This window comes from Mus caroli, unplaced genomic scaffold (assembly GCF_978045245.1).
Source record: "Mus caroli unplaced genomic scaffold, Mus_caroli_1 scaffold_5, whole genome shotgun sequence".
Lineage (NCBI taxonomy): Eukaryota > Metazoa > Chordata > Mammalia > Rodentia > Muridae > Mus > Mus caroli.
Genome location: NW_028227260.1, coordinates 112777171 through 112845200, shown reverse-complemented (window position 1 = coordinate 112845200; position 68030 = coordinate 112777171). Strand labels below are relative to the sequence as shown.

Here is a 68030-nt window from a genome sequence, read left to right as displayed (position 1 = left end):
GACCATTTCCTCCATGTATCCCATTTATTATGTCTCTCTTCCTTCAAACATTGTTTTAAAAACTTCTTTAACTTACTTCTTTAAAAAAACTCCTTTAGAACCAAAGTTAACAATCTGTCATTTCTCAGTTTTAAAAAGGAAAAAACAGGCCAGCCTTTAATATTGTGAGTCCTCCCCTCTTACGATGAGCAAAATGTGTTCACATTTAATTTCTGAGGCATCTGGATTTTGGTCCTATCTCCCAGAGATTCTTTTTAAACAAAACATCAGCAATTCCGTTTTTCAGTGTATCTCAGTCTTAATGTAAACTCACAGTTCTCTCCAGAAAGATAAAGAACACGGTAACTATATATTCATGTCAAGAAGACCCAATGATCCGTCTACAAAAAAACACTCACCACCACCACCACCACCCACCACCACCCACACAGAAAGGCCTTGTATTGGAGAAACTTGGGATTGGGGAAAGCTGAGGATTTCAAACATCTGAAGATTGAAAGTTCAAGGCCAGCCCAAGCCAGGCCAGCCTGAGCTACAAAGGAAGATCCCATCCTACAGAACTAAAACTGAGAGAAAAAGCTGAACTTGGTGGTGCAAGTCTTTAATCCAAATACATGGGCATTTGAGACAGGACGATCCATGGTCAGAATCCTTCCCAGATTACTTATTAATCTCTTGCAATGTCTCCTCTTCTTTTCATTCATTCTTCCTACACCACTCCCCTCTCTGCAATGTCCATACAGTCTATACGAAAGGAACACACCATAGAGAAGACAATGAAGAGGGAGGAATCCTCAGTGTGTTTCTAATGGCTCCCGGACAGCACTCAGGACAAGGACCAAGTCGGACCCTAAGGCTCCTTACAGCACACAGGACAAGCACCAAGGCTCCTCACTCACGGTTCCCTGCTCCCCTGACCCCCAGATCAGCAGACAGCTCTCTGATCCTATCCCTGGGCCCCAAGATTGTGTCCTCCAAGGGTTCACAATCCTCTAAGGCCCTGGCCTGTTCAATCCTCTGCCATGAATACAGTACTCCATCTTCATTTTACCCCCAGAAGTCATAGGAAATGGCGATTAGGAGGCTTTTTCTCACATAGTGACCTCCTTGAGATGCCCCTCCCCACCACACCTAGATTAAGTTCAACAACCCTGATCAGAGCTGATTATCGCTTACAGGTTATCTCAGATGTGAACACCTTCACAACTGCACCCTTCCGTGCTGGTAAAAAAAAAAAAGGTAAAAAACCTTTGTCAGCAGCGATGCCCCGACAGAGGCTTCTGAGGACCCTTTGTGATGCCAGCTGGAGAAAACCAGTGTCACCCAGGGACCACGCTGATTGGCTGAATATACCCTGTGCATGCATACATGGAGTTCCCGGCACTATCACTGTGAAGGGAATTTTCAGGAGGTGGGAATGAGCTACTACTGGCTTTAAGAAAAATGATTTCCAGTTTCTGGGTCTATGAGCCCTTACAGACTTGAAAAACTTGAACAAATGTGTAACATATGAAACACTACAAAAGGCACTACTTTATTTCAACTGTAGAGGCTCTTGTACTCAAGTTTGGGTTTTATTTATTTAAGTGCTTAAATATTTAATGTGTGTAGACTTTTTCTGCATGTACATATGCACACCACAAGAGTCTATGCTGACCTAAGAGATCAGAAGGGAGCATCCAGATCTCCTACAACCCCTGGTACCCTCCTGTCTCCACCTTCCTAGTACTGAGCTTGATTACAAGAGTGTGCTAGGCCCTGCAGCCCCCCCCCTTACATGCTAGGCTGCCCAGGCCCTCTCTCTCACTCATGTGCTAGACTGCGCAGGCCCTCTCTCTCTCTTATGCCTCTGTTGCCTACAGAGGCTGGAAGAGAGCACTGATTTTCTGAAACTGTTCTGTGCATAAATTGTGAGCCACGATGTGGGTGCTTTGTGCCTGGTCCTCTGCATAAAACGGGTACTGATTGTTTGTTTGTTTGTTTGTTTAATTATTTTTCAAGACAGGGTTTCTCTGTGTAGCCCTGGCTGTCCTGGAACTTACTCTGTACACCAGTCTGGCCTCGAACTCAGAAATCCTTGGCCTCTGCCTCCCAAGTGCTGTAAATAAAGATGTGAACCACCACTGCCCAACCAACAGTTGCTCCTAACAGCTAATTTTTTCCATTTTTCCAACTAGTCTAGTGGGTATTTCATGTATCCTAGGGCATTCCTCCCATTTACTTTCAAAGTTTTCCTAATTGTCCATTAGTTTTTCAAAAAGTCTATAACTTTGAAAAAGAGCAAAGAGGGATATATGGGCTGGTTTGGTGGAAAGAAATGGAAGGAAGAACTTGGGTGCTTATATAATTATAATAGTGGAAACATTTTAATGTGTTTAAGTTTATTATTATTAAAATGTATGAGTGCTCTGTTTATGTGTTCACCTGCATGACAGAAGGGAACATCAGATCACTTTATAAATGATAGTACGCCACCATGTGGTTGCTGGGAATTGAACTCGGGAACTGTAAAAGATCAGCCAGTGCTCCTAATTGCTGAGCAATCCCACCAGTTCTAGAAATATTTTTTGATTTAAGTTTTATTGCATTATGATAAGAAAATATACATAGTTTCAATTTATTTGAATTTGTTAACATTTAAAAGCATATTTTGAGTAAACAGACTTACATCACATTCTTCTTTTCCTTTTGTACCCCAACTCTTCCGGCAGAGGCCCATTCAAAACGTATCAGACCTTTCCTTTTTTATCATGTTCTTTAAAATTTATAAAATGTTGTAACAATAAAAATGAATATTAAAAGTTGTTTGATATAAAACAACAATAAATTGAACAGACTTATGTAGATCTTTGTCTACTGCAATATTGAAAATACATTTTTCTCAATATAAATTTTAAATAACTCCAAATATATTAACTGTATGATATTTTTAAATAATATATCACTATTAGTTTTTTTAATGAACATAAAGAAATAGTCTTTTTGTTTGTTTGTTTGTTTTGTTTTTAGTACAGCTTAAAAATCTTGGCTTACAGATTATGCTAACAGGACCCTGATATAGCTGTCTTGTGTGAGGCTAAGCCAGTGCCTGGAAAATACAGACGTGGATGCTCACAGTCAGCTATTGGATGGAATACAGGGCCCCCAGTGTAGGAGATAGAGAAAGTACCCAAGGAGCTGAGGGGGTCTGCAACCCTAAATGAGGAACAACAATATGAACTAACCAGTACCCCCAGAGCTTGTGTCTCTGGTTGAATGTGTAGCAGAGGATGGCCTGATAGGCCATCTGTGGGAGGAGAAGCCCTTGGTTTTGAGAAGGTTATATGCCCCAGTACAGGGTACTGCTAGGGACAGAAGGTGGGAGTAGGTTGGTTGGGGAGCAAGGGGGGAAGGGTGTAGGGCACTTTTGGAATGTAAATGAAGAAAGTATCTAATAAAAAATAAAATTAAAAATATTGGCTTACTGTGAAACAAACAAAATAAGAACAGTTTGTGGTCATTGGAGTTCATTGCAATAAGGCTGTACTTCAATGTCCCTCACATCACCAAAGGATTTTACCACCATAGTAGCTAAGCTAAGAATTGACAGTTCTGCTGCACCAAGGAATGAATTGTAGGCATGATTTTTGCTATGGTCAAAGATATTTGATTTGAGTGATTGTCATCATTCTCAGACCACAGGGAACAGGTTACATTCATTTAAGAAATGGTGTGTATTAAGATGGTCTATCCCTGAAGTCATTCATCAACTGTTTCATGAAGAATGGTTCTGCTTGGAGGGTAGCACAAAAGTTAGGTGAGGGTAGAATTCAGTTTCATTGGCTGTGATGGTTTTTCAAAAGCATTCATCTCGGCCAGGGTAGCGGGAGCACAGGGTTGCCTGACACCCGCCAGCTACCCACGACCCCCGCCGCAGGATTTTGGGACTGCTGGTGAGTGGAACACAGCTTCTGCTCCAATCCAATTGCGCGGGACCTGAGACTGCATTAGTTAGGGAAGCAGAAACCGGCCTGAGTAGGGCCACAGGCCTCACCCGGCCGGATCAGCGCCAGGGTAGCGGGAGCGCAGGGTTGCCTGACACCCGCCAGCTACCCACGACCCCCGCCGCAGGATTTTGGGACTGCTGGTGAGTGGAACACAGCTTCTGCTCCAGTCCAATCACGCGGGACCTGAGACTGCTCTGGTTGGGGAGAGAGAAATCCGGCCTACATAGGGCCACAACCCTCTTCCGGTCAGAAAAACACCTGGGCAGCTGGGGCGCAGGGTCTGCTGACACTCGCCAGCTACCCACAACACCCGCCACAGGATCTTAAGACTTCTGGTGAGTGGAGCACAGCTTCTGCTCCAATCCAATTGCGCAGGACCTGAGACTGCATTAGTTAGGGAAGCAGAAACCGGCCTGAGTAGGACCACAGGCCTCATCCGGCTGGATCAGCGCCGGGGTAGCGGGAGCGCAGGGTTGCCTGACACCCGCCAGCTACCCACGACCCCCGCCGCAGGATTTTGGGACTGCTGGTGAGTGGAACACAGCTTCTGCTCCAATCCAATTGCGCGGGACCTGAGACTGCATTAGTTAGGGAAGCAGAAACCGGCCTGAGTAGGGCCACAGGCCTCACCCGGCTGGATCAGCGCCAGGGTAGCGGGAGCGCAGGGTTGCCTGACACCCGCCAGCTACCCAAGACCCCCGCCACAGGATTTTGGGACTGCTGGTGAGTGGAACACAGCTTCTGCTCCAGTCCAATCACGCGGGACCTGAGACTGCTCTGGTTGGGGAGAGAGAAATCCGGCCTACATAGGGCCACAACCCTCTTCCGGTCAGAAAAGCACCTGGGCAGCTGGGGCGCAGGGTCAGCTGACACTCACCAGCTACCCACAACACCCACCACAGGATCTTAAGACTTCTGGAGAGTGGAACACAGCTTCTGCTCCAATCCAATTGCACGCGGGACCAGAGACTACATTAGTTAGGGAAGCAGAAAAACGGCCTGAGTAGGACCACAGGCCTCTTCCGGCTGGACCAGCACCGGGGTACCGTCAGCTACCCACGACCCCCGCCGCAGGATTTAGAGACTGCTGGTGAGTGAAACACAGCTTCTGCTCCAATCTTTAAATAGTGACAACGATAACAACTAACCCCAGAGATTACCAGATGGCGAAAGGTAAACGTAATAATCTTACTAACAGGAACCAAGACCACTCACCATCATCAGAACCCAGCACCCCCACTTCGCCCAGTCCAGGGCACCCCAACACACCGGAAAAGCTAGACACGGATCTAAAAGCATACCTCCTGATGATGATAGAGGACTTCAAGAAGGACTTTAATAACACACTTAAAGAAATGCAGGAGAACACTGATAAAAAGGCAGAAGACAATAAAGAGGAAGCACAAAAATCCCTTAAAGAATTGCAGGAGAACACTGCTAAAGAGTTACAAATCCTTAAAGAAAAACATGATAACATAATCAAACAGGTAGAAGTCCTTACAGAAAAACAGGAAAACACATCCAAACAGATGATGGAAATGAACAAAACCATACTAGACCTAAAAAGGGAAGTAGACACAATAAAGAAAACCCAAAATGAGGCAACACTGGAGATAGAAACCCTAGGAAAGAAATCTGGAACCATAGATACGAGCATCAGCAACAGAATACAAGAGATGGAAGAGAGAATCTCAGGTGCAGAAGATTCCATAGAGAACATCGGCACAACAATCAAGGAAAATGTAAAATGCAAAAAGATCCTAACTCAAAACATCCAAGAAATACAGGACATAATGAGAAGACCAAACCTACGGATAATAGGAGTGGATGAGAATGAAGATTTTCAACTCAAAGGACCAGCAAACATCTTCAACAAAATTATAGAAGAAAACTTCCCAAATCTAAAGAAAGAGATGCCCATGAACATACAAGAAGCCTACAGAACTCCAAATAGACTGGACCAGAAAAGAAATACCTCCCGACACATAATAATCAGAGCAACAAATGCTCTAAATAAAGATAGAATACTAAAAGCAGTAAGAGAAAAAGGCCAAGTAACATATAAAGGCAAGCCTATCAGAATTACACCAGACTTTTCACCAGAGACTATGAAAACCAGAAGATCCTGGACGGATGTTATACAGACACTAAAAGAACACAAATTCCAGCCCAGGCTACTATACCCAGCCAAACTCTCAATTAACATAGATGGAGAAACCAAAGTATTCCACGACAAAACCAAATTCACACATTATCTCTCCACGAATCCAGCCCTTCAAAGGATAATAACAGAAAAAAACCAATACAAGGACAGGAACCACGCACTAGAAACAACAAGAAGGTAATCCCTCAACAAACCTAAAAGAAGACAGCCACAAGAACAAAATGCCAACTTTAACATCAAAAATAACAGGAAACAACAATTACTTTTCCTTAATATCTCTTAATATCAATGGACTCAACTCCCCGATAAAAAGACATAGACTAACAAACTGGCTACACAAACAAGACCCAACATTTTGCTGCTTACAGGAAACTCATCTCAGAGAAAAGGATAGACACTACCTCAGAATGAAAGGCTGGAAAACAATTTTCCAAGCAAATGGCATGAAGAAACAAGCTGGAGTAGCCATTCTAATATCTGATAAGATTGACTTCCAACCCAAAGTCATTAAAAAAGACAGGGAGGGACACTTCATACTCATCAAAGGTAAAATCCTCCAAGAGGAACTATCAATCCTGAATATCTATGCTCCAAATACAAAGGCAGCCACATTCATTAAAGAAACTTTAGTAAAGCTCAAAGCACACATTGCACCTCATACAATAATAGTGGGAGACTTCAACACACCACTTTCACCAATGGACAGATCATGGAAACAGAAACTAAACAGGGACACAGTGAAACTAACAGAAATTATGAATCAAATGGATCTGGCATATATCTACAGAACATTCTATCCTAAAACAAAAGGATATACCTTCTTCTCAGCACCTCATGGTACCTTCTCCAAAATTGACCACATAATTGGTCACAAAACAGGCCTCAACAGATATAAAAATATTGAAATTGTCCCATGCATCCTATCAGATCACCATGGATTAAGGCTGATCTTCAATAACAAAATAAATAATAGAAAGCCAACCTTCACGTGGAAACTGAACAACACTCTTCTCAATGATACCTTGGTAAAGGAAGGAATAAAGAAAGAAATTAAGGACTTTTTAGAGTTCAATGAAAATGAAGCCACAACATACCCAAACTTATGGGACGCAATGAAAGCATTTCTAAGAGGAAAATTCATAGCTCTGAGTGCCTCCAAAAGGAAACTAGAGAGAGCACACATTAGCAGCTTGACAACACACCTAAAAGCACTAGAACAAAAGGAAGCAAATTCACCCAAGAGGAGTAGACGGCAGGAAATAATCAAACTCAGGGGTGAAATCAACCAAGTGGAAACAAGAAAAACTATTCAAAGAATCAACCAATCAAGGAGCTGGTTCTTTGAGAAAATCAACAAGATAGATAAACCCTTAGCCAGACTCACTAGAGGGCACAGGGAAAGCATCCTAATTAACAAAATCAGAAATGAAAAAGGAGACATAACAACAGATCCTGAAGACATCCAAAACACCATCAGATCCTTCTACCAAAGGCTATACTCAACAAAACTGGAGAACCTGGATGAAATGGACAAGTTCCTAGACAGATACCAGGTACCAAAGCTGAATCAAGATCAGGTTAATGATCTAAACAGCCCTATATCCCCCAAAGAAATAGAAGCAGTCATTAATAGTCTCCCAACTAAAAAAAGCCCAGGACCAGATGGGTTTAGTGCAGAGTTCTATCAGACCTTCAAAGAAGATCTAATCCCAGTTCTTCACAAACTATTCCACAAAATAGAAACAGAAGGTACTCTACCCAACTCATTCTATGAAGCCACAATTACTCTGATACCTAAACCACAAAAAGACCCAACAAAGATAGAAAACTTCAGACCAATATCCCTTATGAATATTGATGCAAAAATCCTCAATAAAGTTCTTGCTAACCGAATCCAAGAACACATCAAAACAATCATCCATCCTGACCAAGTAGGTTTCATCCCAGGGATGCAGGGATGGTTCAATATACGGAAATCCATCAACGTAATCCAGTATATAAACAAACTCAAAGACAAAAACCACATGGTCATCTCGTTAGATGCGGAAAAAGCATTTGACAAGATCCAACACCCATTCATGATAAAAGTCTTGGAAAGATCAGGAATTCAAGGCCCATACCTAAACATGATAAAAGCAATCTACAGCAAACCAGTAGCCAACATCAAAGTAAATGGTGAGAAGCTTGAAGCAATCCCTCTAAAATCAGGGACTAGACAAGGCTGTCCACTTTCTCCATACCTATTCAACATTGTACTTGAAGTCCTAGCCAGAGCAATTCGACAACAAAAGGAGATCAAAGGGATACAAATTGGAAAAGATGAAGTCAAAATATCACTTTTTGCAGATGATATGATAGTATATATAAGTGACCCTAAAAATTCCACCAGAGAACTCCTAAGCCTGATAAACAGCTTCGGTGAAGTAGCTGGATATAAAATTAACTCAAACAAATCAATGGCCTTTCTCTACACAAAGAATAAACAGGCTGAGAAAGAAATTAGGGAAACAACACCCTTCTCAATAGTCACAAATAATATAAAATATCTTGGCGTGACTCTAACTAAGGAAGTGAAAGATCTGTATAATAAAAACTTCAAGTCTCTGAAGAAAGAAATTCTAGAAGATCTCAGAAGATGGAAAGATCTCCCATGCTCATGGATTGGCAGGATCAACATTGTAAAAATGGCTATCTTGCCAAAAGCAATCTACAGATTCAATGCAATGCCCATCAAAATTCCAAATCAATTCTTCAACGAATTAGAAAGTGCAATCTGCAAATTCATCTGGAATAACAAAAAACCTAGGATAGCAAAAACTCTCCTCAAGGATAAAAGAACCTCTGGTGGAATCACCATGCCGGACCTAAAGCTCTACTACAGAGCAATTGTGATAAAAACTGCATGGTACTGGTATAGTGACAGACAAATAGACCAATGGAATAGAATTGAAGACCCAGAAATGAATCCACACACCTATGGTCACTTGATCTTCGACAAGGGAGCTAAAAACATCCAGTGGAAGAAAGACAGCATTTTCAACAAATGGTGCTGGCACAACTGGTTGTTAACATGTAGAAGAATGCGAATCGATCCATTCCTATCTCCTTGTACTAAGGTCAAGTCTAAGTGGATCAAGGAACTTCACATAAAACCAGAGACACTGAAACTTATAGAGGAGAAAGTGGGGAAAAGCCTTGAAGATATGTGCACAGGGGAAAAATTCCTGAATAGAACAGTAATGGCTTGTGCTGTAAGATCGAGAATTGACAAGTGGGACCTCATGAAACTACAAAGCTTCTGCAAGGCTAAAGACACCATCAATAAGACAAAAAAACCACCAACAGATTGGGAAAGGATCTTCACCTATCCTAAATCAGATAAGGGACTAATATCCAATATATATAAAGAACTCAAGAAGGTGGACTCCAGAAAGTCAAATAACCCCATTAAAAAATGGGGCTCAGAACTGAACAAAGAATTCTCACCTGAGGAATACCGAATGGCAGAGAAGCACCTGAAAAAATGTTCAACATCCTTAATCATCAGGGAAATGCAAATCAAAACAACCCTGAGATTCCACCTCACACCAGTCAGAATGGCTAAGATCAAAAATTCAGGTGACAGCAGATGCTGGCGAGGATGTGGAGAAAGTGGAACACTCCTCCATTGTTGGTGGGATTGCAAGCTTGTACAACCACTCTGGAAATCAGTCTGGCGGTTCCTCAGAAAATTGGACATAGTACTACCGGAGGATCCAGCAATACCTCTCCTGGGCATATATCCAGAAGATGTCCCAACCGGTAAAAAGGACACATGCTCCACTATGTTCATAGCAGCCCTATTTATAATAGCCAGAAGCTGGAAAGAACCCAGATGTCCCTCAACAGAGGAATGGATACAGAAATTATGGTACATTTACACAATGGAGTACTACTCAGCCATTAAAAAGAATGAATTTATGAAATTCCTAGCCAAATGGATGGACCTGGAGGGCATCATCTTGAGCGAAGTAACACAATCACAAAAGATCTCACACAATATGTATTCATTGATAAGTGGATATTAGCCCAAAACTTAGGATACCCAAGATATAAGATACAATTTGATAAACGCATGAAACTCAAGAAGAATGAAGACCAAAGTGTGGACATTGTGCACCTTCTTAGAATTGGGAACAAAACACCCAGGGAAGGAGTTACAGAGACAAAGTTCGTAGCTGTGATGAAAGGATGGACCATTTAGAGACTGCTGTATCCAGGGATCCGTCCCATAATCAGCTTCTAAACGCTGGCACCATTGCATACACTAGTAAGATCTTGCTGAAAGGACCCAAATATAGCTGTCTCTTGTGAGACGATGCCGGGGCCTAGCAAACACAGGAGTGGATGTTCACAGTCAGCTATTGGATGTATCACAGGGCTCCCAATGGAGAAGCTAGAGAAAGTACCCAAGGAGCTAAAGGGATCTGCAACCCTATTGTTGGAACAACATGATGTACTAACCAGAACCCTGGAGCTCTTGTCTCTAGCTGCATATGTATCGAAAGATGGCCTAGTCGGCCATCACTGGAAAGAGAGGCCCATTGGACTTGCAAACTTTATATGCCCCAATATAGGGGAATGCCAGGGCCAAAAGAATGGGAATGGGTGGGTAGGGAAGCGGGGGGCGCTATGGGGGACTTTTGGGATAGTATTGGAAATGTAATTGAGGAAAATATGTAATAAAAATATAAATAAAAAAAAAAAAGCATTCATCTCAGAATAAGAGTAACCTATAGATTTGACCTTAGTACAAGGAGATAGGAATGGATCAATTCGCATTCTTCTACATGATAACTGCCAGTTGTGCCAGCACCATTTGTTGAAAATGCTGTCTTTTTTCCACTGGAAGGTTTTAGCTCCCTTGTCAAAGATCAAGTGACCATAGGTGTGTGGGTTCATTTTGGGTCTTCAATTCTATTCCATCGGTATACTTGTCTGTCGCTGTACCAGTACCATGCAGTTTTTATCACAATTGCTCTGTAGTACAGCTTTAGGTCAGGCATGGTGATTCCACCAGAGGTTCTTTTATCCTTGAGAAGAGTTTTTGCTATCCTAGGTTTTTTTGTTATTCCAGATGAATTTGCAGATTGCCCTTTCTAATTCATTGAAGAATTGAGTTAGAATTTTAATGGGGATTGTATTGAATCTCTTGATTGCTTTTGGCAAGATAGCCATTTTTACTATATTGATCCTGCCAATCCATGAGCATCTTCTGAGATCTTCTTTAATTTCTTTCTTCAGAGACTTGAAGTTTTAATCATACAGATCTTTCACTTCCTGAGTTAGAGTCACGCCAAGGTATTTTATATTATTTGTGACTATTGAGAAGGGTGTTGTTTCCTATCTCCTTGTACTAAGGTCAATTGTAAGTGGATCAAGGAACTCCACATAAAACCAGACACAGTGAAACTTATAGAGGAGAAAGTCGGGAAAAGCCTCGAAGATATGGGCACAGGGGAAAAATTCCTGAATAGAACAGCAATGACTTGTGCTTTAAGATCGAGAATCAACAAATGGGATCTCATAAAATTTCAAAGCTTCTGTAAGGCAAAAGACACCGTCAATAAGACAAAAAGGCCACCAACAGATTGGGAAAGGATCTTTACCTATCCTAAATCAGATAGGGGACTAATATCCAATATATATATAAAGAAATCAAGAAGGTGGACTCCAGAAAATCAAATAACCCCATTAAAAAATGGGACTCACAGCTAAACAAAGAATTCTCACCTGAGGAGTACTGAATGGCTGAGAAGCACCTGAGAAAATGTTCAGCATCCTTAATCATCAGAGAAATGCAAATCAAAACAACCCTGAGATTCCATCTCACACCAGTGAGAATGGCTAAGATCAAAAATTCAGGTGACAGCAGATGCTGGCGAGGATGTGGAGAAAGAGGAACACTCCTCCATTTTTGGTGGGATTGCAAGCTTGTACAACCACTCTGGAAATCAGTCTGGTGGTTCTTCAGAAAATTGGACATAGTACTACCGGAGGATCCTGCAATACCTCTCCTGGGCATATATCCAGAAGATGTCCCAACCTTGGTAAGAAGGACACATGCTCCACTATGTTCATAGCAGCCTTATTTGTAATAGCCAGAATCTGGAAAGAACCCAGATGCCCCTCAACAGAGGAATGGATACAGAAAATGTGGTACAATTACACAATGGAGTACTACTCAGCTATTAAAAAGAATGAATTTATGAAATTCCTAGGCAAATGGATGGACCTGGAGGGCATCATCCTGAGTGAGGTAACACAATCACAAAAGAACTCTCATGATATGTCCTCACTGATAAGTGGATATTAGCCCAGAAACTTAGAATACCCAAGATACAAGATACAATTTGCAAAACACATGAAACTCATGCAGAACGAAGAGGAAACACTTTGCCCCTTCTTAGAATTGGGAACAAAACACCCATGGAAGGAGTTACAGAGACAAAAATTGGAGCTGAGACGAAAGAATGGACCATCTAGAGACTGCTGTACCCGGGATTTCATCCCATAATCAGCCTCCAAATGCTGACACCATTGCACACACTAGCAAGATTTTGCTGAAAGGACCCTGATATAGCTGTCTCTTGAGAGGCTATGCCGGGGCCTAGCAAACACAGAAGTGGATGCTCACAGTCAGCTATTGGATTGGTCACAGGGCCCCCAATGGAGGAGCTAGAGAAAGTACCCAATGAGCTAAAGGGGTCTGCAACCCTATAGGTGGAACAACAATATGAGCTAACCAGTACCCCTCAGAGCTCATGTCTCTAGCTGCATATGTATCAGAAGATGGCCTAGTTGGCCATCATTGGAAAGAGAGGCTCATTGTTCTTGCAAAATTAATATGCCTCAGTAAGGGGAATGCCAGGGCCAAGAAGTGGGAGGGGGGAGGTGAGTGGGGGGAGGGTTTAGGGGACTTTCAGGGTATCATTGTAAATGAAGAAAATACCTAAATTAATAAAAAATTTTAAAAAGTGTAACCTATAAAGTCCTCTTCTTCAGAATTTATACAACAATTATATATATCAAGCAAAGCCTTCATTCTCACTCTTTGCTGTTCTCTTATAAGCCATCTCCCAAATTAATTGTCCACATTTATTTTGTCTGTATAAATAGCTTTGAAATACGTAAGCTGTTCTGAAAACCATAGTATAGTGTAAAAACATCAAATAAACAATCCTACTAATAGAGAGGCTGAGATAGGGGAAGCATGATTTCAAGACACACAGCAAGACCCTGTTATGTACAAACAAGCAGAAAGTGTATATGGATTGTCCAATATTGGACCTATTAATCCCATTTACCAAATTAGAGACAAGAGAATGACAGCAGGCCAATTTCTAATTCCTCTTCTTTTTGAATTTCAATCAGTTAGGTTATGTTGGTAATATTAATTTTCATATTAATAGATATTAAGGAAAAGTGATTGTTACTTCCTATTAATTTTCTTGTTAGAGGTGGAATTAGGTTTGTGTGGATTTGTTGAAATATTACTTTCTTGCTTCTTCTAAGGTGTAGTTTCACTCCTTGTGTTGGTGTTTTTCATCTACTATCCTTTCTAGGGCTGAATTTATGGAAAGATTTTGTATAAAATTGGTTTTGTCATGGAATATATTGTTTTCTCCGTCTATGGTAATTGAGAGTTTTGTTCAGTATAGGAGCCTGGGCTGGCATTTGTGTTCTCTAGAGGTAGAATAGATGCTGGGACCAGTATCCTTTTTTGAAAATACATCCATGAGTTGAGAGATGAGGCCTTCCACTGGCCGGTGTAACCTAGTGCCATGTTCTAGGTGATGCTAGTGAATGGGGAACTAAGTGACACCTCCAGTGACAACAGAAACCACCTCTTTCAGAATCCAACCTAAGAATGTCAGGCAGAGTTTATTTTGGCTGTCTCGTGGTAACTGGATCTTAGAGAGAGAGGGTGGAACTCATATATCTCTCCAGAAATTGCTTTTAAGTTCAGTCCTTTATATTTTACAGAGAAGGAAAAGAGGGAAATCACTTCATGAAGGATAGCACCCAAGAAAGAAAATGATCAAGGCAGCTTTAGAGCAACACACCAATGTGCCCAACACTAGTGTTTTCTAGTGATTTGGTGGTGTTAAGTAGCCAAGGAAGCAACTGGACCGTAGAGGGGCTGGAGAAAGTCAGATTGCTTTTTGTTATTGTTTTATCTTATTTTAACATTTCACTTTTTCAGGCTGCCTCATTTTAGTTTTTCCCTGCTGCTAAGACCCTAGTCTTCTGGGGTACATTCAACCTTACTGATCTCCAGGTGACTAGACTTGGCATGATCAGAGTGGAAACTGAATATTTCACAACCACTTGCCTACTTCTGGTCATCTCAGTTTCTCTTTCTTCACTGATAATTTCTTCAGCATGCAGCCTATGCCATGATTCACAGGCAGGTACTACAACTGCTTCTGCTACAGTATTAAATTCAATTCCATTCTCTTCTTCAGGACTTGTTAACATTTGAAGATGTTGGATTGCAATTCTATGACGAAGAATGGGCTATAGTGAACCCTTCCCAGAAGACACTCTACAGTGAGGTAATGCTTGACATCTACAAGCTAACCACCTCTCTAGGTAAAGATAACTCCTTTCCTTTGTGTATACGTTGTGTAATCTGGTCTGTGCTCGTGAAAAATACACCCTGGGAGAAATCCCCTGTTGGGCTATAATTGATTTAGATTGCTTCTTCACTATTGAATCAGGAACTTCTATTTTCTGGATTCTGACGTTTCATCAGATGTTTGGCTTGCAGTTAATTATCTGTTAAACTACTCTTTTTATCTTCATTCCATGGGATTCTACAGAATAATAGTTCCTTTCTACGTTATTTTTGTTTTTTGGTTTATTTGTTTTGTTTTTCTTTTTCAAGATGCAATCTCTCTGTGCAAATCTGGCTGTCCTTAAGCTCACTCTATAGACCAGGCTGACCACAAACTCACCTACCTTTGCCTTACAAGAGCTGGGGTTAAACCATGCACCAACACCACCACCACCACAACCACCACCACCACCACCACCCGGATCACCATAAAAGTTCCTAATTTTAGTGAGGATTAGTTGTTCCTGTTAGAATGAATGTTTCTGCCATGAAATCTAGAACTCTTAACTCCCTTAGCCATAGATAACTTTAAGTTTTCCTAAATCTTTTCTTTTGTACTTACACTAAAAAACCATGCCAATTTGAATGAAGTTGAGGCTGAGCCTGATACTGATTATTTTTCCTATTTTGAGTCAAGACTCTCTATGGAAACATAAGGTACAGCACAAATATATATATATATATATACATATATATATATATGTATATATATATTATGTATATATATATATAAATATATATACATATATATCAAATCTGTGATATATATAATTTATTGTTATGTGTAATATATTTTATTATTTGTACTATCTTTATTATATAATATACTTTATTATATATATATTTTAGTTTATTAAAGTGAATTACAGGGTGTGGTCCAACAACAGCTGCCTACCAAATGATGTTCTAAGAATCCAATCGTCGATCATTCAGTGAGACTGAATGTCACAGGTGGTCTTCAGTGTATTCTGGAATTCTGAAAAATGGGTTGTAAGGTGAGTGAAGGAATGGACTTGCCAACGAGGGCAAACAGGCAAAGAAAACAAACTTTCTTCTTTCACGTCTTTTATATAGGCTGCAGAACTTTTATATAGCTGTGTGCCAGGAGAAAGGTGGCTTTTCCTACTTGAAAGGTACAGATTCAAAATGGATCTTACCATTTCAAATTATTAAGAAAAAATTCCTTTACAGTCTTACCCAGTCATTTGGGTTTTAGTTAATTCCAGATATAGTCAAGTTAACAACCAAGAACACTCATCACAGTGTCCAATTGGCTCCTCATCATCTATTGAGAAATCTAGCCTTCCTTCATTGAATTGCTTGTGTGCATTGTTGAAGGTACTTGGCAGTTTGTATACATATGTCCAGACTGAGCTGTTTTACTTTTTATTGTGACTATTGAACTCTTATACAATTATAGATAACCCCTCTTATCTATTGTACAGAATTTTTTCTACTTTATCCATCCTTGTTATTCTTTGCACTGTGAAGGGAGAGATTGCTCAATGGTCAACAGTACATGTTAACCTTCAGAAGAACCCATGTTGTGTTTATAGCACCCAATGTAGCTCAAAAACTGCCTGTTGCCAGGCAGTGGTGGTGCACACCTTCAATCCCAGCACTTCGGAGACATAGGCAGGCAGATTTCTGAGTTCGAGGCCAGCCTGGTCTACAGAGTGAGTTTCAGGACAGCTAGGGCCAGGGGTAAACAGACAAATCCTGTCTCAGAAAAAAAAACCTACCTGTATCTCCAGGTCTTCTGGTCTGCTTGGGCCCTGCACACATATCACACACAAACACACACACACAGAGCAGTGTGAATTCACTCCTTGGGCCCTGCACACATATCACACACAAACACACAGACACACACACAGAGCAGTGTGAATTCACTCCTTGGGCCCTGCACACATATCACACACAAACACACACACACACACACACACACAGCAGTGTGAATTCACTCCAGGAACTCAGAGAATAAAAAGCTCCTTGATAATAATCGTGTGAGATGAGTTTTATCTAACACCAAAAGAATCTGGCCTGGAGCCGATTTTTTAATTAATTAAACAATTAACATCCCAAACCTAGTTTTCCTTCTCTGCTCCCTGTCCTCTCCTCCCCTGCTGCCTCCCCAGTCCACTCCTCCTCACTTTCTCTTCAGAAAGCAGGAGATCTCCCATGATAGCACTCAGTCTTGGCAATTGTAGTTGCAGTAAGACTACTCATCCACTCTTATTGATGATAGACAAGGCCTGGCAGAATTGCACCCCATTTGCTATGGAAATAGAGCTCAGTGGGAGGCAGGCTAGGTGAACAAATCTTAAGAAAAATGCAACCTCCGTAACCATCAACTCTTCATTATATTACAAGTACAGCTTTACTTTTTTCTCATTAATACTTTTACAGTTTCTACATCTTCCAGGACTGGTGGACACAGTGCTCTTTTAGTCAAATTACAGTTTTGCATAACTTAGCATTTCCCAGGGAGGTTTCATGATAAGCCCTTTAGAGCATCAGTTTCTTGCTTTCAACTCTTCCTTCATCATGAGGAATAAACTATAAACAGAGAACATAGCCACAGTTTCTGTCATCAATGAGGAGCTGGTCAATGAAACTGCAGATTCTGAGCCTCTGAACTTGGCAATGGTTTACAGATGCTGCTGTGAGCTAAATGAGAAACTAAAGGACAACTTTGTCAGGCGCTCAGGACTGCTTGTGCACACTGTCACTGGATAACAATATGGGTAATGAGAGCTGGCACTTTAGAGCAGAGTCATTTGTCCCTGGTCAATATGGAAAGTTTTACACATTTCTTGAATGTCATCTACGGAAATGTAATAAATTTTAAATTTAAATTATTTAAGAACAACAACAACAACAAGAACAACAACAACAATACTAATAATAATACTAATAATACAGTGACACTAATGAGCCAGCAGTAACAGGGCTTTATCTCCTATGACAGAAATTAAATCAGACATTGTGTACACACCCATAATTTTAATTATGAGGATCTTGCTTAGTTTTGTGTATATATAAGTGGATTCTCACATGGATGTTTTTCCCCTCATAAATTCTGAGCATGTGAAGAAAACTGATGTTTCTCTTACTTATACTATTAAGCAGATCGCATAAAAGCTTGTTCAACTTTTTCCATTTCTATATAAGCATTTTATTTCAATTTGTTGCCATATTGTATGCATTAATTGTTTGGCAGTTGCCTGTTTATTTTTGATTGATCTGACATATAAAACCAGTCTGATAGAAAATTTGGTATGGAATATTACACATTTTATAAATTTAAAAATATTTTTCACTCACCTCAAAGTGCTCTGTGGTTATAAATTGGCGTCTCAGTTAGTAATACACAACACAAATTCTATTCTACTTGACCTTTCTGGAAACGAACTTATACAGTATTTCTGACTTGAAACTAATAAATTTACTTAACTATACCAGAGGCATGTTCATCAGAAAGGAAACTACTACTGTCCGTTGTTTAGAAAATGGAAAAGAGACTTCTAGAGTAAAAGAAAGAAAGGAGGGCCTGCCTTCAGCAGTTGTGAGGAGTTTTATGTTGTATGTGGATTTTCCTGATTCAGCAGCATCTAGTGCACTCAGAATACACAGAGGCTTCTACAGATGTGGCAAGAAAAACCAACTCTTTAGGAATCCCAGGCAAGTGCTTCAAGCCAAGACTTACTTGTGGGAAAGTATGTGTAAAACCTCCCGTCTTCATGGGAGGTTTGTAGGAAACAAACAAGCTCCAAGTCCTATATCTGTAGTCTCTCCTAGACTTCCTGTTGGAGGTCGGCTTGTTTTTATATTATTTTATACATTTTAATGTATTTACATTGTGTGTGCATGTGTCTCAGTGTGTACATATGTGTGTAACGATTCACACACCACAGCACATATGTTGAGATTGCAGGACAATGTGGAAGAGCCAATCCTCTTCTACTACCATGTATATATTTCAGAGATGAAGTTTAGGCACTCAGACTTGAGTGGCAAGTCCCCTTACCCAGTGAGCCATCTCCTACATTCCTTGAGCTTTACTTCTTTACAGCCTCTGAAACGTGCCTGTTCATTCATCATGTCAAAACTCACATAGCCTATGAAGGTGGTCATGCTGCAAACCAGCATGAGAATAGAAAATGTAGCAACCAAAGTTTCAATGAGCGACTGATATTGTTTATCATCCTGTCATTTCCATAGGGGGAAGTGGTTAAAACTCTCACCCCAAGGCCTTCTAAGCACAGATGTATTGAACTCAAAGAGACTGTAGCAGCATCTATATCCACAGTGCCTGCAAGGTCTAGGACAGAAAGAGCCCCAGCAATGTGAGGGAAGTGGATACACGCCCCTATCTTTAACCCAGAAGTTATGTCCAGTTTGTAGCTTCGGAAGGAAAGATTCATTTTTCCACTAGGGTATTACTGGGTATGCAAACAATGCTTAAATCTAAGCCTCTAGCTCAGCATTGCATGGTTAATGCAAAACAAACTGAATGACAGTCTTGGAGGATCTTTATGTAATAAGGTATTGGCAGGTTTCTTTAAGAAAAAGAAAACCTTAGGTGCCCTTTGTTTATATATTATGGTTTCCAGTTTTGTATTTTTAAGGGATTTCTGAGTGTGTGTGAACATGTATGTCTCTGTGTCTACATGTATATTTCTTGTGCTTTTATTGGCTCTTTTTATTCTGTTTGCTTTGTTCTATTCTGGTTCATTTGTTTTTATTGTATCTTTATCATCATTATTGTTATTATTAGTATCATAATTTGTATCATTATTATTTAGATGCCTGTTTGTATTCTAATAAAGGGAAAAAGAAAGGTGTGAATTTGGGTAGGTGGAGAAGTAGAGAGAATGTAGAAGGAGTTGGGGGGGACAGTAATCAGAATGTACTGAATGAAAAGATGTATTTTCAATTAAAAGTATTTTCCCAAAAATGTAGATGTTGGTACAAAGGACACAAAAACTGATTTTTTTTAAAGAATCATATTGTATACAGAGGACAAATATGAAAGGTTTTCAAGCAGAGTTTCATTTTGCAAGTATGGTAAGGACCCTAGAGTTAGTAGCCAAGAACACAGAACACAACACACAGCAGACAAAAGTACATAACACACTCAAATACACAGGCAGGCATCAAATTAGGGAATGTAAGGACCTTTTTAATGGAGCATTGATCCTCCCCCATTCTCCATGAGAACAAAATGGAATCCCGGTTGTCTCCAAAGACTTTGGGTAGGAATTCATCAAGCATCCTTTCTTTTCTATTTGATTAGAGCTGAATCAAATCTGCCAGGATTCCAGGGCAGGAAAAATATACTCTCTCATCCACTTGGGTATGTGTTTTTCCAGTTAGTGTTACAGATGATCACATGCTTAGACAACTAAAATAGAGCACATCTATTCTAGTACAGTCCTTGAAGGCAGAAAGAGTAAAAACCAAGGGGATGGCTAGTTTTACTAGTGCCTGGCACCATGACTGGAAACCTGTAGGTTGTGAGTCCTTGTGAGGCTTTCACAGGAGTTGTCTAAGACTATCTGTATGTCAGATGTTTATGTTATGATTCACAACAGTAGGAAATTACAGTTATGAAGTAGCAAAAAAAAATAATCTCATGGTTGAGGCTCACACAGCATAAGGAAGTAGATACATGAAGGACTTGTAGCATTAGGAAGGTGGAGAACCACATACTGGAAGCTTGAAAACAGAAAGCATGGTGTGCCTCCCAGCCTGGCCTTGACATCAGTCTAAGATCTGCTTCTGGCACTCATCTTCTAGTTTCCTTTTATGTCTTGTGATCATATGGGGATAACCTAGATAGTATAGTCAAAGGCCCTATCTGAGGGCATGTTCAGAATCGGTTTTGTGAAACAATGTGCTGTAGTATCATTAGGACAGTGATGTCTTTGGGACCAGTGCTCTTCTGTATGCCTGTGTGTGCTTTGCCTTCTTTTCTGTTATTATTTGTTTGTTTGTTTGTTTGTTTTGTTTTGTTTTTTTCTTTCATGGCAGGGTTTCTCTGTGTAGCCCTGGCTGTCCTGGAACTTTATGTAAACCAGGCTGGCCTTGAACTCAGAACTTCCCCTGCTTCTGCCTCCCAAGTGCAGGGATTAAAGGTGTGTGCCACCATGCCCGGCTTCTCTGATTGTTTATTCTGCTATTAACTTATTGTTCCCCAGTTGGTTTATTTTATTTTATTTTATTAGATATTTTCCTTATTTACATTTCAAATGTAATCCCCTTTCCTGGTTTCCCCTCCATAACCCCCTATCCCATCCCTCCTTCCTCTACTCACCAACCTACCCACTCCTGCTTCCCTGTCCTGGCATTCCATTACACTGGGACATCCAGCCTTCTCAGGACCAGGAACCTCTCCTCTCACTGGTGTCCAACTAGGCCATCCTCTGCTACATATGCGGGTAGAGACATGGGCATCTCCCTGTATACACTTTAGTTGGTCTTTTTTTTAATTGGATATTGTCTTTATTTACATTTCACATGTTGTCCATTTTCAAAGTTTCCCACCCTCCCAGAAACCCCCTATCCCATGCCTTCTCACCCTGCTTCCATGAGAGTGTTCCTCAACCTGCGTACCTACTCCCACCTCCCAGTGTGGTGGTTAGTAAGGTTACACCTCAGTCTCCTCATCATTCAACAGCATATTGGTGATCCTGCGGATGATGGGGAAAAGATGATCAGATTCTGGGCATTGCAGAACACCCTCCAGTACATCAATCTCAAGCCACACGTGGGTGCATCTTCCTCAAAAACATCTCTTCCTGTTCATAGTCATCAGTGGGCTCTTTGTGTACCTCAGCCAAGATTGAGGTGTCTGCTGCCTGCACAAGCACTTCCAACTTCACTTTGGGGATCATCTGTCCCAGGAAGTCAGGGTTGAACTCCACAGAGTTGATGCGGATTTCAGTGGCCTGCAGGGACAGCCAGAAGACAGGCATGCCCATGACCTGCACATGTGAGCTTAGGAGATTGGTGGTAGAAGAATGAGAATTGATCCATTCTTATCTCCTTGTACAAAGCAAAAGTCTAAGAGGATCAAAGACCTCCACATAAAATCAGAGACACTAAAATTAATAGAGGAGAAAGTGGGGGAAAGCCTCGAAAATATGGGCACAGGGGGAAAATTCCTGAACAGAACATCAATGGCTTGTGCTGTAGGATCAAGAATCAACAAGTGAGACCTCATAAAATTGCAAAGATTCTGTAAGGCAAAAGATACTGTCAATAAGACAAAAAGGCCACCAACATCTTGGGAAAGGAATTTTACCAATCCTAAATCTGATAGGGGACTAATGTCCAATATATGCAAAGAGCTCAAGAAGCTGAGCTCCAGAAATTCAAATAACCCTATTAAAAACTGGGGTACAGAGCTCAACAAAGATTTCTCAACTGAATAATACTGAAGAACTGAGAAACACTTGAGAAAATGTCCTACATCCTTAATCATCAGGGAAGTGCAAATAAAAACAACCCTGAGATTCTACCTCACACCAGTCAGAATGACTAAGATAAAAAATTCAGGTGACAGCAGATGCTGGATAGGATGTGGAGAAAGATGAACACTCTTCCATTGCTGGTGGGATTGCAAGCTTGTACAACCACTCTGGAAATCAGTCTGGCGGTTCCTCAGAAAATTGGACATAGTACTACCGGAATATCCAGCAATTCCTCTCCTGGGCATATACCCAGAAGATGTTTCAACCGGTAATAAGGAAACATGCTCTAGTATGTTCATAGCAGCCTTATTTATAATAGCAAGAAGCTGGAAAGAACCCAGATGTCCCTCAACAGAGGAATGGATACAGAAAATGTGGTACATTTACACAATGGAGTACTACTCAGCTATTAAAACAATGGATTTATGACATTCTTAGACAGAGAGATGTATCTGGAAGATATCTTCCTGAGTGAGGTAACCCAGTCACAAAAGAAGTCACTTGAAATGCACTCACTGATAAGTGGATATTAACCCAGAAACTTAGAATAACCAAGATACAATTTGCAAAACACAAGAAAATCAAGAAGAAGGAAAACCAACGCAGGGATACTTCGCTCCTTCTTAGAATAGGGAACAAAATACCCATTGAAAGTGTTACAGAAAAATCTTGCTAGTGGATGCAATGGTGTCAGCGTTTGGAAGCTGATTATGGGATGGATCCCTGGATATGGCAGTCTTTAGATGGTCCATCCTTTCATCACAACTCCAAACCATTGCATACACTAGCAAGAATTTGCTGAAAGGACCCAGATACAGCTGTCTCTTGTGAGACAATGCCGGGGCCTAGCAAACACAGAAGTGGATATTCACAGTCACCTATTGAATGGATCACAGGGCCCCCAATGGAGGAGCTACAGAAAGTACCCAAGGAGCTAAAGGGAACTGCAACCCTATAGGTGGAACAACATTATGAACTAACCAGTACCCCAGAGCTCTTGACTCTAGCTGCATATGTATCAAAAGATGGCCTAGTAGGTCATCACTGGAAAGAGAGGCCCATAGGACTTGCAAACTTTATATGCCCCAGTACAGGGCAATGCCAGGGCCAAAATGTGGGAGTGGGTGGGTAGGGGAGTGGGGGGGGAGTGTATTGGGGACTCTTTGTATAGCATTGGAAATGTAAATAAGGAAAATACCTAATAAAAAAAAGAAAGTGTTACAGAAACAAAGTTTGGAACTAGACAAAAGGATGGACCATCCAGAGACTACCCCATCCAGGGATCCATCCCATAATCAGCCACCAAACCCATATACTATTCAATATGCCAGCAAGATTTTGCTGAAAGGGCCCTGATATAGCTATCTCTTATGAGGATATGTCAGTTCCTGGTAAATACACAAGTGGATGTTCACAGTCATCTATTGGATGGAAAACAGGGCCCCCAATGGAGGAGCTAGAGAAAGTACCCATGGAGCTGAAGGGGTCTGCAACCCTATAGGTGGAACAACAATATGAACTAACCAGTAGCCCCAGAGCTTGTGTCTCTAGCTTCATATGTAGCAGAAGATGGCCTAGTCGGCCATCATAGAGAAGAGAGGCCCCTTGGTCTAGAAAACTTTATATGCCCCAGTACAGGGGAATGCCAGGGCCAAGAAGTGGGAGTGGATGGGTAGGGGAGCAGGGCATGACTGGCGTGTGGGTATAGGGGACTTTTGAGACAGCATTTGAAATGTAAAGGAAGAAAATATCTAGTAAAAATTTCTTTTAAAAACCCAACAAACAAACAAACAAAAACAAAAAGAATACGCCTCACAAGGAAGCTGGAAAAGGCATGAAATAGGACAGAAAGAGTTATAGAGAAATATGCAAATTTTAAAAATATATCAGTGTGTGCGTGTGTGTGTGTGTGTGTGTGTGTGTGTGTGTGTGTGTGTGTGTGTGTGTGTATGTGTATGTCTTGGGTCAACATAAATTTAAACACACCAGATGTATGCCTGGTACCTGAAGAGGCCAGAGGAGTGCAAATAACTGCACAAATAGTGGTTGGAAAAATGACTCAGCTGTTTTTTGTTTGTTTGTTTTGTTTTTATTTTTTATTTTTTGTTTTTATATTTTACTAGTTATTTTCCTCATTTACATTTCCAATGCTATCCCAAAAGTCCCCCATACCCTCCACCCCACTCCCCACCCACCCACTTTCACTTTTTGGCCCTGGCGTTCCCCTGTACTGGGGCACAAAAAGTCTGCAAATGACTCAGCTGTTATAAAAGCACCTTTTCTATGCAGAGGACTAGGTACAAAGCATCCACATCATGACTCTCAGGTTATGCACAACTAAAGTTTCAGAGTATCAGTACACTCTGCCAGCCTCTGTAGGAAACAGGCATAAGTGAGAGAGAGGGCCTGCAGGGCCTAGCACACTCTTGTAATCAAGGTCAGTACTAGGAAGGTGGAGACAGGAGGGTACCAGGGGATAGAGGGGATCTGGATGCTCCCTTCTGATCCCTTAGGACAGAATAAACTCTTGTGGTGTGCATATGTACATGCAGAAAAAGTCCACACATGTTAAATGTTTAAGCACATAAATAAATAAAAACAAAACTTGAGTACAAGAGCCTCTACAGTTGAAATAAAGTAGTGCCTTTTGTAGTGTTTCATATGTTACACATTTGTTCAAGTTTTTCAAGTCTGAAAGGGCTCATAAACCCAGAAACTGGAAATCATTTGTCTTAAAGCTGGTAGCTCATTCCCACCTCCTGAAAATTCCCTTCAAAGTGATAGTGCTGGGAACTCCATGTATGCATGCACAGGGTATATTCAGCCAATCAGCGCGGTCCCTGGGTGAGACTGGTTTTCTCCAACTGGCATCACAAAGGGTCCTCAGAAGCCTCTGTAGGGGCATCGCTGCTGACAAAGGTTTTTTACCTTTTTTTTTTTTTTTTTTTTTTTTTTACCAGCGCGGAAGGGTGCAGTTGTGAAGGTGTTCACCTCTGAGATAACCTGTAAGCGATAATCAGCTCTGATCAGGGTTGTTGGACTTAATCTAAGTGTGACGGGGCGGGGCATCTTAAGGAGGTCACTATGTGAGAAAAAGCCTCCTAATTGCCATTTCCTATGACTTCTGGGGGTAAAATGAAGATGGAGTACTGTATTCATGGCAGAGGATTGAACAGGCCAGGGCCTTAGAGGATTGTGAACCCTTGGAGGACACAATCTTGGAGCCTGTGGATATGATCAGAGAGCAGGCTGCAGGACTGGGGGTCCGGGATTAGGGAGACATGGGTGATGAGCCTTGGCACTTGTCCTGTGTGCAGTAATGAGTCTTAGGGTCCAACTTGGAGCTTGTCCTGTGTGCTGTCAGGGATCCCTTAGAAACAAACTGAGGATTCCTCCCTCTTCATTGTCTTATTCATGATGTGTTCTTTTGATATAGACTGCATGGACATTGCAGACAGGGGAGTGGCATAGGAAGAATGAATGAAAAGAAGAAGAGGAGACATTGCAAAATATTAATAAGTAATCTGGGAAGGATTCTGACCATGGATCCTCCTGTCTTAATCGCCCATGTATTGGGATTAAAGACTTGCACCACCAAGTTCAGCTTTTTCTCTCAGTTTTAGTTCTGTAGGATGGGATCTTCCTTTGTAGCTCAGGCTGGCCTGGCTTGGCCTGGCCTTGAATTTACAGTCTTCAGATGTTTGAAATCCTCACCTTTCCCCAATCCCAAGTTCCTCCAATATAAGGACTTTCTGTGTGCATGGTGGTGGTGGTGGTGTTTGTTGTAGACGGAGCATTGTGTCTTCCTGACATGAATATATAGTTACCATGTTCGTTATCTTTCTGGATAGTACTGTGAGTTTATCTTATGAGATACAATGAAAAACGAAATTGCTGATGTTTTGTTTAAAAAGATTCTGCAGGAGTTAGGACCAAACTTCAGATGCCTCAAAGTTTAAATGCAAACACATTTTGCTCATCGTCTTTTGATGGAAGGGGAGGACTCACATATTAAAGGTTGGCCTGTTTTTGCCTTTTTTTAAACTGAGAAATGACAGATTATTAACTTTGGTTCTAAAGGGGTTTTTTAAAGAAGAGAGTTAAAGAAGTTTTTAAAACAAAGTGGGGAGAAAGAAGGACATGATAAATGGGATACATGGAGGAAATGGTAAGGGGAAGTGCATATATATATATATATATATATATATATATGTGTGTGTGTGTGTGTGTGTGTGTGTGTGTGTGTATCACCATATTGAATACGTATACAAAACTCTCTGATAAAGACAAATTATTAAAAATATACGTGTTAAAAAAAAACAAAAGAAATGATCTTTCATTGATCTAAGATAATTATTTGATTTTTGACATTTTTAACTATTTAAATGATACTTTTGGATTAAGATAACTATGGGTTTTTCTTTTCTTTTTTTCCTTTTTATTTTATTTTATTTTTTTTAACTAAGAAGGCATCTGAGTGCTTAAGAGAAGAATGGCTCTTAAGAAAGTGATGGTGATACCAAAGGAAGAATACTTATCACTTCTTGACTTTGATAATGAAGAAGATGACATAAATGTTGTGGAGGAGGCTCTTTCTGAGGGTATAGCATATCCAGTGTTGGGTATTGATTGTGTCCTGCAGTTCCTTAGACTTTTAGCTAGTCACCTGAAATGGAAGAAGTCTTTGCTAAGAGTCTTCATATACTTCATTTCTAATTTTACCTATATCTATATACTCCTATACCTGAGTTTTAGCAGCACATAAACCTTCTCTTGGCAATGTTGTCACAGTATGTTGAGAAACAATAACTTGCTATGGTTTTATCCCAGGAAAAGACCAGAACGTTGTTCCTATAATATGTTAGCAAAACATGAATTTATTTCATAAAATCTGCAAATAAATTATGTCATTTCTTTTTCTATTATATATTTTCTTTATTTACATTTCAAATGTTATCCCCTTTTCTAGTTTCCCCTCCAAAAATACCCTGACCTCTCCCCTCTCCCCCTGCTCCCCAACACACCCACTCCCATTTCCTGGCAAAGGCATTCTACAATACTGGGGCATAGGACCTTTACAGGACCAAGGGCCTCTCCTCCCATTGATGACCGACGAGGCCATTCTCTGCTACATATGCAGCTGGAGCCATAAGTCCCACCATGTGTTTTCTTTGATTGGTGGTTTAGTCCCAGGGAACTCTGGGGGTAATGGTTAGTTCATACTGTTCTTCCTCCTAGGGGGCTGCAAACTCCTTAAGCTCCTTGGGTACTTTCTCTAGCTCCATCATTGGGGACCCTAGTGCTCAGTCCAATGGATGTTTGTGAGCATCTACTTCTGTATTTGCCAGGCACTGGCAGATCCTCTCAGGAGACATCTATATCAGTCTCTTGTCCCCAAGCTCTTGTTGGCAGCTTCAATACTGTCTGTGTTTGGTGGTTGTTTATGGAATGGATCCCAGAATGAGGCAGTCTCTGGATTCCTTCAGTCTCAGCTCCAAACTTTGTCTCTGTAACTCCTTCCATAGGTATTTTGTTCCCCATTCTAAGAAGGAACAACATATCCACACATTGGTCTTCTTTCTTCCTGAGTTTCATGGGTTTTGCAAATTTTATCTTGGCTATTCGGAGCTTCTGGGATAATATCCACTTATCAGTGAGTGCATATCATGTGTGTTCTTTTGTGATTGGGTTATCTCACTTAGGAAGATATCATCCAGATCCATCCATTTGTCTAAGAATTTCATGAATTCATTGTTTTTAATAACTGTGTAGTAATTCATGGTGTAAATGTACCACATTTTCTGTATCCATTCCTCTGAATAGGGACATCTGTGTTCTTTTCGGCTTCTTGCTATTATAAATAAGGATGCCATGAACATAGTGAAGCATGTGTCCTTATTACAAGTGGCAACATCTTCTGGTTATATGCCCAAGAGGAGTATTATTTATCCAGTCTGTTATTCTATGTCTTTTTATTGGGAAATTTATTCCACTGATATTAAGAGGTCTTAAGGAAAAATCGTTGTTGCTTCATGTTATTTTTGATGTTAGAGTTGGAATTTTGTTCATGTTGCTATCTTCTTTTAGGTTTGGTGCAAGATTACTTTCTTGCTATTCTAGAGTGTAATTTCCCTCCTTGTATTGGAGTTTTCCCTTTATTATCCTTAGCATGACTGTATTTGTTGGAAGATAGTGTGTAAATTTGGTTTTGTCATAGAATAGCTTGGTTTCTCCATCTATGGTAAAAGAGTTTTGTTGGGTATAGTAGCCTAGGCTGGAATTTGTCCTCTCTTAGGGTCTGTATGACATCTGTCCTGGATCTTCTGGCTTTCATAGTCTCTGAGGAGAAGTTAGGTATAATTCTGATAGGTCTGCCTTTATATATTACTTGAACTTTTCCCCTTACTGCTTTTAATATTCTTCCTTCGTTTAGTGCATTTGTTGTTTTAGTTATTATGTGATGGCCAGAATTTCTTTTCTGGTCCAAATTATTTGGAGTTCTGTAGGCTTCGTTGTATGTTCGTGGGAATCTCTTTCCATAGGTTAGGGAAAATTTCTTCTAGAGCTTTGTTGAAGATATTCACTGGCCCTTTAATTTGGAAATCTTACCTCTCATCAATACCTATTATCCTTAAGTTTTGTTTTCTCCTTGTGTCCTGGATTTCCTGGATGTAATTATTTCATTTCTAAAAGCTGTTTCAAAAACTCACGTGGGCATTTTTTCCAGGGAAATGCAAATCGATAGTACTTTATTAACTATTGCTAATATAGCATACTTTCATATATTTCCATTTTCTATTGTCAATACAGTAAAGAGCCCAGCATTTGACAAAGATGAGAATATATCACCTCACATAAAAACAGATGAAGATATGTGGAAATATCTTCAAAAATTTTTGCTAGGTCAATAGAGTACTTCAAAAGTAGTGTTTGTGATCCCTTCACTGGAGAAGTAGATTCAGGAAGATCAGCAATTCAAGGTCAGAAGCAGATATATATTGAGCTAAAGCCCAGCTTGGTGTCATTGAGACCTTGTGATCACAAACACATAGCAACTAAAACAATAGGACTACCTGCATGAGATCTTCCCAGATATACACACAAACAAAAGGAGGAACATCATAAAAATAAGAGGAGGAACATCTGGGAAAAAGAAGGATCTCAGCAAGAGTGGGAGAGTTATGAAGAAAGGACTGTGAGGTATAAATGTATGAATTCTTAAAAGTAAATAATACAGGTTCACTTTGGTTTTCCACCATGTATTTTATATGCATATGACATTTGTTCCAAACCAAAAATTATACATGTATTATAAATAATTAAAGAAGTTTCTGTGTAGAGTTTTGTGTGTGCTAGGCAAATGCCCTTCCAGTCGACTATATTTCTACCTTTAATTTTTTTATTGCCCTTTCTTCACAGAGATGAACTAGACAGTATGTTGGATAAATCTGGAGGTATATGTTTTTGGAGATATTTGCCTGTTGTTTGAAGAGGCCAGAAGAGGGCATCAGATGTCTATAGACTCTATAGTATAGGGGGATAATTTTAGGTTTCACAGTAAATGTAGTTTTCTTAAAAACACATACAGGTGACTTCTCACCCAGCATTCAGACCTAAAGATTAGCTGAAGATGTAGCTCATTGGCACAGCATCATGTAAAAGCTATGAGTTTCATCTTCAGTGGCAAAAAAAAGAGACCAACCAATCCACCAAATTAACAAAAACCTAACAACAAGCCTAGCAAATGAAATGTTAGTTTGTCCAGTTTGCCCAATTAACTGCAAATTGTAAAGTGAGCAAGCAATCCAATTTGCTGTTGTAAAGAAACAAACAAAACCGGCACTAAGCATTTTAGGAGCCTAAACTTAGGCATGATTACAGAAATACAAAAAGAAAAAAAGAAAAAATAGAGACATTAGCTACAGCAACAGAACAAACCTCGCAGAGGGTCTAGAGAGATAGCTCTTTTGGTAAAGAGCTTACCTTGAAAGTATATGGACTTAAGGTGGGGGCCTAGAATCCACTTTAAAAATACAGGCTGCAGCCCAATGCTGAGTAGGTGGAGACAGCTTGCTGGCTACCCAGTCTAGTGGCATTGGTGAGCTGCAGATTCAGAGAGACCCTGTCTCAAGATATAAGTTGGGACAAGCAGTGGTGGCACATGCCTTTAATCCCAGCAGTTTAGAGGCAGAGGCAGGGGAATTTCTGTGTTTGAGGCCACCCTGGTCTACAGGGTGAGTTCCAGGACAACCAGGGCTAGACAGAGAAAGCCTGTCGCAAAAAACCCAAAAAAAAAAAAAATTAAATAAAACACAAAATAAAAAAAAAATAAGTAGGAATATAATTGAGAATACAGCAGATGTCTATTTCTGGCCTCCTTAAGCACACATATATTGAAATGTATACACATCATTTTTGCAGAAACTCTTTTTATGATTTACACAATCCATTAAAAGTATGTGGGTTTTGGGGGGTTTTGTTTTGTTTGTTTGTTTGTTTTTGCTTTTTCTGGAAATAGACAATATTAGGAAGTGTCATATTTTTATAATGTCTGCTGTATAGTAAAAATAAACACCTATCAAGAGAAATGATCCAGCGTACCTTAAAACACACACAGGACAGGGATGGAAAGATGGCTTAGAAATTAAGAGCACTTGTTGCTCTTGGAGAGAACCAAGGTTTAGTATCTAGGACCCACATAACGGCTCACAGCCGATTTTAATTCTATTTCCATGGGATTAGGCATCCTCTTCTAATTTCTACGAGCACCAGACATGCATGTTGTATAAATACAAACATGCAAAAACACGTTAGTTAAATAAATGAAACAATATAAAATTACACAGGACAGCACCTTCAACTGAAACAAAGTACGAGAGTCTTTTGGGGGATTCAATTTATTTTAACTTTCGAGTTAGTATTGCAAACTTGGAAAATGGAAAGTCTCTGGGTAGTAGTGGCAGCTGAAATACTACCTCCTTTTTGCTGCTTCAATGACAGAAGAGGGATAGAGCCTGTCTAACCCTTAGTACGCATGTGCAAACACGGCCAATCAGCAAGGGGCTTGGCTGAGACTGTTTTCCCGCTGTCCCAACTCTGTTACCCAGTATGCTTTGTGGTGGCCACCAAGCCGAGTCCTTGAGGAAGCGAAGTTCGTGAGGAAGCATGGTAGGGAGAAGTCTCTGTGGAGGGAGTCAGTGACCTGCTGAAAGATGGTTAATACTGGTTCAGCTGGGGGTCTGGGTGAGGTGAAGGTGCAGGGGCAGAGGTGTTACTTCGGGAGTAAGGAGAGGAGGTTACGCTCACTGGACTCGGGATGGTACTACTTCCGGGTTCACAATCGACTTTACCCACCTAGGCCTCTGTGGAGAAAAACGGAGAACTTCGCTAAGGGCAGGAGTCTGAACAGACAGCACCTAGCAGAAAGCAGGAAGGCCAGGGAATTGGAGACCCTGAAAGTCTGCTCGGGGGCCTGGGGATGTGAGGTGTGAGTAAACTGGAAGTCAGTTAGTGGTGGAAACAGACTAGAACCTTTTCTGTGCTGCTGCTGCTGCTGCCGGCCAGGAATAGATTAAAAACAAACTGAAGACCAGTCTTCATTTTCCTCTACCTGGTATTGAAAGGCCGATTGCCGAAATTTGTATAGATAGGCTCCAAACTGCCGCCATATCCAGAGGCTCCTCTCAGCCTCAGAAGTACTGGGACTTCAGACATAATTCAGGACAGGCTGTGTTTATTTGTGTGTTGTGTTGGTTTAGGGAAGTGAGCTCTAACTCTGTATCTCAGAGTGTCTGATACCTCATGTGCAGCTTGGACTCGCCATCAAACTGATGTCCTCACTCTTACAAATGTACTGGGGCCTGAGGAAATATGCCTTTTTAATTTTTTATTTTTAAATTTTTGTTTGTTTTTTCGTTGTTGAAGATTGAACCCAGAGCTTCTTGCTGTAGCAGTAAAATATGTGTCCAGCCAGGCAGAACTTTATATTTTAGATTTGCTTTAGATTTGTATTGCGATGAAAAAGATTGAGGAGCTTGCTTGTGATAATAGCAACTATGAATTTATTTGGAGATTGAGATGCAGACATGCAGACACATTTGCTCAAATTTATCAAAAACCTAGCAGGAATGGGACCAAAATGCAGATCCTCCTATGATTAGATATAAACCCACTTGAAGTCACAGTTAAAGCCATCATAGTGTGTGTGTGTGTGTGTGTGTGTGTGTTTATGAGAGAGAGAGAGAGAGAGAGAGAGAGAGAGAGAGAGAGAGTTTTAAACTGAAAAATAACAAACTCTTAGTCCTTTATAGTGAGGAAGCCCAAAATACTTTATTCAACTTAAATAATTCTTTTTAAAAATGTGTACATATTAAAGTTTAGGTTATCAATGGCTATCTTTGAAACCAACTATTCTGTTCCATGTTTAAGGTCTTTAGTATTAAATCAGAGGGTAATAGAAATATGGTTTTTATCTTTAAACTCTTCATGCAATTATGAAGTGCTGTTTTTAAAAAAATAATTTCTTAATGTTATTTTATATTTAATTTTATTAGTTTTAAGTGATTTTTTTTGGATTCAAATGGCTTGAAAAATTTCTTTTTATTCTTAATCAGAAAACGTAAGTTTCTTAGTGGAAAGGCAGCATTTTGAATAGTCTCTAGAGACACCAATGGAAAACTGGAACTTGTCAAGTGATGAACAGCAAGATGGGAGTGCTCCAGAATTGGACCTTATTGAAGGTACCAGATATCTAATGTTGGGCATTGATGTTACACTTCCTTTTTTTCTCAGTTATTCTAATTAGGCTTGTAATGGAGATCGAAAATCTCATACTGTATCTCTTGTATTTAATCACATGTAAATAAATAAATAGCTTAAAACATATTTTTAGATGACAATTAGACATTACTTGATTTTATTTAACTTCTAGACAAATCATAGATCTGCTTTAAAACCTAATGTTGGCACTATGCCTGTACGATCACAAAGTGTTTCATTAAAATTTGCAAAATAAAGTAATTGTTTTAATATCTTGTTTTATTACCAACCCAGTACAGAATCCAGTAACTCATGATGATGGGAATGCAAATCCTGAAGGAATAGTTGGAGATACAGGGTAATATGTTCAAACTTATTATTTCCTTCTTAGTGTAAGTACTTCCAGAAAAGTTTAATTGATTGTATAGCAAGTAATCTATATTAATATTTGGCATATAATGTATATACCAAACAAGAATTCCGTAAGATTAATCCTTAATTTGAATGGTTTTCTTGAAGGGTGTAATGCTGTGGATCCAACTCTCATCGTCCTGCTTTTAGCAAAAGCTGAGCCATCAAACTATATCCCTCAAATCCTTACTTTTTAAAACTTTAATTTCTTCACAGATCTCCAGTACAAAATATTCTGGGAAAATTTGAAGGTACATTTTTGGATATATAATTTGTTTATAACTACATAGTATTAACATAATTTATATATTAGGAAATATTAGTTAATATACTATATGACATCTGAATGACTTATTACAATTTATACATAGTATTATGTGAATATTTTTATTTTAATTATTTTTTATTTATTTATTTTTATTCAATATTATCTTTATTTACATTTTAAATATTAGCCCTTTTCTGGTTTCACCCCAGAAAAGCCCTATTCCATTAGCCCTCCCTGTGCTTCTATGAGAGTGTTCCCCCACCCACCCACTCCCACCTCCCCACCCTGGCATTTGCCTACACTGGGGCTTGGAGCCTTCACAGGACCAAAGACCTCTCCTCCCACCGATGTCTGACAAGACCATCCTCTGCTACATATGCAGCTGGAGCCATGGGTCCCCCCTCTTTGGTTGGTGGCTTAGTCCCTGGGTGCTTTAGGGGGTCTGGTTGGTTCATATTGTTGTTTTTCCTATAAGGTTGCAAACCCTTCAGCTCTTTCAGTCCTTCCTCTAACTCCTCCACTGGGGACCCCATGATCAGTCTGATGGTTGGCTGTGAGCATCAGCCTCTGTTCTTGCCAAGCTCTGGCAGAGCCTCTCAGGAGACAGCCAATTAGGCTCCTGTCAGCAAGCACTTGTTGGCATCCACAATAGTGACTGGGTTTGGTGTCTGTATATGGGATGGATCCACAGGTTGGACAGACTCTAGGTGGTCATTCCTTCAGTCTCTGCTCTGCACTTTGTCTCCATATTTCCTCCCAGGAGTATTTTGTTCCCCATTCTAAGAAGGACTAAAACACCCACACTTTCCTCTTCCTTCTTCTTGAGCTTCATGTGGTATGTGAATTACATTTTGGGTATTCTGAGCTTTTAGGCTAGTATCCACTTATCAGTGAGTGAATACCATGTTTGTTCTTTTGGAATTGTGTTACCTCACACAGGATGATATATTTTAGATCCATCCATTTGCCTGTGAATTTCATGAAGTCATTGTCTCTGTACCATTACCATACATTTTTATCACTATTTCTTTATAATACAGCTTGAGTTCGGGGATGATTCCCCATGAAGTTCTTTATTGTTGAAAACAGATTTTCGATATCCTGGATTTTGGATTGTTTTTACCAGAGTGTTATTGAGTATTTTTGCATCAATATTCATAAGTGAAATTGGTCTGAAGTTTCCTTTCTTCATTGGGTCTTTGTATGCTTTGGGTATAAGTGTAATTGTGGCTTTGTAGAACAAATTGAATAGTGTTCCTTCTCTTTTGATTTTGCATAATGGTTTGAAGAGTGTTGGTATTAGGTCTTCTTTGAAGGTCTGATAGAATTCTGTACTAAACCCATCAGGTCCTGGACGTTTTTTGATTGGGAGACTATTAATGACTGTTTCTATTTCTTTAAGGGTTATGGGAGTTTTTACAGGAATTATCTGATCCTCATTTAAATTGGATACCTGATATCTGTCTAGATAATTGTCCATTTCATCCAGATTTTCCAGTTTTGTTGAGTATAGGCTTTTGTAGTAGGATTTGATGATTTTTTTGGATTTCCTAAGTTTCTGTTGTTATGTCTCCCTTTTCATTTCTGGTTTTGTTAATTTGGGTACTGACTCTGTGCCCTCTCTTTAGTCCAGCTAAGGGTTTATCTATCCTGTTGATTTTCTCAAAGAACCAGCTCCTGGTTTGGTTGATTCTTTGTATAGTTCTTTTGGATTCCACTTGGTTGATTTTAACCCTGAGTTTGATTATTACCTGCCTTCTACTCCTCTTGGGTGAATTGGCTTCCATTTGTTTTAGAACTTTTATGTGTGCTGCCAGGCTGCTAGTGTATGCTCTCTCATTTCTTTTGCGAGGCACTCAGAACTATGAGTTTTCCTCTTAGGAATGCTTTCATTGTGTCCCATAAGTTTGGATATCTTGTAGCTTCATTTTCATTAAACTCTAAAAAGTCTTTAATTTCTTTCTTTATTTCTTCCTTGATGGAGTTATCATTGAGTAGATTGTTGTTCACCTTCCACATATATGAAGGTTTTCAATTATTTATATTATTATTGAAGATCAGCCTTAGTCCGTGGTGACTTTATAGGATGCATGAGTTTATATAAATATTTTTATATCTGTTGAAGCCTGTTTTGTGACCCATTATATATCAGTTTTGAAGAAGTCATCATGAGGTGGTGAGAAGAAGGAATATTCTTTTGGTTTAGGATAAAATGTTCTATAGATATCCATAGATATAGATCTCTGTTAAATCGATTTTTTCACAACTTCTGTTAGTTTCACAGTGTCTCTGTTTTGTTTATGTTTCCAGGATCTGTTCGTTGCTGAGAGTGGGGTGTTGAAGTCTCCCACTGTTATTATGTGGGGTACAGTATGTACTTTGAGCTTTAGTAAAGTTTCTTTTATGAATTTTGGTGCCCTTGTATTTGGAGCATAGATGTTCAGAATTGTGAGTTCATCTTTGTTGATTTATCCTTTGACAAGTATGAAGTGACATTCCTTATCCTTAAAAAATGATACTTTTGGTTGTAAGTTGATTTTATTTCATAGGAGAATAGGAAACTACAGCGTTATTCCTGGAAATATTTGCTTGGAAAAATTTTTCCAGCCTTTTAGTCTGAGGTAGTGTCTGTCTTTGTCACTGAGGTGGGTTTCCTGTATGCAGCAAAATCCTGGGTTCTCTTTATGTATCCAGTCTATTACTCTATGTCTTTTTACTGGAGAATTGAGTCCATTGATATTAAGAGATATTAAAGACCAGTGACTGTTGGGTATTCCCTGTTACTTTTGTTGTAAGAGGTGGAATTATGTTTGTGTGGCTATCTTCTTTGGGGTTTGTTGAAAGAAGAGTTCTTTCTTGCTTTTTCTATGGTGTAGTTTCCCTCCTTGTGTTGTATTTTTCCATCTTTTTTTTTTTTTTGAAGGGCTGCATTCTTGGAAAGATATTGTGTGAATTTGGTTTTGTCATGGAATACTTTGGTTTCTCCATCTATGGTAATTGAAAATTTGGCTGAGTATAGTAGCCTGGGCTGGCATTTGTGTTCTCTTAGTGTCTGTATAACATCTGTCCAGGCTCTTCTGGCTTTCACAGTCTCTGGTGAAAAATCTGGTGTAGTTCTGATAGGCTTGCCTTTCTATGTTACTTGACCTTTTTCCTTTACTGTTTTAGTATTCTATCTTTATTTAGTGCATTTGTTGTTTTGATTATTATGTGTCAGAAGGAATTTCTTTTCTGGTCCAGTCTATTTGGAGTTCTGTAGGCTTCTTATATGTTAATGGGCATCTCTTTCTTTAGGTTTGGGAAGTTTTCTCCTATAATTTTGTTGAAGATATTTACTGGCCCTTTGACTTGTAAATCTTCTCTCTCTTCTATACCTATTATCCTTAGGTTTTTGTCTTCTCATTGTGTCCTGGATTTCCTGGATGTTTTGGTTAGGGGATTTTTGCATTTTGCATTTTCATTAACTGTTCTGTTAATGTTTTCTATGGTATCTTTTGTACCTGAGATTCTCTATTCTATCTCTTGTAATCTGTTGGAGATGCTTGCATCTATGTCTCCTAGGTTTTCTTTCTCCGGGTCCATCTCCCTTTGTCTTTTCTTTATTGTCTCTATTTCCATTTTTAGATCCTAGATGGGTTTTGTTCAATTCCTTCACCTGTTTGATTGTGTTTTCTTTAACTCTTTAAGGGATTTTTATGTTTCCTCTTTAAGGGCTTCTAGCTGTTTACCTGTGTTCTCCTGTATTTCTTTAAGGGAGGTATTTTTGTTCTTAAAGTCCTCTATCATCATCATGATATGTGATTTTGAATCTGAATCTTTCTTTTCCAATGTGTTGGGGTATCCAGGACTTGCTGAGGTGTCCAAACTGGGTTCTGATGATGCCAACTACTCTTGTTTTCTATTGCTTATATTCTTGCGCTTACCTCTCGCCATCTCATTTTCTTTGGTGCTACCTTCCCTTGCTGTCTCTGTCTGAAGCCTGTCCCTCCTGTAATCCTGATTGTGTCAGAACTCATCAGAGTCCAGCTGTCTCTGGGATCCTGGGATCCTGGGATCCTGAGACTCTGGGTTTTTCTGAGCTCCTGGAAGACATGCTGCTCTTGGATCCTGAAATTCTGGTGTGACCAATCTCCTGAGATCCTGCTGTGTCAGAGCTCCTGGGAGTTAAGCTTTCTCTGGGTATTGAAAGATTTGGTAGGCTGCCAGGGCCCTAGGTTTTCTCTGGACACACGTGCAAGCTGCAATGAACCCGTGCCTCTGTCTGGGAGGGTGTTTTTGTTTCCCTGGTTCTTGTAGGGGTCTCAGATACACAAGGTGTTGGGAAAGATGTTGTGCCCTCAGCTGTGATCTTTTGTCAGAACTCCAGTGTTCCTGAGTGTGTCTGATCTCCTGGGAGTCAAGCTTCCTCTGTGATCCTGCGATCTTGGACATTTCAGAAAACCTGGGAGTTGGGCTCCCTCTGGGTGTTTTAAGAGTGGGTGTAGAGCCAGCACCCCAGGTCTGCTCCAGGTGCAGGTTCAGAGTGGAAGGAATCCATGCCACTTGCCAAGCAAGGGTTCCTGTGTCCCTGCATCCTTGGGGACTCTGTTACTCCTGATGTTGGGGCCTTTCCTGTGATCCTGGGAGTGTTAGAGCATCTGAGAGTTGCACTTCCTCTGGGTGTTGTGGGACTAGATGCAGAGTCAGTACCCAAGATCTACTCATGACACAGACTCTTGCAAATATTTTTTATTTACCATCATGGACTTATTTTTTCCTGTGGTACAGAAAGTGAAAATGGTGCTTTTTGAACAGGTGTGACATTAATCAAACTTAATTTTTATTTTTTAATATGTTTGTGTCTGTGGTGCATATATACAAATGTGGAGGGCAGAGGAGGATGTTGGGTTTTGCTCTATTACTTTCCACCTTATTCCCTTAAGACAGGCTCTGTCACTGAACATGCAGCTAGACAAGCAGCCACCAAGTCCTAGGAATTCTCACTCTGCCTACCACAGTGCTGCTATTGTAGAAGCAACCATCCATGGTTGGTTTTCTAGATGGGTACTAGATTCAAATTTGCGAACCTCCTCCTTTCACAGTAAGCCCTCTTAACTACTGAGGCATCTTCATAACTGCTTTGAAGGGATTTTTTAGAGGAAAAAATAGATGTAAACATTTTTACAGTTCCATGTATTCAAAGCTAAGTGATAGGTATAAAAAATTCTGTACATGCAACAGTTTTTCATTGATCCAGTGTTAATTTTTTAATGTAAGCCTTATTACTTTTTAAAAATTTTATTTTATGGGTATGGTTGTTTGCTTGCATGTGTGTATGCGCACAACTTGTGTGTCTGGTACCTGAGGAGGCCAGATGAAGGCATTGAATCCCCTGTAACTGGAGTTATAGGTTGTGAGCCACCTTGTTGATGCTGGGAATCCAATCTCAGATCTCTGGAAGGTAACCAGTGCTTTTAAGTGCTGAGCCATCTCTCTACCCCCATGAAACAATATTATATTTAAGAAAAATAATATTTGGCTTTATTAAGGTTACCCATTTTATCAAATCATTTTTATAACTGAAGGATTTGCTCTATTTGGAGGAGGCATAACAATCATTTAATAATCTGTGTTATATATTACTATATATGTTGAGAGTATTAAACATGTACACCATAATATAGCTTCATCCTAATTACTGAAAGCTAACTATCTATGCTAGAACGGTACTAAACATTTTCTGAAGTATTACAATTTTTATGAACTGCAGTAGTTACTGATGAGAACGTCCTACAAAAATGTTCAAGTGTTTTTGTAAAAGATATGTTCTGAAGTATAACTGACTATACTCTTAAAAATAACTTTATTAGATTTAAAAACCTTGGGGATTCTCGTTTGAAACATAGAATTTTAACATTTTCATCAATTTTTATGTATATAGGTGTTTTACCTGTAAGTATGTCTGTGAGTCATATACATATGTACCTGGTGCCTACAGAATTTAGAACAGGGCATCACATCTACTGGAACTGGAGTTGCAGATGTTTGTGAATATCATGTAGGTGCTAGGAATCAAACCCAGGTCTTATGAAAGAGCAGCCACTCTTAACTACTGATCCTTCTCTCCAGGTATCCTCTTGGTTTTCTTTTGTTGGGGAGGGGTGGATTTTTTTGTGACAGGGTCTCATTATGTAGCTCTGGCTTTCCTGGAACTCACTATCTCGACCAGGCTAACCTGGAACTCACAGAGATCTGCCTGCCTCCACCTCCATAGTACTAGGATTAAAATTGTGAACCAATATGCTTAGCTGTCCTCTTATTTTAAATCGAATATTTTAAATAATGAGTTCTAGCAATTACACAGTCGAGTGTGTTCTTTCAGTTGCATCATCTTTTATAGATTTATAAAAGAATTAGCCTTTATTAAAGTGATTCCCCAGGAAGAAATTCAAGCCCACCTTTGATCCTTTGTTTTGTGCATTTGTTCTTTTGAAAACTGTTCTTGAAGTTTAAAATTATTTTCCTTACAGAAATCAAAATTTGGATAAGATTAGATATTTATTATCCAAAATACATGGAAGTGGAATTTTCTGTGTTGTGGAACATTTCTGTAGACTTTACTGGTTGAACATCCTTCATCTGAAAATACAAAACCCTAAGTATTCTAAAGTATGAAGCATGTTGGTGATATCTTTCAATTTAATTTTAAGTTTCCTTGGCATTACTGGATGAATTTTATCTATCTTTATGTTTACTTGAATACATGTAATCAACTAAAGTTTCTTCAACATGACACTCTGTTTTTAATATAGGTGACATTAACAAGATGCTTCACAAAAAGAGAAAACGCATGGAAACTTATATCAAAGATTCTTTCAAAGAGAGCAACCAGAAATTAGAACAACTTTGGAAAACGAACAAATGGGAGAGGTAGGATTGTTAGTTTTGTAGGGTCACATCTGTATCATTTTAAAAATTACATGTGGCTGAAGTTTAAAAAAAAAAAGTCATGTTTGAGCCTTTAATAAAAATGTGTGGCTTTGATTTTGTCTGAGAATTTAACCCTATAACTCCATGCCTTCAAGGAAAAATAAATTTAATTCTTAGATATCTGTGAAAATGTTTCTACTTTAAGTAACTGTTAATGAGATTTTAAAATTTGATTTACATTCATTTTGGAAAAACAGAAGTCTTGTGCAAAGTCTTAGAAATGTAATTTGTGGTTTATTATGTTTAACAATATGGAAAAGGATCAATTATATATGCAGGCAATTTGTATATTTTAATTGACTTATGTTTTGCACTAAGTCTTAACTGAGTCAATATAGGAAATATAAATTAGACCTTATTTTGGTAGAAAATAATGACAAAACTACTTTGAAATACAATTAATTTTCTTAAAAAAGAGATACATATATATTAAAACCTTTAATTTTGAAAAGCTAAAACATAAAAGAAGACTTCTCTGATAATGGGAAAAAATCTATAATGATTTCCCATTAGATAATTTAATACTGCTGTTTTTCTTTTTATAGTATGAAATGTTCAATTTAATTGGTTTTGAGTGTTCTTTTTCATATTGGTATGAAATGTGACTGCTTTCATTACTTTGCTTTACAGAAAGAAGATCAACAACAAATTTTGTGAGCAGTATATAACTACATTTCAGAAGTTTGATATGGATGTCCAGAAATTCAATGAAGAACAAGATAAATCAGTGGTTGGTATCATAACTAACTTTATAATTAACCTAGCATAACTAAGTATCAAGTAGGAATGGAGAAACTAGCCTGGTGTTGGGCATATGAAACTAAATTAAGTTTCATTATCTATCTATCCTTGGTTCTGTTCTAGTCCTACTGAATTGTAAACCAGAGAAGAATGATCACATACTATATCAATAAAAACCCTAGGTGTTTTATGGTAGACCAGATCATAAATTTTCAAGAGGCAGACTTTTGCTGAAAGATGAAGATAGGATTACCAGTTTCTGCAAAAAGAATCACAATATGTCAGCCTCAGGTACAGTTGAAAGGAGAGAGAAAGCTTCCTTACTGGTGTCATCTGGACTGTGTTGCTAATATTAGAAAACCAAATCAAACTGGTATATCAGTTCTTACAGTCCTAAACTTAGTACAAATTTAGTAACAACAGTGGATGGAAACAACCTTTCTCAACAGCCCTGGCAGAATATTCCTGTGGAAGGATATCACCAAACTATCTTAGATCATCTCTCCATTACTGTACCAATGACTGTAGTCATCACATGGTTTCCAAGTAAAATCTGAGATGATGACCATATTAACTACTTTTTTATTTGATTGGTTAATAGTTTGGGAAGTATTAAATTTGAAAGGAACAGGAGATCCATTCCTGCCTGGGAAGGCATTGAGGAAGCTGCCATTATGAGTCAGTTCAGGAAAGAGATGGGGACTAAAGATAAAAAATAAATAAATACTCCAATTGAAGGCAATTTTTAAACCTTGAACTCTGGATGAAATTTCAAGGGGAAGTGATCATCCATGTAAATGAGGAGTCTAAAGACAGACCCCCAGAGTACTTCAATATTTGTAATTCTGCATGGGGCAAGGGGGGGTGAGAGGTAACCAGTAAGGGAAGAGAACAATTGGTAGAAAGAATACTACCATGAGTGAAGGAAAACTTATAAGGAAGAAAAGATCACTAACTGTGTCACATGCTGCTAATGGGCCAAATAGGATAGGTTTGCAGGACTAGAAGATGGTTTAGTTGTAATCTTTCTCCTGTGTAGTCATGGAGACCTGACCTTACATTCCCTGCATAGGCATGCACGCACACACCAACAACAACAACACTACCACCACCACCACGAACAACAACAACAACAAACTAGCAAAACTAAAAACAAACCACCGCAACAATAAAAGTTGGTGTGGTGGTGAGCATTTTAGAACCACCATACTCAGGTTTAGTTCAGAGATAAGATGATTCCCAGAGCTTCCTAGCCACCAGGTGTAGCCTAATGGATGAGCTCTAGGTTCAGTCAGATCCTGTCTCCCAAACAGTAGGGTGCAACCAAAGAAGACACCCAATATTAATCCTTTGTCTCCATATGTATGCACGTGTACGTTTTTTAAAGGAAAACTACACAAAGTGGAGGTCATTGTACTTAATCAGGATGATTTGAGTGGAAATGTGAGGTTAAACTGATGACAATAAATAAAGGACAAAATAGGAATGTAGTAGCCCAAGGAGAAAAGGTGTAAAGAGCTTGTCTTAATTTTTTTTAATGCAAATTACCATGGTTGTGTGCCAACCTAAAGAATACAAAGAAAAATTTATATAACTACCTCCTGTGTTAATTGAGATTGGAACCTAGAGAAAACCAGTCTACCACTAAACTTTGTTCCCAGACATCTGTTTACACTTTAATTTGAGGTAGGATGACTTAAAGTGATCAAGACTTGTGATCATGATCTTGTGATCATTGTAACTCAAACTTTATAAAAGTTAGTTTTATAGGCATTACACTGACAGCCAGCTAGAGTCATACATTTAAAATAACAGTTACGAGAAAAGCACCGGGGCAGCTGGGGCGCAGGGTCGGCTGACACTCGCCAGCTACCCACAACACCCGCCACAGGATCTTAAGACTTCTGGTGAGTGGAGCACAGCTTCTGCTCCAGTCCAATCACACGGGACCTGAGACTGCTCTGGTTGGGGAGAGAGAAATCCGGCCTACATAGGGCCACAACCCTCTTCCGGTCAGAAAAGCACCGGGGCAGCTGGGGCGCAGGGTCAGCTGACACTCGCCAGCTACCCACAACACCCGCCACAGGATCTTAAGACTTCTGGTGAGTGGAGCACAGCTTCTGCTCCAATCCAATTGCGCGGGACCTGAGACTGCATTAGTTAGGGAAGTAGAAACCGGCCTGAGTAGGGCCACAGGCCTCATCCGGCCGGATCACCGCCGGGGTAGCTGGAGAGCAGGGTTGCCAGACACCTGCCAGCTACCCACGACCCCCGCCGCAGGATTTTGGGACTGCTGGTGAGTGGAACACAGCTTCTGCTCCAATCTTTAAACAGTGACAACGATAACAACTAACCCCAGAGATTACCAGATGGCGAAAGGTAAACGTAATAATCTTACTAACAGAAACCAAGACCACTCACCATCATCAGAACCCAGCACCCCCACTTCGCCCAGTCCAGAGCACCCCAACACACCGGAAAATCTAGACACGGATTTAAAAGCATATCTCCTGATGATGATAGAGGACTTCAAGAAGGATTTAATAACACACTTAAAGAAATGCAGGAGAACACTGCTAAACAGGCAGAAGACAATAAAGAGGAAGCACAAAAATCCCTTAAAGAATTGCAGGAGAACACTGCTAAAGAGTTACAAATCCTTAAAGAAAAACAGGATAACATAATCAAACAGGTAGAAGTCCTTAATGAAAAACAGGAAAACACATCCAAACAGATGATGGAAATGAACAAAACCATACTAGACCTAAAAAGGGAAGTAGACACAATAAAGAAAACCCAAAATGAGGCAACACTGGAGATAGAAACCCTAGGAAAGAAATCTGGAACCATAGATACCAGCATCAGCAACAGAATACAAGAGATGGAAGAGAGAATCTCAGGTGCAGAAGATTCCATAGAGAACATCGGCACAACAATCAAGGAAAATGTAAAATGCAAAAAGATCCTAACTCAAAACATCCAAGAAATACAGGACACAATGAGAAGACCAAACCTACGGATAATAGGAGTGGATGAGAATGAAGATTTTCAACTCAAAGGACCAGCAAACATCTTCAACAAAATTATAGAAGAAAACTTCCCAAATCTAAAGAAAGAGATGCCCATGAACATACAAGAAGCCTACAGAACTCCAAATAGACTGGACCAGAAAAGAAATACATCCCGACACATTATAATCAGAACAACAAATGCTCTAAATAAAGATAGAATACTAAAAGCAGTAAGAGAAAAAGGCCAAGTAACATATAAAGGCAAGCCTATCAGAATTACACCAGATTTTTCACCAGAGACTATGAAAGCCAGAAGATCCTGGATGGATGTTATACAGACACTAAAAGAACACAAATTCCAGCCCAGGCTACTATACCCAGCCAAACTCTCAATTAACATAGATGGAGAAACCAAAGTATTCCATGACAAAACCAAATTCACATATTATCTCTCCACGAATCCAGCCCTTCAAAGGATAATAACAGAAAAAAACCAATACAAGGACAGGAATCACGCCCTAGAAACAACAAGAAGGTAATCCCTCAACAAACCTAAAAGAAGACAGCCACAAGAACAAAATGCCAACTTTAACAACAATAATAACAGGAAACAACAATTACTTTTCCTTAATATCTCTTAATATCAATGGACTCAACTCCCCGATAAAAAGACATAGACTAACAAACTGGCTACACAAACAAGACCCAACATTTTGCTGCTTACAGGAAACTCATCTCAGAGAAAAGGATAGACACTACCTCAGAATGAAAGGCTGGAAACAATTTTCCAAGCAAATGGCATGAAGAAACAAGCTGGAGTAGCCATTCTAATATCTGATAAGATTGACTTCCAACCCAAAGTCATTAAAAAAGACAAGGAGGGACACTTCATACTCATCAAAGGTAAAATCCTCCAAGAGGAACTATCAATCCTGAATATCTATGCTCCAAATACAAAGGCAGCCACATTCATTAAAGAAACTTTAGTAAATCTCAAAGCACACATTGCACCTCACACAATAATAGTGGGAGACTTCAACACACCACTTTCACCAATGGACAGATCATGGAAACAGAAACTAAACAGGGACACAGTGAAACTAAGAGAAATTATGAATCAAATGGATCTGGCAGATATCTACAGAACATTCTATCCTAAAACAAAAGGATATACCTTCTTCTCAGCACCTCATGGTACCTTCTCCAAAATTGACCACATAATTGGTCACAAAGCAGGCCTCAACAGATACAAAAAAATTGAAATTGTCCCATGCATCCTATCAGATCACCATGGACTAAGGCTGATCTTTAATAACAAAATAAATAATAGAAAGCCAACCTTCACGTGGAAACTGAACAACACTCTTCTCAATGATACCTTGGTCAAGGAAGGAATAAAGAAAGAAATTAAGGACTTTTTAGAGTTCAATGAAAATGAAGCCACAACATACCCAAACTTATGGGACGCAATGAAAGCATTTCTAAGAGGAAAACTCATAGCTCTGAGTGCCTCCAAAAGGAAACTAGAGAGAGCACACATTAGCAGCTTGACAACACACCTAAAAGCACTAGAACAAAAGGAAGCAAATTCACCCAAGAGGAGTAGACGGCAGGAAATAATCAAACTCAGGGGTGAAATCAACCAACTGGAAACAAGAAAAACTATTCAAAGAATCAACCAATCAAGGAGCTGGTTCTTTGAGAAAATCAACAAGATAGATAAACCCTTAGCCAGACTCACTAGAGGGCACAGGGAAAGCATCCTAATTAACAAAATCAGAAATGAAAAAGGAGACATAACAACAGATCCTGAAGACATCCAAAACACCATCAGATCCTTCTACAAAAGGCTATACTCAACAAAACTGGAGAACCTGGATGAAATGGAGAAGTTCCTAGACAGATACCAGGTACCAAAGTTGAATCAAGATCAGGTTAATGATCTAAACAGCCCTATATCCCCCAAAGAAATAGAAGCAGTCATTAATAGTCTCCCAACTAAAAAAAAGCCCAGGACCAGATGGGTTTAGTGCAGAGTTCTATCAGGCCTTCAAAGAAGATCTAATCCCAGTTCTTCACAAACTATTCCACAAAATAGAAACAGAAGGTACTCTACCCAACTCATTCTATGAAGCCACAATTACTCTGATACCTAAACCACAAAAAGACCCAACAAAGATAGAAAATTTCAGACCAATATCCCTTATGAATATTGATGCAAAAATCCTCAATAAAGTTCTTGCTAACCGAATCCAAGAACACATCAAAACAATCATCCATCCTGACCAAGTAGGTTTCATCCCAGGGATGCAGGGATGGTTCAATATACGGAAATCCATCAACGTAATCCAGTATATAAATAAACTCAAAGACAAAAAACACATGGTCATCTCGTTAGATGCAGAAAAAGCATTTGACAAGATCCAACACCCATTCATGATAAAAGTCTTGGAAAGATCAGGAATTCAAGGCCCATACCTAAACATGATAAAAGCAATCTACAGCAAACCAGTAGCCAACATCAAAGTAAATGGTCAGAAGCTTGAAGCAATCCCTCTAAAATCAGGGACTAGACAAGGCTGTCCACTTTCTCCATACCTATTCAACATTGTACTTGAAGTCCTAGCCAGAGCAATTCGACAACAAAAGGAGATCAAAGGGATACAAATTGGAAAAGATGAAGTCAAAATATCACACTCCTAAGCCTGATAAACAGCTTCGGTGAAGTAGCTGGATATAAAATTAACTCAAACAAATCAATGGCCTTTCTCTACACAAAGAATAAACAGGCTGAGAAAGAAATTAGGGAAACAACACCCTTCTCAATAGTCACAAATAATATAAAATATCTCGGCGTGACTCTAACTAAGGAAGTGAAAGATCTGTATAATAAAAACTTCAAGTCTCTGAAGAAAGAAATTCTAGAAGATCTCAGAAGATGGAAAGATCTCCCATGCTCATGGATTGGCAGGATCAACATTGTAAAAATGGCTATCTTGCCAAAAGCAATCTACAGATTCAATGCAATCCCCATCAAATTCCAAATCAATTCTTCAACGAATTAGAAAGTGCAATCTGCAAATTCATCTGGAATAACAAAAAACCTAGGATAGCAAAAACTCTTCTCAAGGATAAAAGAACCTCTGGTGGAATCACCATGCCGGACCTAAAGCTCTACTACAGAGCAATTGTGATAAAAACTGCATGGTACTGGTATAGTGACAGACAAATAGACCAATGGAATAGAATTGAAGACCCAGAAATGAACCCACACACCTATGGTCACTTGATCTTCGACAAGGGAGCTAAAAACATCCAGTGGAAGAAAGACAGCATTTTCAACAAATGGTGCTGGCACAACTGGTTGTTAACATGTAGAAGAATGCGAATTGATCCATTCCTATCTCCTTGTACTAAGGTCAAGTCTAAGTGGATCAAGGAACTTCACATAAAACCAGAGACACTGAAACTTATAGAGGAGAAAGTGGGGAAAAGCCTTGAAGATATGGGCACAGGGGAAAAATTCCTGAATAGAACAGTAATGGCTTGTGCTGTAAGATCGAGAATTGACAAGTGGGACCTCATAAAACTACAAAGCTTCTGCAAGGCTAAAGACACCATCAATAAGACAAAAAAACCACCAACAGATTGGGAAAGGATCTTCACCTATCCTAAATCAGATAAGGGACTAATATCCAATATATATAAAGAACTCAAGAAGGTGAACTCCAGAAAGTCAAATAACCCCATTAAAAAATGGGGCTCAGAACTGAACAAAGAATTCTCACCTGAGGAATACCGAATGGCAGAGAAACACCTGAAAAAATGTTCAACATCCTTAATCATCAGGGAAATGCAAATCAAAACAACCCTGAGATTCCACCTCACACCAGTCAGAATGGCTAAGATCAAAAATTCAGGTGACAGCAGATGCTGGCGAGGATGTGGAGAAAGAGGAACACTCCTCCATTGTTGGTGGGATTGCAAGCTTGTACAACCACTCTGGAAATCAGTCTGGCGGTTCCTCAGAAAATTGGACATAGTACTACCGGAGGATCCAGCAATACCTCTCCTGGGCATATATCCAGAAGATGTCCCAACCGGTAAAAAGGACACATGCTCCACTATGTTCATAGCAGCCCTATTTATAATAGCCAGAAGCTGGAAAGAACCCAGATGTCCCTCAACAGAGGAATGGATACAGAAATTATGGTACATTTACACAATGGAGTACTACTCAGCTATTAAAAAGAATGAATTTATGAAATTCCTAGCCAAATGGATGGACCTGGAGGGCATCATCTTGAGTGAAGTAACACAATCACAAAAGAACTCACACAATATGTATTCACTGATAAGTGGATATTAGCCCAAAACTTAGGATACCCAAGATATAAGATACAATTTGATAAACGCATGAAACTCAAGAAGAATGAAGACCAAAGTGTGGACACTGTGCACCTTCTTAGAATTGGGAACAAAACACCCAGGGAAGGAGTTACAGAGACAAAGTTCGTAGCTGTGATGAAAGGATGGACCATTTAGAGACTGCCGTATCCAGGGACCATCCCATAATCAGCTTCTAAACGCTGACACCATTGCATACACTAGCAAGATTTTGCTGAAAGGACCCAAATATAGCTGTCTCTTGTGAGACGATGCTGGGGCCTAGCAAACACAGGAGTGGATGTTCACAGTCAGCTATTGGATGTATCACAGGGCTCCCAATGGAGAAGCTAGAGAAAGTACCCAAGGAGCTAAAGGGATCTGCAACCCTATTGTTGGAACAACATGATGTACTAACCAGAACCCCGGAGCTCTTGTCTCTAGCTGCATATGTATCGAAAGATGGCCTAGTCGGCCATCAATGGAAAGAGAGGCCCATTGAACTTGCAAACTTTATATGCCCCAATATAGGGGAATGCCAGGGCCAAAAGAATGGGAAAGGGTGGGTAGGGAAGCGGGGGGCGCTATGGGGGACTTTTGGGATAGCATTGGAAATGTAATTGAGGAAAATATGTAATAAAAATATTAAAAATCAAAAAAAAAAAAACAGTTACAATTGCTAAAACTCTTGACAATAGTTGAGACAAGTGAAGACATTGGACTTAGCAAAGAATAAGTAGGCCGCTGAGGCAGCACCCTTTTGGGGCCGCAGACATCCGGCACCCTCCCAGCTGGAGGACAGTGACCTGCCCTGCAGGGAGCGCCATCTTGGCTCCGGGACTCCGCCGAACTTAGTCTGTACAGGTTAGAGTGAGGACCACAGAGGCAGACAGCTTCTGGGACAGGCGGGAGACACAGAGCCGCTGAGGCAGCACCCTTTTGGGGCCGCAGACATCCGGCACCCTCCCAGTCGGAGGACAGTGACCTGCCCTGCAGGGAGCGCCATCTTGCCTCCGGGACTCCGCCGAACTTAGTCTGTACAGGTCAGAGTGAGGACCACAGAGGCAGACAGCTTCTGGGACAGGCGGGAGACACAGAGCCGCTGAGGCAGCACCCTTTTGGGGCCGCAGACATCCGGCACCCTCCCAGTCGGAGGACAGTGACCTGCCCTGCAGGGAGCGCCATCTTGCCTCCGGGACTCCGCCGAACTTAGTCTGTACAGGTTAGAGTGAGGACCACAGAGGCAGACAGCTTCTGGGACAGGCGGGAGACACAGAGCCGCTGAGGCAGCACCCTTTTGGGGCCGCAGACATCCGGCACCCTCCCAGCTGGAGGACAGTGACCTGCCCTGCAGGGAGCGCCATCCGCCGAACTTAGTCTGTACAGGTCAGAGTGAGGACCACAGAGGCAGACAGCTTCTGGGACAGGCGGGAGCCACAGAGCCGCTGAGGCAGCACCCTTTTGGGGCCACAGACATCCGGCACCCTCCTAGCTGGAAGACAGTGGTCTGCCCTGCACAGGAGCCCTCTGCCTCAGGATGCAACCAAAGAAGACACCCAATATTAATCCTTTGTCTCCATATGTATGCACGTGTACGTTTTTTAAAGGAAAACTACACAAAGTGGAGGTCATTGTACTTAATCAGGATGATTTGAGTGGAAATGTGAGGTTAAACTGATGACAATAAATAAAGGACAAAATAGGAATGTAGTAGCCCAAGGAGAAAAGGTGTAAAGAGCTTGTCTTAATTTTTTTTAATGCAAATTACCATGGTTGTGTGCCAACCTAAAGAATACAAAGAAAAATTTATATAACTACCTCCTGTGTTAATTGAGATTGGAACCTAGAGAAAACCAGTCTACCACTAAACTTTGTTCCCAGACATCTGTTTACACTTTAATTTGAGGTAGGATGACTTAAAGTGATCAAGACTTGTGATCATGATCTTGTGATCATTGTAACTCAAACTTTATAAAAGTTAGTTTTATAGGCATTACACTGACAGCCAGCTAGAGTCATACATTTAAAATAACAGTTACGAGAAAAGCACCGGGGCAGCTGGGGCGCAGGGTCGGCTGACACTCGCCAGCTACCCACAACACCCGCCACAGGATCTTAAGACTTCTGGTGAGTGGAGCACAGCTTCTGCTCCAGTCCAATCACACGGGACCTGAGACTGCTCTGGTTGGGGAGAGAGAAATCCGGCCTACATAGGGCCACAACCCTCTTCCGGTCAGAAAAGCACCGGGGCAGCTGGGGCGCAGGGTCAGCTGACACTCGCCAGCTACCCACAACACCCGCCACAGGATCTTAAGACTTCTGGTGAGTGGAGCACAGCTTCTGCTCCAATCCAATTGCGCGGGACCTGAGACTGCATTAGTTAGGGAAGTAGAAACCGGCCTGAGTAGGGCCACAGGCCTCATCCGGCCGGATCACCGCCGGGGTAGCGGGAGAGCAGGGTTGCCTGACACCCGCCAGCTACCCACGACCCCCGCCGCAGGATTTTGGGACTGCTGGTGAGTGGAACACAGCTTCTGCTCCAATCTTTAAACAGTGACAACGATAACAACTAACCCCAGAGATTACCAGATGGCGAAAGGTAAACGTAATAATCTTACTAACAGAAACCAAGACCACTCACCATCATCAGAACCCAGCACCCCCACTTCGCCCAGTCCAGGGCACCCCAACACACCGGAAAATCTAGACACGGATTTAAAAGCATATCTCCTGATGATGATAGAGGACTTCAAGAAGGATTTAATAACACACTTAAAGAAATGCAGGAGAACACTGCTAAACAGGCAGAAGACAATAAAGAGGAAGCACAAAAATCCCTTAAAGAATTGCAGGAGAACACTGCTAAAGAGTTACAAATCCTTAAAGAAAAACAGGATAACATAATCAAACAGGTAGAAGTCCTTAATGAAAAACAGGAAAACACATCCAAACAGATGATGGAAATGAACAAAACCATACTAGACCTAAAAAGGGAAGTAGACACAATAAAGAAAACCCAAAATGAGGCAACACTGGAGATAGAAACCCTAGGAAAGAAATCTGGAACCATAGATACCAGCATCAGCAACAGAATACAAGAGATGGAAGAGAGAATCTCAGGTGCAGAAGATTCCATAGAGAACATCGGCACAACAATCAAGGAAAATGTAAAATGCAAAAAGATCCTAACTCAAAACATCCAAGAAATACAGGACACAATGAGAAGACCAAACCTACGGATAATAGGAGTGGATGAGAATGAAGATTTTCAACTCAAAGGACCAGCAAACATCTTCAACAAAATTATAGAAGAAAACTTCCCAAATCTAAAGAAAGAGATGCCCATGAACATACAAGAAGCCTACAGAACTCCAAATAGACTGGACCAGAAAAGAAATACATCCCGACACATTATAATCAGAACAACAAATGCTCTAAATAAAGATAGAATACTAAAAGCAGTAAGAGAAAAAGGCCAAGTAACATATAAAGGCAAGCCTATCAGAATTACACCAGATTTTTCACCAGAGACTATGAAAGCCAGAAGATCCTGGATGGATGTTATACAGACACTAAAAGAACACAAATTCCAGCCCAGGCTACTATACCCAGCCAAACTCTCAATTAACATAGATGGAGAAACCAAAGTATTCCATGACAAAACCAAATTCACATATTATCTCTCCACGAATCCAGCCCTTCAAAGGATAATAACAGAAAAAAACCAATACAAGGACAGGAATCACGCCCTAGAAACAACAAGAAGGTAATCCCTCAACAAACCTAAAAGAAGACAGCCACAAGAACAAAATGCCAACTTTAACAACAATAATAACAGGAAACAACAATTACTTTTCCTTAATATCTCTTAATATCAATGGACTCAACTCCCCGATAAAAAGACATAGACTAACAAACTGGCTACACAAACAAGACCCAACATTTTGCTGCTTACAGGAAACTCATCTCAGAGAAAAGGATAGACACTACCTCAGAATGAAAGGCTGGAAACAATTTTCCAAGCAAATGGCATGAAGAAACAAGCTGGAGTAGCCATTCTAATATCTGATAAGATTGACTTCCAACCCAAAGTCATTAAAAAAGACAAGGAGGGACACTTCATACTCATCAAAGGTAAAATCCTCCAAGAGGAACTATCAATCCTGAATATCTATGCTCCAAATACAAAGGCAGCCACATTCATTAAAGAAACTTTAGTAAATCTCAAAGCACACATTGCACCTCACACAATAATAGTGGGAGACTTCAACACACCACTTTCACCAATGGACAGATCATGGAAACAGAAACTAAACAGGGACACAGTGAAACTAAGAGAAATTATGAATCAAATGGATCTGGCAGATATCTACAGAACATTCTATCCTAAAACAAAAGGATATACCTTCTTCTCAGCACCTCATGGTACCTTCTCCAAAATTGACCACATAATTGGTCACAAAGCAGGCCTCAACAGATACAAAAAAATTGAAATTGTCCCATGCATCCTATCAGATCACCATGGACTAAGGCTGAACTTTAATAACAAAATAAATAATAGAAAGCCAACCTTCACGTGGAAACTGAACAACACTCTTCTCAATGATACCTTGGTCAAGGAAGGAATAAAGAAAGAAATTAAGGACTTTTTAGAGTTCAATGAAAATGAAGCCACAACATACCCAAACTTATGGGACACAATGAAAGCATTTCTAAGAGGAAAACTCATAGCTCTGAGTGCCTCCAAAAGGAAACTAGAGAGAGCACACATTAGCAGCTTGACAACACACCTAAAAGCACTAGAACAAAAGGAAGCAAATTCACCCAAGAGGAGTAGACGGCAGGAAATAATCAAACTCAGGGGTGAAATCAACCAACTGGAAACAAGAAAAACTATTCAAAGAATCAACCAATCAAGGAGCTGGTTCTTTGAGAAAATCAACAAGATAGATAAACCCTTAGCCAGACTCACTAGAGGGCACAGGGAAAGCATCCTAATTAACAAAATCAGAAATGAAAAAGGAGACATAACAACAGATCCTGAAGACATCCAAAACACCATCAGATCCTTCTACAAAAGGCTATACTCAACAAAACTGGAGAACCTGGATGAAATGGAGAAGTTCCTAGACAGATACCAGGTACCAAAGTTGAATCAAGATCAGGTTAATGATCTAAACAGCCCTATATCCCCCAAAGAAATAGAAGCAGTCATTAATAGTCTCCCAACTAAAAAAAAGCCCAGGACCAGATGGGTTTAGTGCAGAGTTCTATCAGGCCTTCAAAGAAGATCTAATCCCAGTTCTTCACAAACTATTCCACAAAATAGAAACAGAAGGTACTCTACCCAACTCATTCTATGAAGCCACAATTACTCTGATACCTAAACCACAAAAAGACCCAACAAAGATAGAAAATTTCAGACCAATATCCCTTATGAATATTGATGCAAAAATCCTCAATAAAGTTCTTGCTAACCGAATCCAAGAACACATCAAAACAATCATCCATCCTGACCAAGTAGGTTTCATCCCAGGGATGCAGGGATGGTTCAATATACGGAAATCCATCAACGTAATCCAGTATATAAATAAACTCAAAGACAAAAAACACATGGTCATCTCGTTAGATGCAGAAAAAGCATTTGACAAGATCCAACACCCATTCATGATAAAAGTCTTGGAAAGATCAGGAATTCAAGGCCCATACCTAAACATGATAAAAGCAATCTACAGCAAACCAGTAGCCAACATCAAAGTAAATGGTCAGAAGCTTGAAGCAATCCCTCTAAAATCAGGGACTAGACAAGGCTGTCCACTTTCTCCATACCTATTCAACATTGTACTTGAAGTCCTAGCCAGAGCAATTCGACAACAAAAGGAGATCAAAGGGATACAAATTGGAAAAGATGAAGTCAAAATATCACTTTTTGCAGATGATATGATAGTATATATAAGTGACCCTAAAAATTCCACCAGAGAACTCCTAAGCCTGATAAACAGCTTCGGTGAAGTAGCTGGATATAAAATTAACTCAAACAAATCAATGGCCTTTCTCTACACAAAGAATAAACAGGCTGAGAAAGAAATTAGGGAAACAACACCCTTCTCAATAGTCACAAATAATATAAAATATCTCGGCGTGACTCTAACTAAGGAAGTGAAAGATCTGTATAATAAAAACTTCAAGTCTCTGAAGAAAGAAATTCTAGAAGATCTCAGAAGATGGAAAGATCTCCCATGCTCATGGATTGGCAGGATCAACATTGTAAAAATGGCTATCTTGCCAAAAGCAATCTACAGATTCAATGCAATCCCCATCAAATTCCAAATCAATTCTTCAACGAATTAGAAAGTGCAATCTGCAAATTCATCTGGAATAACAAAAAACCTAGGATAGCAAAAACTCTTCTCAAGGATAAAAGAACCTCTGGTGGAATCACCATGCCGGACCTAAAGCTCTACTACAGAGCAATTGTGATAAAAACTGCATGGTACTGGTATAGTGACAGACAAATAGACCAATGGAATAGAATTGAAGACCCAGAAATGAACCCACACACCTATGGTCACTTGATCTTCGACAAGGGAGCTAAAACCATCCAGTGGAAGAAAGACAGCATTTTCAACAAATGGTGCTGGCACAACTGGTTGTTAACATGTAGAAGAATGCGAATTGATCCATTCCTATCTCCTTGTACTAAGGTCAAGTCTAAGTGGATCAAGGAACTTCACATAAAACCAGAGACACTGAAACTTATAGAGGAGAAAGTGGGGAAAAGCCTTGAAGATATGGGCACAGGGGAAAAATTCCTGAATAGAACAGTAATGGCTTGTGCTGTAAGATCGAGAATTGACAAGTGGGACCTCATAAAACTACAAAGCTTCTGCAAGGCTAAAGACACCATCAATAAGACAAAAAAACCACCAACAGATTGGGAAAGGATCTTCACCTATCCTAAATCAGATAAGGGACTAATATCCAATATATATAAAGAACTCAAGAAGGTGAACTCCAGAAAGTCAAATAACCCCATTAAAAAATGGGGCTCAGAACTGAACAAAGAATTCTCACCTGAGGAATACCGAATGGCAGAGAAACACCTGAAAAAATGTTCAACATCCTTAATCATCAGGGAAATGCAAATCAAAACAACCCTGAGATTCCACCTCACACCAGTCAGAATGGCTAAGATCAAAAATTCAGGTGACAGCAGATGCTGGCGAGGATGTGGAGAAAGAGGAACACTCCTCCATTGTTGGTGGGATTGCAAGCTTGTACAACCACTCTGGAAATCAGTCTGGCGGTTCCTCAGAAAATTGGACATAGTACTACCGGAGGATCCAGCAATACCTCTCCTGGGCATATATCCAGAAGATGTCCCAACCGGTAAAAAGGACACATGCTCCACTATGTTCATAGCAGCCCTATTTATAATAGCCAGAAGCTGGAAAGAACCCAGATGTCCCTCAACAGAGGAATGGATACAGAAATTATGGTACATTTACACAATGGAGTACTACTCAGCTATTAAAAAGAATGAATTTATGAAATTCCTAGCCAAATGGATGGACCTGGAGGGCATCATCTTGAGTGAAGTAACACAATCACAAAAGAACTCACACAATATGTATTCACTGATAAGTGGATATTAGCCCAAAACTTAGGATACCCAAGATATAAGATACAATTTGATAAACGCATGAAACTCAAGAAGAATGAAGACCAAAGTGTGGACACTGTGCACCTTCTTAGAATTGGGAACAAAACACCCAGGGAAGGAGTTACAGAGACAAAGTTCGTAGCTGTGATGAAAGGATGGACCATTTAGAGACTGCCGTATCCAGGGACCATCCCATAATCAGCTTCTAAACGCTGACACCATTGCATACACTAGCAAGATTTTGCTGAAAGGACCCAAATATAGCTGTCTCTTGTGAGACGATGCTGGGGCCTAGCAAACACAGGAGTGGATGTTCACAGTCAGCTATTGGATGTATCACAGGGCTCCCAATGGAGAAGCTAGAGAAAGTACCCAAGGAGCTAAAGGGATCTGCAACCCTATTGTTGGAACAACATGATGTACTAACCAGAACCCCGGAGCTCTTGTCTCTAGCTGCATATGTATCGAAAGATGGCCTAGTCGGCCATCAATGGAAAGAGAGGCCCATTGAACTTGCAAACTTTATATGCCCCAATATAGGGGAATGCCAGGGCCAAAAGAATGGGAATGGGTGGGTAGGGAAGCGGGGGGCGCTATGGGGGACTTTTGGGATAGCATTGGAAATGTAATTGAGGAAAATATGTAATAAAAATATTAAAAATCAAAAAAAAAAAGTTACAATTGCTAAAACTCTTGACAATAGTTGAGACAAGTGAAGACATTGGACTTAGTAAAGAATAAGTAGGCCGCTGAGGCAGCACCCTTTTGGGGCCGCAGACATCCGGCACCCTCCCAGCTGGAGGACAGTGACCTGCCCTGCAGGGAGCGCCATCTTGCCTCCGGGACTCCGCCGAACTTAGTCTGTACAGGTTAGAGTGAGGACCACAGAGGCAGACAGCTTCTGGGACAGGCGGGAGACACAGAGCCGCTGAGGCAGCACCCGTTTGGGGCCGCAGACATCCGGCACCCTCCCAGCTGGAGGACAGTGACCTGCCCTGCAGGGAGCGCCATCCGCCGAACTTAGTCTGTACAGGTCAGAGTGAGGACCACAGAGGCAGACAGCTTCTGGGACAGGCGGGAGCCACAGAGCCGCTGAGGCAGCACCCTTTTGGGGCCACAGACATCCGGCACCCTCCTAGCTGGAAGACAGTGGTCTGCCCTGCACAGGAGCCCTCTGCCTCAGGAGCAGGGAGCACATCTTGGATCCAGGACTCCACTGAACTTAGGAACTTAGTCTGCACAGCTGAGAGTGTGCACCACAGAAGCCTACAGCTTCTGTGACCTGCCAAAGCAACACAGCATCTGGGAAAGGTCCTGTTTTCCGCCTTCTTCTTTGGCCAGGAGGAGGTCCAAACGCCAGATATCTGTACACCTTCCCTTTAAGAGGAAAGCTTGTCAGCAGGGAGTGCTCTAACCACTGAAACTCAGAGGAGAGAGCCTGTCTCCCAGGTCTGCTGACAGAGGATACTCAGAATCACCAGAAGAACAACCTCTGAACAGAGACAACTATAACAACTCCAGAGATTACCAGATGGCGAGAGGTAAAGGTAAGAATCTTACTAACAGAAACCAAGACCACTCACCATCATCAGGACCCAGCACTCCCACTTCGCCCAGTCCAGGGCACCCCAACACACCTGAAAAACTAGACCTGGATTTAAAAGCATATCTCATGATGATGGTAGAGGACATCAAGAAGGACTTTAAAGAACTACAGGAGAACATGGCTAAAGAGTTACAAGTCCTTAAAGAAAAACAGGAAAACACAACCAAACTGGTAGAAGTCCTTAAAGAGAAACAGGAAAACACATCCAATCAGATGATGGAAATGAACAAAACAATACTAGACCTAAAAAGGGAAGTAGACACAATAAAGAAAACCCAAAATGAGGCAACACTGGAGATAGAAACCCTAGGAAAGAAATCTGGAACCATAGATGCAAGCATCAGCAACAGAATACAAGAGATGGAAGAGAGAATCTCAGGTGCAGAAGATTCCATAGAGAACATCGGCACAACAATCAAGGAAAATGTAAAATGCAAAAAGATCCTAACTCAAAACATCCAAGAAATACAGGACATAATGAGAAGACCAAACCTACGGATAATAGGAGTGGATGAAAATGAAGATTTTCAACTCAAAGGACCAGCAAACATCTTCAACAAAATTATAGAAGAAAACTTCCCAAATCTAAAGAAAGAGATGCCCATGAACATACAAGAAGCCTACAGAACTCCAAATAGGCTGGACCAGAAAAGAAATACCTCCCGACACATAATAATCAGAACAACAAATGCACTAAATAAAGATAGAATACTAAAAGCAGTAAGAGAAAAAGGCCAAGTAATATATAAAGGCAAGCCTATCAGAATTACACCAGATTTTTCACCAGAGACTATGAAAGCCAGAAGATCCTGGACAGATGTTATACAGACATTAAAAGAACACAAATTCCAGCCCAGGCTACTATACCCAGACAAACTCTCAATTAACATAGATGGAGAAACCAAAGTATTCCACAACAAAACCAAATTCACACATTATCTCTCCACGAATCCAGCCCTTCAAAGGATAATAACAGAAAAAAAAAACAATACAAGGACAGGAACCACGCCCTAGAAACAACAAGAAGGTAATCCCTCAACAAACCGAAAAGAAGACAGCCACAAGAACAGAATGCCAACTTTAACAACAAAAATAACAGGAAACAACAATTACTTTTCCTTAATATCTCTTAATATCAATGGACTCAACTCCCCGATAAAAAGACATAGACTAACAAACTGGCTACACAATCAAGACCCAACATTTTGCTGCTTACAAGAAACTCATCTCAGAGAAAAAGATAGACACTGCCTCAGAATGAAAGGCTGGAAAACAATTTTCCAAGCAAATGGTCTCAAGAAACAAGCTGGAGTAGCCATTCTAATATCAGATAAGATTGACTTCCAACCCAAAGTCATCAAAAAAGACAGGGAGGGGCACTTCATACTCATCAAAGGTAAAATCCTCCAAGAGGAACTATCAATCCTGAATATCTATGCTCCAAATACAAAGGCAGCCTCATTCATTAAAGAAACTTTAGTAAATCTCAAAGCACACATTGCACCTCATACAATAATAGTGGGAGACTTCAACACACCACTTTCACCAGTGGACAGATCATGGAAACAGGAACTAAACAGGGACACAGTGAAACTAACAGAAGTTATGGATCTGGCAGATATCTACAGAACATTTTACCCTAAGACAAAAGGATACACCTTCTTCTCAGCACCTCATGGTACCTTCTCCAAAATTGACCACGTAATTGGGCACAAAACAGGACTCAACAGATACAAAAACATTGAAATTGTCCCATGCATCCTATCAGATCACCATGGACTAAGGCTGATCATCAATAACAAAATAAATAATAGAAAGCCAACATTCACGTGGAAACTGAACAACACTCTTCTCAATGATACCTTGGTCAAGGAAGGAATAAAGAAAGAAATCAAGGACTTTTTAGAGTTCAATGAAAATGAAGCCACAACATACCCAAACGTATGGGACGCAATGAAAGCATTTCTAAGAGGAAAACTCATAGCTCTGAGTGCCTCCAAAAAGAAACTAGAAAGAGCACAAATTAGCAGCTTGACAACACACCTAAAAGCACTAGAACAAAAGGAAGCAAATTCACCCAAGAGGAGTAGACGGCAGGAAATAATCAAACTCAGGGGTGAAATCAATCAAGTGGAAACAAGAAGAACTATTCAAAGAATCAACCAATCAAGGAGCTGGTTCTTTGAGAAAATCAACAAGATAGATAAACCCTTAGCCAGACTAACTAGAGGGCACAGGGAAAGTATTCTAATTAACAAAATCAGAAATGAAAAAGGAGACATAACAACAGATCCTGAAGACATTCAAAACACCATCAGATCCTTCTACCAAAGGCTATACTCAACAAAACTGGAGAACCTGGATGAAATGGAGAAGTTCCTAGACAGATACCAGGTACCAAAGTTGAACCAAGATCAGGTTAATGATCTAAACAACCCTATATCCCCCAAAGAAATAGAAGCAGTCATTAATAGTCTCCCAACCAAAAAAAGCCCAGGACCAGATGGATTTAGTGCAGAGTTCTATCAGACCTTCAAAGAAGATCTAATCCCAGTTCTTCACAAACTATTCCACAAAATAGAAACAGAAGGTACTCTACCCAACTCATTCTATGAAGCCACAATTACTCTGATACCTAAACCACAAAAAGACCCAACAAAGATAGAAAACTTCAGACCAATATCCCTTATGAATATTGATGCAAAAATCCTCAATAAAGTTCTTGCTAACCGAATCCAAGAACACATCAAAACAATCATCCATCCTGACCAAGTAGGTTTCATCCCAGGGATGCAGGGATGGTTCAATATACGGAAATCCATCAACGTAATCCAGTATATAAACAAACTCAAAGACAAAAACCACATGGTCATCTCGTTAGATGCGGAAAAAGCATTTGACAAGATCCAACACCCATTCATGATAAAAGTCTTGGAAAGATCAGGAATTCAAGGCCCATACATAAACATGATAAAAGCAATCTACAGCAAACCAGTAGCCAACATCAAAGTAAATGGTCAGAAGCTTGAAGCAATCCCTCTAAAATCAGGGACTAGACAAGGCTGTCCACTTTCTCCATACCTATTCAACATTGTACTTGAAGTCCTAGCCAGAGCAATTCGACAACAAAAGGAGATCAAAGGGATACAAATTGGAAAAGATGAAGTCAAAATATCACTTTTTGCAGATGATATGATAATATATATAAGGGACCCTAAAAATTCCACCAGAGAACTACTAAGCCTGATAAACAGCTTCGGTGAAGTAGCTGGATATAAAATTAACTCAAACAAATCAATGGCCTTTCTCTACACAAAGAATAAACAGGCTGAGAAAGAAATTAGGGAAACAACACCCTTTTCAATAGTCACAAATAATATAAAATATCTTGGCGTGACTCTAACTAAGGAAGTGAAAGATCTGTATAATAAAAACTTCAAGTCTCTTAAGAAAGAAATTCTAGAAGATCTCAGAAAATGGAAAGATCTCCCATGCTCATGGATTGGCAGGATCAACATTGTAAAAATGGCTATCTTGCCAAAAGCAATCTACAGATTCAATGCAATCCCCATCAAAATTCCAAATCAATTCTTCAACGAATTAGAAAGTGCAATCTGCAAATTAATCTGGAATAACAAAAAACCTAGGATAGCAAAAACTCTTCTCAAGGATAAAAGAACCTCTGGTGGAATCACCATGCCGGACCAAAAGCTCTACTACAGAGCAATTGTGATAAAAACTGCATGGTACTGGTATAGTGACAGACAAATAGACCAATGGAATAGAATTGAAGACCCAGAAATGAACCCACACACCTACGGTCACTTGATCTTCGACAAGGGAGCTAAAAACATCCAGTGGAAGAAAGACAGCATTTTCAACAAATGGTGCTGGCACAACTGGTTGTTAACATGTAGAAGAATGCGAATCGATCCATTCCTATCTCCTTGTACTAAGGTCAAGTCTAAGTGGATCAAGGAACTTCACATAAAACCAGAGACACTGAAACTTATAGAGGAGAAAGTGGGGAAAAGCCTTGAAGATATGGGCACAGGGGAAAAATTCCTGAATAGAACAATAATGGCTTGTGCTGTAAGATCGAGAATTGACAAGTGGGACCTCATGAAACTACAAAGCTTCTGCAAGGCTAAAGACACCATCAATAAGACAAAAAAACCACCAACAGATTGGGAAAGGATCTTCACCTATCCTAAATCAGACAAGGGACTAATATCCAATATATATAAAGAACTCAAGAAGGTGGACTCCAGAAAGTCAAATAACCCCATTAAAAAATGGGGCTCAGAACTGAACAAAGAATTCTCACCTGAGGAATACCGAATGGCAGAGAAGCACCTGAAAAAATGTTCAACAGCCTTAATCATCAGGGAAATGCAAATCAAAACAACCCTGAGATTCCACCTCACACCAATCAGAATGGCTAAGATCAAAAATTCAGGTGACAGCAGATGCTGGCGAGGATGTGGAGAAAGAGGAACACTTCTCCATTGTTGGTGGGATTGCAAGCTTGTACAACCACTCTGGAAATCAGTCTGGCGGTTCCTCAGAAAATTGGACATAGTACTACCGGAGGATCCAGCAATACCTCTCCTGGGCATATATCCAGAAGATGTCCCAACCGGTAAAAAGGACACATGCTCCACTATGTTCATAGCAGCCCTATTTATAATAGCCAGAAGCTGGAAAGAACCCAGATGTCCCTCAACAGAGGAATGGATACAGAAATTATGGTACATTTACACAATGGAGTACTACTCAGCTATTAAAAAGAATGAATTTATGAAATTCCTAGCCAAATGGATGGACCTGGAGGGCATCATCTTGAGTGAGGTAACACAATCACAAAGGAACTCACACAATATGTATTCACTGATAAGTGGATATTAGCCCAAAACTTAGGATACCCAAGATATAAGATACAATTTGCTAAACGCATGAAACTCAAGAAGAATGAAGACCAAAATGTGGACACTGTGCCCCTTTTTGAATTGGGAACAAAACACCCAGGGAAGGAGTTACAGAGACAATGTTTGGAGATGTGATGAAAGGATGGACCATCTAGAGACTGCCGTATCCAGGGATCCATCCCATAATCAACTTCTAAACGCTGACACCATTGCATACACTAGCAAGATTTTGCTGAAAGGACCCAAAGATAGCTGTCTCTTGTGAGACTATGCAGGGGCCTAGCAAACACAGGAGTGGATGCTCACAGTCAGCTATTGGATGGATCACAGGGCTCCCAATGGAGAAGCTAGAGAAAGTACCCAAGGAGCTAAAGGGATCTGCAACCCTATAGTTGGAACAACATGATGAACTAACCAGTACCCCGGAGCTCTTGTCTCTAGCTGCATATGTATCGAAAGATGGCCTAGTCGGCCATCACTGGAAAGAGAGGCCCATTGGACTTGCAAACTTTATATGCCCCAATATAGGGGAATGCCAGGGCCAAAAGAATGGGAATGGGAGGGTAGGGAAGTGGGGGGCGGTATGGGGGACTTTTGGGATAGCATTGGAAATGTAATTGAGGAAAATATGTAATAAAAAAAACAGTGGAAAAAAAAAAGAATAAGTATAAGGCATCCTTAAGAAAGGAAGAGAAACTAGAAGACTTGGCCCATACATCTTAGGTGAGGGTAGATACAGAGATGAGGTAGTGAACCACCTGCTGGGATTGCTTCTGCTATTTAGTAAAAGGAGGCCATCATATGGTAAAAGCATTAACACTACCTAGAGTTAAGCTTCCAGGGGTAGGATTTTACCAAGTTCATGTTTACATGGTGCATGCCTATAAACATAAGCACTTGGAAGGCTAAGGCCAGTCTGTGCAGCATGGCAAACACTTTCTCACCAAAATTTTTCCTACCCCACAATTTGTAGTACAATTGTATTTCATGTTACTTAAAAATATAAGTATATTTAGTCATAATAGTTGTTAAAATGTTAAATCAGGTGGAAAACTATTTCTTTTAAGTTTCATATGGAATTACTTTTGCTCACGTAAACATTTTAGTATTGGAGATACATTAAGTGGTTGACTGTTAGCCTAGCATTCATGCTGTATGGCAGTAACAAAATGAACAGAATCGTTTTAGTAATGTTTTCCTTTTACATTTGTAGAACAATTATCAAAAAGAACAACAAGCATTAAGACTGTCCAAATGTAGTCAGAGCCAGACCCTGGAAGCAATTAAAGATATGCATGAGAAGTACATGGAGGTATGTTGCTCATGGTCCATAAAATGTCCTTAGGGAACTAAATATGTTTTAGTAACCATAAAGTTTAACTACTTACTATTTTCAATTATTTCTGACTGAAGTGGCTGATCTTATCCGTAAAATCCTAATGGCTTTGTAGGAATTATTCAAGACATGAAATGATAAATTGGGAATTTGACCTCAGATGTACCTCATAGTTTATTAACACTATAATTATCCAGCTTAACTAAATATAGCACGTCTATACATCATTTGCACAGAATCTTTCCTATTTCTATCCTTGGGAGTTTGTTTAGTAAGAAGTGCTTTTCTGTTTTAGGGTTTGATGAACTTGGAAACCAACAACTATGATATGGTTTTTGATGAAGATGGTGAACTGAGAAAAGAAATGTCTGTGTTTAAAAAAGACATCATGAAGCATACTCTGAAGTACTCTTCTACTTTCCCATCTTCAGACTAATGAAGCATGCATATTTTTTACTTGCTGGTACATTTGTAACCAAATTAAAAATTCGCCAACTTTTCTGTCTCCTATGAAACTGAGTTTGAAAGGCTCGTTAATCCTTGTTATTCTGATGATTCTAAGAAGGAAGTTAAACCACACTGATGTGATTATAAACTCAACTAGGAGGTATACCTCTAGAGTCAAAATAGAACTCCTTTATTTTTAAACATCTTTAAAATAAAGTGGGGGTGCGGGACCTGAGACTGCATTAGTTAGGGAAGCAGAAACCGGCCTGAGTAGGGCCACAGGCCTCATCCGGCCGGATCAGCACCAGGGTAGCTAGAGCGCAGGGTCGCCTGACACCCGCCAGCTACCCACGACCCCCGCCACAGGATTTTGAGACTGCTGGTGAGTGGAACACAGCTTCTGCTCCAGTCCAATCACACGGGACCTGAGACTGCTCTGGTTGGGGAGAGAGAAATCCGGCCTACATAGGGCCACAAGCCTCTTCCGGTCAGAAAATCACCGGGGTAGCTAGGGCGCAGGGTCGGCTGACACTCGCCAGCTACCCACAACACCCGCCACAGGATCTTAAGACTTCTGGAGAGTGGAACACAGCTTCAGCTCCAATCCAATTGTGCGCGGGACCAGAGACTGCATTAGTTAGGTAAGCAGAAAACTGGCCTGAGTAGGACCACAGGCCTCTTCCGGCTGGACCAGCACCTGGATACCGCCAGATACCCAGGACCCCCGCCACAGGATTTTGAGACTGCAGGTGAGTGGAACACAGCTTCTGCTCCAATCTTTAAACAGTGACAACAACAACAACTAACCCCAGAGATTACCAGATGGCGAAAGGTAAACATAATAATCTTACTAACAGAAACCAAGACCACTCACCATCATCAGAACCCAGCACTCCCACTTCGCCCAGTCCAGGGCACCCCAACACACCGGAAAAGCTAGACACGGATCTAAAAGCATATCTCCTGATGATGGTAGAAGACTTCAAGAAGGACTTTAATAACACACTTAAAGAAATACAAAGGAACACTGGTAAACAGGTAGAAGACATTAAAGAGGAAGCCCAAAAATCCCTTAAAGAACTGCAGGAGAACACTGCTAAAGAGTTACAAATCCTTAAAGAAAAACAGGATAACATAATCAAACAGGTAGAAGTCCTTAATGAAAAACAGGAAAACACATCCAAACAGATGATGGAAATGAACAAAACCATACTAGACCTAAAAAGGGAAGTAGACACAATAAAGAAAACCCAAAATGAGGCAACACTGGAGATAGAAACCCTAGGAAAGAAATCTGGAACCATAGATACCAGCATCAGCAACAGAATACAAGAGATGGAAGAGAGAATCTCAGGTGCAGAAGATTCCATAGAGAACATCGGCACAACAATCAAGGAAAATGTAAAATGCAAAAAGATCCTAACTCAAAACATCCAAGAAATACAGGACACAATGAGAAGACCAAACCTACGGATAATAGGAGTGGATGAGAATGAAGATTTTCAACTCAAAGGACCAGCAAACATCTTCAACAAAATTATAGAAGAAAACTTCCCAAATCTAAAGAAAGAGATGCCCATGAACATTCAAGAAGCCTACAGAACTCCAAATAGACTGGACCAGAAAAGAAATACCTCCCGACACATAATAATCAGAACAACAAATGCTCTAAATAAAGATAGAATACTAAAAGCAGTAAGAGAAAAAGGCCAAGTAACATATAAAGGCAAGCCTATCAGAATTACACCAGATTTTTCACCAGAGACTATGAAAGCCAGAAGATCCTGGACGGATGTTATACAGACACTAAAAGAACACAAATTCCAGCCCAGGCTACTATACCCAGCCAAACTCTCAATTAACATAGATGGAGAAACCAAAGTATTCCACGATAAAACCAAATTCACACATTATCTCTCCACGAATCCATCCCTTCAAAGGATAATAACAGAAAAAAAACCAATACAAGGACAGGAATCACGCCCTAGAAACAACAAGAAGGTAATCCCTCAACAAACCTAAAAGAAGACAGCCACAAGAACAGAATGCCAACTTTAACAACAAAAATAACAGGAAACAACAATTACTTTTCCTTAATATCTCTTAATATCAATGGACTCAACTCCCCGATAAAAAGACATAGACTAACAAACTGGCTACACAAACAAGACCCAACATTTTGCTGCTTACAGGAAACTCATCTCAGAGAAAAAGATAGACACTACCTCAGAATGAAATGCTGGAAAACAATTTTCCAAGCAAATGGTATGAAGAAACAAGCTGGAGTAGCCATTCTAATATCTGATAAGATTGACTTCCAACCCAAAGTCCCTAAAAAAGACAGGAAGGGACACTTCATACTCATCAAAGGTAAAATCCTCCAAGAGGAACTATCAATCCTGAATATCTATGCTCCAAATACAAAGGCAGCCACATTCATTAAAGAAACTTTAGTAAATCTCAAAGCACACATTGCACCTCATACAATAATAGTGGGAGACTTCAACACACCACTTTCACCAATGGACAGATCATGGAAACAGAAACTAAACAGGGACACAGAGAAACTAAGAGAAATTATGAATCAAATGGATCTGGCAGATATCTACAGAACATTCTATCCTAAAACAAAAGGATATACCTTCTTCTCAGCACCTCATGGTACCTTCTCCAAAATTGACCACATAATTGGTCACAAAACAGGCCTCAACAGATACAAAAATATTGAAATTGTCCCATGCATCCTATCAGATCACCATGGAATAAAGCTGATCTTCAATAACAAAATAAATAATAGAAAGCCAACCTTCACGTGGAAACTGAACAACACTCTTCTCAATGATACCTTGGTCAAGGAAGGAATAAAGAAAGAAATTAAGGACTTTTTAGAGTTCAATGAAAATGAAGCCACAACATACCCAAACTTATGGGACGCAATGAAAGCATTTCTAAGAGGAAAACTCATAGCTCTGAGTGCCTCCAAAAGGAAACTAGAGAGAGCACACATTAGCAGCTTGACAACACACCTAAAAGCATTAGAACAAAAGGAAGCAAATTCACCCAAGAGGAGTAGACGGCAGGAAATAATCAAACTCAGGGGTGAAATTAACCAACTGGAAACAAGAAAAACTATTCAAAGAATCAACCAATCAAGGAGCTGGTTCTTTGAGAAAATCAACAAGATAGATAAACCCTTAGCCAGACTCACTAGAGGGCACA

General features: G+C 40.1%; 1 protein-coding gene and 1 pseudogene across 1 annotated transcript; one reads left to right on the top strand and one right to left on the bottom strand.

The window, feature by feature from the left end:
• Positions 1-21461: 21461 nt before the first annotated feature.
• Positions 21462-25356, bottom strand: LOC110288670 (multifunctional methyltransferase subunit TRM112-like protein pseudogene; annotated as a pseudogene).
• Positions 25357-26779: 1423 nt separating this feature from the next.
• Positions 26780-64800, top strand: LOC110288669 (X-linked lymphocyte-regulated protein PM1-like). The gene is made up of 10 exons (XM_085837733.1): positions 26780-26888; positions 29098-29161; positions 29707-29741; positions 32901-33026; positions 33340-33403; positions 33673-33707; positions 40516-40633; positions 41324-41423; positions 64242-64340; positions 64660-64800. The coding sequence occupies exons 4-10, from the start codon at positions 32957-32959 to the stop codon at positions 64798-64800; spliced, it is 627 nt and encodes a 208-aa protein (XP_085693859.1). The 5' UTR covers positions 26780-26888; positions 29098-29161; positions 29707-29741; positions 32901-32956.
• Positions 64801-68030: the final 3230 nt, after the last annotated feature.

Coding starts and splice junctions, on each gene's coding strand:
- LOC110288669 (XM_085837733.1), top strand. CDS start 32,957: ATGGAAAACTGGAACTTGTCAAGTGATGAACAGCAAGATGGGAGTGCT. Junction 33,404..33,672: donor GGAATAGTTGGAGATACAGG/GTAATATGTTCA, acceptor ATTTCTTCACAG/ATCTCCAGTACAAAATATTC. Junction 33,708..40,515: donor TATTCTGGGAAAATTTGAAG/GTACATTTTTGG, acceptor TTTTTAATATAG/GTGACATTAACAAGATGCTT.